This window comes from Lathyrus oleraceus, chromosome 4 (genome assembly GCF_024323335.1).
Source record: "Lathyrus oleraceus cultivar Zhongwan6 chromosome 4, CAAS_Psat_ZW6_1.0, whole genome shotgun sequence".
In the NCBI taxonomy this organism is placed as follows: Eukaryota; Viridiplantae; Streptophyta; class Magnoliopsida; order Fabales; family Fabaceae; genus Lathyrus; species Lathyrus oleraceus.
Genome location: NC_066582.1, coordinates 500,919,565 through 500,991,653, shown reverse-complemented (window position 1 = coordinate 500,991,653; position 72,089 = coordinate 500,919,565). Strand labels below are relative to the sequence as shown.

The following is a 72,089-nucleotide window of genomic DNA, read 5'->3' as shown; positions in this document are numbered from 1 at the left end:
TATGAACTAGAACTTTTTAATAGAGGGGACAATTTATATAAATATTTTTTTTTATTTAATTTTGAATATTACATTTACGTTTTATGTAACTTTTTATAAAATAATTATATTTAATGATAAAATTAATATTATTTATTAAAATATATTTTTTAATTATAATTAATATATGTAAATTAAAACTTAATAAATAAAAATATAATAATGAATATATATTATATAAATACTCAAAAGTTATAATTATTTTGAGATTAAAAAAAAGTAAAAATATAATATTTTGAAACAAAATTTCACATTAAATTTTGAAGATATTTTTATTCGTAAAAATTATCAACAATTAAAATTTTAGTAATTTTAAATATAACTCTCATGACAATACGCAAATTTTAAACTCTAAATAAAAACAATTGATACTGCTATAACTTTAAACTTTTAAATTTTAATATAATATAATATATTATTATATAATTAAAGAGAACTACAAAAACAATATTAAAGAGATGTTAAAATTTGTGTCATTTTTACTGAATGGATCATGTAATAGTATTTATTTTAGATTAATTAAACATTTAATATAAAATATATTTTAATTAAAATATATGTATTAATGTAAAAAATAATAATAATCATAAATAAGTATTAAAAGATAGTGGGGGCACTAACTCCCATATTTGTTTTTTAAAATAACCAATTTTTTCAAAAGAAATTCGAAAATAACCAATAATTCAAAAAAAATACCAAAATAACCAGTTTTATAAGAGGATGCACCAGATGAATTGACGCACCCCCTAAGTATGAAGAGGAGGCGCCAATAGCATTGGCGCATGCATTGGGCTCCTCATGAGGAGGCGCCAATGCTATTGGCGCATGCATTGACCCTCATGAGGATGCGCCAATGCTCCTAGCGCCTTAGTGCAATTTGTAGTGTGGAGCATCACATGCAAGCGCCATAGGGATTGGCGCCCACACTACAAATTACACTAAGGCGATAGGAGCATGAATGCCTCCTCATGAGGGTCAATGCATGCGCCAATAGTATTGGCGCCCCCTCTTCATGGTTATGGGATGCGTCAATTCATCTGACGTATCCTCTTGTAAAACTAGTTATTTTGATATTTTTTTTGAATTATTGGTTATTTTTGATTTTTTTTTTAAAAAACTGATTATTTAAAAAAAAATTCCTAACTCCCACTTCCTTGTACATGGCTCTCTCTCTCTCTTTCTCTCTCTCTCTTTTGCTGAAAAGAGTATCATGGTTGTTTGAATTTGGTATAACTATGAAAATAAAACACCATTATATTTTCACAAAATTGAGTTTCGTATAAGTATCATGGTTGTTTGAATTTGGTATAAGTAAGAACATAATGCCATTTATCTTAACAAAATTGAGTTTACTTGGTGACAAGTGATCATCTATGTCATATATCACACAAATCGAATTGACCATACATGCTTTGTGAACTAATATTCTTCTTGAAGTTGTCGATATTGTTGTCTACCAGCTTCAGAAGCACTTTGTCTCTTTTGAATTCAATTTTGAACTTCCTAACATTTTAGAACTAGACAATCCTAAAAACTACATTCTTCTTTCCAATATTTATGCTTCAAAGGATATGTGATTAATAACCTAAGAATTTGTGATGACTATCATGATGTTATCAAAGTTATAAGCAGATTGGAAGACATGAATTTTTGTAAGAGACACAAATTGTTTTCACCATTTCAACAACATGCATCTTCATGGCTCTTACTAGAGTGGATCAGACAACAAATTGATTAATCAAGAATGTTTGTGTTAATGCTCTGATTAATGTTTTGAGTTAATCACTTTGACAACAAAGATGTGTGTTATCATATTTTCATGACTAGCAACGAAACACTCTCCTCTTTATTTGAATCAACATGATTCTTGATGAAGATGGTTTATGTGTGATGAAGATGGTAAGCATGTGCTGCATTAAAATCATTGGTTATAAACTTCCTAACATAGTTATGAAGCCATGACAAAGATAGAGTTTCTGACGCTGACTCGGGTTTCAATTCAAATGTTATTTGGACAATGAGTTTGGAAACATGAGAATGAATCAATGATGTTGACTTGTATGTTAGTGATGTATGAATGCATGTTGAATTGTAGAGTCCCACATCTTTTTTTCCTATTATATAATATAAGAATTTATAAAGCTTGAACATGTAAATGATAATGCATAACTGAGTTGAGATGAAAGTGGGCTTTTGAGAACTGAACATATGACCCAATGGAATAGACTTTAGGTCCCGAATATTTTTCTAAAATTTTAATTAATTAATTAATTAGATAAAAATTTAAATTATTAATTATGTAAAAAAATATTAAAAAATAAATTATCCTATTCAATCATTACACGTAATTAAAAATAATTTTTAAATTCTAATCATTACTGCCGTATATTCAAAATTTGAAGGGGGCAACAAAATCCCAAATAAAATAAAGTTCAACAACTAAAAATCTGGATTTTAAAATAGGGATACTAAAAGTCTAAAAACACCTAAATAGGAGGATCTAAAATGCATCTATCCATTTTCTATATACAAATTTTAAGTTTAATTGATTCCAAATTATTCGAACAGACTCATTTAAATCGTCATCCAACATAATTGAAAACACAATTAAACGAAAATGTATTGTTTTTTTCCAATCATAGTTTCCTTCAAATTGAACAATGTAATTTTTTCAACAATATCACAAACAAGTATTACACAAAAAAGAGTATTACACATTCACTCTGATAATAAAACTATTCATAAAATAAAAAATACAAAACTAGTAAATTAAATTAGTATTCTTTCTTGTGGATAATACTTCTATTTACATAACATAAAATTTGTTTTAATAATTTATTCAAAACATGCAATCTAACTTTTTAACTAATATGAAAATAAGGGTAACGAATATTATTATGCATCAATGATTTATGGTTTGGCAAAATTAAATAAAATGTCAGTATTTTTTTATTTGAAAGAAGAGTTGATATATAATATCTTTATTCTCTTTCATAAGCAAATTTTAACTTTTAAATTCATTGAATAATTGATGTATTTGATCTATATATAGTTCAAATACATTATTTATTTAATAAATCTAAAAGTCAAAATTTACTTATAAGAAAAATGGAGGCAATAGCTTCTTTATGGCTCATTAAGTATTTGTAGTGTTTTTTGATATAACAACATTTAAGTGTGTAAATAATCTATACTCCTTATTTATTTTTTGATTAGTTAAATATTAAGATTATCTTATGATTGAGCACTCATTCATCTTATAATTTTAAATCTTATGTGTAAGCATTTAACTTAATGTGTCCATTAACATTCATTTATTAAATGTAAATTTTAAATGCAAAGAGTGGATGGATTAGATTTAAGGATTTTTTTTCTTCATTTTTGAATCAAGTTTCTTAACTTATTAAAATGTCAGAAGCATTAATGATTTATGTTAAAGTATTAAAAAAGTAAAATATAGAATTTAAAATGCAGAAAATAAATAACACATAAGAATTTATACTAGTTCCCTTTACCAACTTATAGGTACATCTCCCTCTACACCTTATAGGATTTTTCAATATAATCAAATGCTCTTTAAAAGTCTCACATTAAGCACTCTAAAGAACATCTTTCTCACAATCAAGAAAGCACACCACTTTCTTTTTACAATAAACACCAAACACTATGATGAACTTTGAATCACCCCGACTCAAAAAACTTTTTCCACAATCACCAAACACTATGATAATCTTCACAAAATATTATGATGAGAAATGAAGAACTTGTGTAGGATATACAATAATCAAATTCAAACTAGATTGTTGATCCTTATCAATAGCACCTTTCAAAAGAATATTACTTAAATCAATTTAAAAGAGTATCACACATAAAAGGTTCATACAAAGTCAAATCAACATAAAATTCAACAATATTGAAATAGGTTCATCATAACACAACCTAACCTAGAGGTACTTAGCTACTCATAATTCAGATAAAAATACCATAATTAATAGATGAAAATAACATAAGAATTTCCTTGAAGTGATGGCCTTTCAATGACTTCAAATGCACTAAAAATCATGCTCTCAAAATCGTGCTTTGATCTCCAATTTTTTTAATCCTTATCAAAATGAAAAAATTACCCTTAAAAGAGCTTAGAATGGATCAGACGCGTCAGAAAAATCCCAGAAAAAGGGACCATCGCGTGCGTGATGACATGCATTATGCGCGATATAACTTTTATGGCCCTATTGTACGCACGATGCTGCACGACGGTGCATGTGATTATTTCTGAAGCTGCACTCTTTTTTGCTCATTTTTCACTCAAATTTTTACTAAGTCCACAATCTTCACATTTAGCTATTTTTCATCATTTTTTGGTCTTTCTTCTTCATTTTGGCTCATCTTTCACTTGTTTTGATCCGATTCTTTGACTAAATTCATGCAATGACGAACTATCATCATAATCCCAAATTTGAATTGTTGCTTATCCTCAAGTAACTCACCCGCAAATACACATTTCAACAAAAAACAAGTCGCACAATAACAATCAAACATCACCAAATTAAATATTTCTTTTACCTGACCATTATTCTAGCTTCCAACTTTATCCTGCAAATTCGAAAAACATTCTCAAGATTGACGGGTACTTAACTTGTCTCTTAGCTCACTTTGACTCACTCAATGGATTGAGTTATCTCTCAATCATCACTCAAAATCAATTATGCTTAGCTTGATCATTTTCTAATATAGTTCATCACATAAATCACAACACACACATTAGAGGTCTTTTCAGGTTGTAACTTGTCTTATGTTTCAGTAGGATATTTTTAGAAAAATAGGTTTAAACCTTTGGAGTTAGGTGCATAGTTCTCCTTATATCATCATACCTCTTTGTTCCTTTTTGATGCTACTAGAGATTTTTGGTCCTTCTTATACTTTCATTCTTTTTCTTTTCTCTTTTTTTTAAGAGTCTTTTTCCACTTCTTTTTTTCTCAAAAATTTGAAAATTTGGGCCAATATACTCTAGTACCCCAACCTCAAACTTAAAACTTTGCTCACTTCCAAGAGTCAACTCAAACTTAATATTTTTCATACACTTAAGGAACTATACTTGTATCTAACTCCAAAGAGATGGTGGAAAGAAAAGATCTTTCAAGTCATATGGCTAAGAATTTTAGGTTGCGTCACCGAAAGAAAGGCTAAAGCTCAAAGTGGTTAGAAATTGATATACCTATTACTACATGGTGGTTTTAAAAGGCTCAAAGTTACAAAAAAAAACTGCCTCAGTGTATGTCGGTCAAACTAGATGAACTTAATCGGAAATAGATCAAACCAGATAATATAATAATGCATGGATACACTCATAAAGAAAGAAAAGTGAACAATGGAATTTATTTGGATCAAACCTTACGGTAAGAACAAGATTTTGTGTCTACAATTCATCTCTAAGGTTTTGATGATAATAAAGGATGAAACAAATTGGTACCCTAACAGATTTATCTAAGTGTTCAGGACTCTAACCGAAAAAGGATCAGATAGACAAACATCTGACAATAACGCACGTCCAGAATAACAACTTAGAATATATTAAAGTAGAGGTTCTGACTCTGAAGAAAAGAAATCACACAGAGTCTGATGGAGAGAAGACTCAGACACTATGAATCTGAACAATTCCACTCAACGAATCTGATGATTTACACTCTGAAGAAGGCACTATCAGAAAGACATCAAGAACTTCTGAAGTAAATCTTCTCTCAGCAATTATCTGAAGATATACACGCGGAACAAGAACATTTGAACTCTGTGTGCTCTGATTCAAGGATAATCACAAAGACTTAGCTATGAAGTTTTCTACTTTTAGTATGAATCTATTTGTGGAAGATATTAAACGCGCTCCTAATTTGCTATGAAAAGGACAACAAGATTAATGACATTAAAAGTCCATCATTGCCAAGATATCCATGAATGCCTCAACTAACAGTGTCTTTATCAAATCTCTATATAAAGGCATGATTATCTTCTTACAAGACAACCAAGCATACACGAAAGAATACTGCAATCAAAATCCATAATCTCTTTTATTCTTGTTCAATTTGTTCACACAAGTTGTTGCTTTGAGTGTGAAATATTTCAGTTCTTATATTGTGTAACTACTGCTTACCTAGAAGCACTAAACACTTCATTGTATTTTCAAATCGTTGTTGAAAATTTTCTCAAGTGACTAGTGAAGTCTGTAAGCTTGAGAGGGCTAAGAGATATTTATTCTCTTAGACGAGTTTCTGTTGTAATCTTTCAAGAGTAGTGGACTAAGTCCTTGTTAAAGGCGAAATCACCTTGGTCGGGTGGACTGGAGTAACTTTGAGTTTCAAGCGAACCAGGATAAACTTCTGTGTTGATAGCCTTACTTTTCGTGTGTGTTTATTTGAAAAAGTTTTTATTATCAGTGAAAACAATTCAAATCTCTTGTTTTTTTTCTACCTTCACTTACTAGATGAGGTATTTGTAGGTTGAGTACAAGTCCGTTGATTCTTTTCTCATCCTTCACCTTTAAGTTGCTAGTTGTTATTGTGATGATCAAGTTTCTTTTGGATCATTTATTCAATGCTAAAGTACTAAACTTGCAAATTTGAAGAAAAAAACACAGCTACAAACTCGTTTATTAAAGAAAGCAAAGATCGTCATGTAAGGGTCATGCTTGAGTAGCTAATTCCTCTTTTAGACGGTCTTGAATAAAAATAAAGTAAATTTTGCAAAACAAAAACGTGTTATAATCGATGGGTTGCCTCCCATCCAACACTTCTTTACCGTCATTAGCTTGACGTCCAAAGCTTAAAACACGTCAGGCGCAAGGGATACCCTCATGCCGGTGAAAACTCCTGTTGTCATTCCTTTTTGAACTTTTCTATCTTTTTCTTCCAATTTGTAGCATGTCTCTATATCCTCCAAATATGGTGTGCATTCATATGCATTAAACACCACTTTTTCCTTGTTGAATTTCAAAACAAGATCACATGTCTTTACATCTACTTTTGCGCTAATTTTTTAATTTGTTAAAATGTTGGAAGCATTAATGGTTTATGTTAAATACGAAAAAGGTAAAATGCATGATTTAAAGTGCATAAAATACATAACACACAAGGATTTATATTAGTCCCCCTTACAAACTTAAGGGTACATCTAGCCCCGATACACCTTAGAGGATTTTTCAATATGATCAAATTTTCTTTACAAGTCTCATACCAAACACTCTAAAGAACTCCTATCTCTCAACCAAGAAAGCACACCACTTTCTTTTTACAATAAACACCAAACAATATGGTGGGATTTGAACCACCCTAACTCAAATAACTTTATCCATAATCACAAAACATAATGATAATCTTCACCGAACACTATGGTGAAACAAACAACACTCACTTTTGATGAGAAATAAAGAACTTGTGTAGGTTATACAATAATCAAATTCAAACTTGATTGTTTTTTTATTGAAGAAAACAAACTTTGATTACTCTAAAAATACTATCAATACAAGGCGATCGCTCGAATCCAACCCTTAAAACAACGACAAGTTACAAAAAAGAAATAGCTAAAATGCCATCAATCTAGCTATGTGTTTCCCAATTTCCCCATTATACCACCCTCTATATACAATTATATCAATAATTTTCTCCTCTATTTTGGTTTTCTCCATATTATGGCCAAAACTTTATCATTCCTATAGTTCCAAAATCCATATATAGTTTATGCAACCACAAGTTTGAGAATGGATGCCCTCCAACCTTTACCTTTACTATAGTTCACACGCCATTGCATTTCCTCATTCCAATCCTTGGGCACATGGGTGATTTGAATCCAATGAAAAATCCACCTCCATAACCCGTTCAACTCAGCACAATAATAAAAACAAATGGTTTATAGTTCCCATATTATCACAAAAGCAACATTTGGTGTTGTCCATCATGCCAAACTTATGAAATCTATCTTTGGTGGCTAATTTTCCATGACATGTCAGCCACATGGTCATAATTTCTCTAGGACGGACAACATTACCATACAATAGTTTTCTCCCAGCAACATCTTGTTCATCTTCTCTCAGCTTGTTATACATAACTTTCATTTGGAATTTGCTTTTGCCTAACATATGATCGTAAAGTTGCTGAACCTGCGGGGTATATTAACGATTTTTTTTAAAATTTTAATAACAATAATTATTAATAATAAAAACCAATTTTATTGTGGACCATAGCTTCTGGGATTTTGGTTATGAAAAGACTATGGTTTTTATGGTTTTAATGAAAATTAATATGACCATTTAAGTTGGGTGGTAATGGGTTTTAATGACTTTAAATTCTTGACGGTAGAATCAAGCCTATAAATAGTCTTTGGTCCCTAAAGCTTTCTCCAATCACTTTCAGAAATACACCATCCATATTAGTGAGTAAGAGCTTAGAAGAATCAAAGACAGATCATTCATATCACTGCAATAATGGCTGGAGGTAAATTTCAATTTCAATTTTCGCATGCAGTTTATTTTAATCTTGTTATTCTTTTGTTATTAGGAATAAATGATCGATATAAATTTGTTCTAAGATTTGATATCAGAGCTTCCGGTTGCCTCTGCCTTGTTTTATATTGGGTTTTTCCATATTTAGTATTTTTGTGATTTGTTGTGTTTGGAATTTTCACTATACCAGAGTTTTAAACCAGAACCTATTCTTTTTCTATGTATGGATGTTACCACTTGGCTGTTTGTTATTTTCGCATCTATCCTCGTTTTGTTCATATAAATATAATGTTATTTTACTCATTAATTGTGCCTTATTTATTCATTTAATTTTGAATTAAATTTTATGCATAAATTGAAATTGATTTATAATGTTATTATAATTATTTTGTTAAGCAATTGTATGTGAGATCTTGTTTGTTTATTTATTTAGTTTCGTTCTCTCATATGATTGGGTTGTTATGTCCACTTATGGTTATAATTTTGATTAGTTTGGATTAGCCACAATATCATTTAAATTAATTGAGATTATTTCTAAAGTTTTGATATCACATAAATGATTGGAGATGAAATTGTAATTAATTATATGTGGTATAATGGATTTTATCCTACATAAATTTTCATTATATTGTATGATTAATTAGGATAAAATGTCAAATTATTTTCATAACTTGCCCACATGAATTATGAATCGGTACATAATTTGATAGTTTTGTCATAAAGTATTAATTTTTTGGATAGAAAATCAAATTATTTCATGCACATAAAGTATGAGGTTGTGTATGTTGTTTGAAAAATCTATCGCAAAATTAAATAAATCTTATTATATTAAAATTTAGCCCACGGGTAATTTTATATTGCAGGATTTATTTTATGATATGTTTATATTGATAACACATACAATTTAGATAATATTTATGCCTCAAATTTTGAAATAAATTTTTTGTTTATTTTTAAATTCTCAACCTGCTAATTTTTCTGTTATCCAATGTGATATTCCCGAGCTCAGAGAAGATAACTATAAGGCATGGAAGGAAAGAATTCTCCTCCATCTAGAATGGATGGACATCGATTATGCTATTAGGAAAGACGAACCACCTGCAATTACAGATGAAAGTACTCCAACTGCAATCTCATTATATGAACGGTGGGAAAGATCCAACCGACTCAGTGTGACGTTCATTAAGACTAAGGTCACAGGTGGAATACGTGGTTCCGTCGATCAACATGAGAATGTCTGTGATTTGGTGAAAGCCATCGACGACCAGTTCGTCACTTCTGAAAAGTCTTTGACAATCACTTTAATTATGAAATTTTATTCCTACCGACTCATCAGTGTGAAAGGTGTGCATGAGCACATGATGAAAATGCGTGATATTTCAGCTCAACTTAAGAAACTTGAGGTTGATATGTGTGAGTCCTTCCTGGTGCACTACATTCTGAACTCTCTTCCGTCTGAGTATGGGCCTTTCAAGATTTCCTACAATACACATAAGGACAAATGGTTAATCGATGAGTTAATGACCATGTGTGTTCAGGAAGAAGAAAGGCTTGTAATGGAATAGAGTGAGAGTGCATTCTTGACAAGCACCCGCGGGAAGAACAAAGCTGTTGAGACTGACAAGTCTCAAGCCAAAGGGAAATTCAAAATACCACTGCAAGGTGATATCAAGAAAGAAACAAAGTGTTACTTCTGTAAAAAGGGAGGACACATGAAGAAGGAATGCCCTAGACAAAGAATGGCTTGAGAAGAAAGATAACTTATTCTCATTTGTTTGTTATGAATCCAATATGACTGATATTAATATTAACACCTGGTGGATTGATTCTGGATCAACAATCCATATAACAAATTCCTTACAGGGTATGCAAAACCTAAGGAAGCCAGTGGGAAGTCAGCAGATTATCCTATCAAGAAGCAGAATGGGCTTACATGTGGAAGCTATTGGAACTTGCAATTTAATTTTGAATAATGGTTTTGTTTTGAAATTAGAAATGACCTTTTATGTACCAAGTTTCTCACAAAATTTGATTTCAGTTTCTAGACTTTAACCTTTTGGATTCCTTTAATTTTAAAGACACCTTATTTGAATTATTTTATAATTCGAAATGTATTAGGAATGATATATTGTATGATGGTCTTTATCATATAAATTTACAAATTGAATCCATTTATAGTTCAATGCATGTTCAAACTTGCACTAAGGGGTGTAACATTAATGAGAATTCTTCTATGTTATGGAATCGGAGATAATGACATATCTCCATAGAGAGAATTAAAAGATTAGTAAAAGATGGGGTACTTAATACCCTAGATTTTGCTGAATTTGAAACTTGTGTTGACTGCATTAAGGGAAAGCAAACCAACACGTCTAAGAAAGGTGACAATAGGAGTTCAGGTATATTAGAAATAATTCATACAGATATATGTTGTCCAGATATGGATGCACGTGGTCAGAAATATTTCATCACTTTCATAGATGATTACTCATGATATATGAATATTTATTTGCTTAATAATAAATATGAAGCATTGAATGCCTTCAAAGTCGTTAAGGCTGAAGTTGAGAACCAGTGTGGAAAGCAAATAAAAATAGTGAGATCAGATCGGGGTGGTGAATACTATGGTAGATACACTGAGAATGGACAAGCACTGGTCTATTTTCTAAGTTTCTTCAATAACATGGGATTGTTGCCTAATACACTATGCCCGATTCTCCGAACCAAAATGGTGTTGCATACAGAAGAAATCGAACATTATTGGACATGGTGCGGAGCATGATTAGCAACTCTAATCTTCCTAAACCATTTTACAATGAATCACTAAAGACGACTGTGTATATTCTAAACAGGGTTCCATCCAAGGTTGTCCCAAAGATGCCATTCGAGTTATTTAAAGGATGGAAGTCGAGTTTACGACATATGCGCGTTTGGGGATGTCCGTCTGAGGTGAGGATTTATAACCCACAAGAAAAGAAACTAGATCTGAGGACCATTAATGGGAATTTCATTGGATATCTCAAAAGGTCTAAAGGTTATAGATTTTATTATCCATCTCACACAACTAGGATTGTGGAGTCAAGAAATGCAAAGTTTCTTGAAAATCATTTAATTAATGGGAGCGATCAAATCAAAGATTCAATTTTTGTGCATGATCATATAGAGCATGAACCTTCCACTTCAAGTGATATATTCGTTACTATTCACAATATCCCTCAAGTTCAAATGGATGTTTATTAACCAATCATTGAGACTCCACAAGCTGCTGATAATCTAGTAGATCAAGTTGGTCATCAAAATGATGAACACTTAGTTGAACAACAAGATCCACAAGAAAATGTTGATCAAACATTAAGGAGGTCTACCAGGACAAGAAAATCAATTATTTCTAATGATTAAATTGTGTATCTACAAGAATCTGACTATAACGTTGGAGCTGAGAATGATCCTGGGAGCTTTAGACAAGCCATGAGTTGCAAAAAGTCAAATTTGTGGTATGATGAATGATGAAATGAATTCCATGAAAAATAACGACGTATGGGATCTTGTAGAGTTACCTAATGGGGAAATGGCAATTGGTATCCATTATGTAACATTGAGAGATATAAGACCATACTCGTTGCTAAGGGATTTACTCAAAAGGAGGGAATTGATTACACTGATACTTTTTCTCCTGTATCTAAGAAAGATTCTCTTCGTGTCATCTTAGCATTAGTTGCACACTTTGACCCTGATTTGCATCAAATGGATGTGAAAACAACCTTTCTTAATGGTGATTTAGAGGAGAAGGTTTATGTGAAACAACCTGAAGGTTTCTCCTCTAATAATGATGAGCATTTGGTTTGCAAGCTTAAGAAATCCATATATGGTTTAAAACAGGCCTCTCGTCAATGGTATCTTAAATTCCATGAAACAATATCTTCATTTGGATTTGTTGAAAATCCCATGGATCAATGCATATACCAGAAGGTCATTGGAAGTAAAATTTGTTTCCTCATTTTATATGTGGATGATATACTACTTGCAACCAATAACACGAGTTTGCTACATGAGGTGAAACAATTCCTATCTAAAAACTTTGATATGAAGGATATGGGTGAGGCTTCATATGTAATTGGCATTAAGATCCATAGAGATAGACCTCGAGGAATTTTGGGCCTATCACAAGAAACCTACATCAACAAAGTTTTGGAGAGATTTCGAATGAAGGATTGCTTACCAAGTGTTTCCCCAACTATCAAGGGTGATAAATTTAATTTAAACCAATGCCCTAAGAATGATTTTGAGCGGGAATAAATCAAGAACGTTCCATATGCTTATGTTGTTGGAAGTCTTATGTATGTTTAAGTATGCATAAGGCCCGACATTGCATTTGCTGTAGGAATCTTGGGAAGATATCAGAGTAATCCAGGTATGGACCATTAGAAAGCTGCAAAGAAGGTGTTGAGACACCTTAAAGTAACAAAAGATTATATGCTTATGTATAGGAAGACGGACAATCTAGAAGTGATCGGCTATTCAGATTCTGACGTTGCAGGCTGTGTTGATTCTCGCAAATCAACATCAGGATACATTTTTATGATGGCCGATGGAGCTATTTCATGGAGAAATACTAAGTAAACTTTAGTTGCTACTTCTACTATGGAAGTCGAGTATGTATCCTTTTTTTAGGCTACTTCTCATGGTGTATGGCTTACGAGTTTTATTTCTGGACTTAGAATCACGGATTCTATCTCTAGACCTCTGAAGATTTTTTGCGATAATTCAACTGTTGTCTTTATGGCTAAGAACAATAAAAGTGGAATTCGAAGCAAACACATCGACATAAAATATTTAGCCAAAAAAGGAAGAGTTAAAAGATAAAACAGTAGTTATTAATCACATTAGTATTGATTTAATGATCGTTGATCCTTTGACTAAGGGCATGCCACCAATAAAATTCAAGGATAATGTAGAGAACATGGGACTTGGGTCCACCTTATGATTGTATACATATCGTTTATTAACAGAACTCTTATATTGTGATGTATACATATCAGTTTGAGAAAATATGTTACATCTGGACCAAGAGTAAACATTGGTTTATTTATCAAGTTTAGTTACCACATTACATATATATACTTGAAAAATAGACATGTTATAACACATAGATGATAATATTCGATTTAAGAGAAACTATCTCTATGATTCACGTATTTATTTTTTGAGGAAGTTTTTATAACTCATTTATGCCAATAATCAGTTATATGGACCAAGGGGAAGAATGTGACGTTATTTTATTTTATTTTAATAACAATAATTATTAATAATAAAAACCAATTTTATTGTGGTCCATATCTTGTGGGATTTTGGTTATGAAAAGAGTATGATTTTTATGGTTTGAATGAAAATTAATATGACCATTTAAATTGGGTGGTATGGCTTTTAATGACTTTAAATTCTTGATGGTAGAATCAAGTCTATCAATAGTCTTTGGTCCCCAAAGCTTTCTCTCATCGCTTTCAGAAATACACCATCCATATTGGTGAGTAAGAGCTTGGAATAATCGAAGACAACTCATTCATATCATTGCAATAATGACTGGAGGTTAATTTCAATTTCGATTTCCGCATATAGTTTATTGATCTTGTTATTCTTTTGTTATCAGGAATAAATGATCTTGATAAAATACACTATCGAATTTTTCAAAAAATTACGACTTTTTACTTAATTTTTCAAAATACCAGAAGGTCAAGGTCAGTGGAAGTAAAATTTGTTTCCTCATTTTATATGTGGATGATATACTACTTGCAACCAATAACACGTGTTTTCTACATGAGGTGAAATAATTCCTATCTAAAAACTTTGATATGGAGGATATGGGTGAGGCTTCTTATGTCATTGGCATTAAGATCCATAGAGATAGACCTCGAGGAATTTTGGGGCTATCACAAGAAACCTACATCAACAAAGTTTTGGAGAGATTTCGAATGAAGGATTGTTCACCAAGTGTTGCCCCATTATCAAGGGTGATAAATTTAATTTAAACCAATACCCTAAGAATGATTTTAAGCGGGAACAAATCAAGAACGTTCCATATGCTTCTGTTGTTGGAAGTCTTACGTATGCTCAAGTATGCAGAAGGCTCGACATTGCATTTGCTGTGGGAATCTTGGGAAGAATCAGAGTAATTCAGGTATGGACCACTGGAAAGCTGCAAAGAAGGTGTTGAGATACCTTAAAGGAACAAAAGATTATATGCTTATGTATAGGAAGACAAACAATCTAAAAGTGTCCGGCTATTCAGATTCTGACGTTGCAGGCTGTGTTGATTCTCGCAAATCAACATCATGATACATTTTTATGATGGCCGATAGAGTTATTTCATGGAGAAGTACTAAGAAAACTTTAGTTGCTACTTCTACTATGGAAGTCGAGTCTGTCTCCTTTTTGGAGGCTACTTCTCATGGTGTATGACTTAAGAGTTTTATTTTTGGACTTAGAATCATGGATTCTATCTCTAGACCTCTGAAGATTTTTTACGATGATTCAGTTGCTATCTTTATGGCTAAGAACAATAAAAGTGGAATTCGAAGCAAACACGTTGACATAAAGTATTTAGCCAAAAGAGAAAGAGTTAAAGATAAAATAGTAGTTATTAATCACATTAGTACTGATTTAATGATCGTTGATCCTTTGACTAATGGCATATCACCAATAAAATTCAAGGATCATGTAGAGAACATGGGACTTGGGTCCACCTTATGATTGGATACATATCGTTTATTAATAGAATTCTTATATTGTAATGTTTTCTCATTTTCATGCGCACATCAGTTTGAGAAAATATGTTACATCTGGACCAAGAGTAAACATTGGTTTATTTATCAATTTTAGTTACCACATTACATATATATACTTGAAAAATAGACATGTTATAACACATAGATGATAATATTCGATTTAAGAGGAACTATCTCTATGATTCACGTATTTATTTTTTGAGGAAGTTTTTATAACTCATTTATGCCAATAATCAGTTATATGGACCAAGGGGAAGAATGTAACATTTATTTATTTATTTTAATAACAATAATTATTAATAATAAAAACCAATTTTATTGTGGTCCATAGCTTGTGAGATTTTGGTTATGAAAAGAGTATGATTTTTCTGGTTTTAATGAAAATTAATATAACCATTGAAATTGGGTGGTATGGGTTTTAATGAATTTAAATTCTTGATGGTAGAATCAAGTCTATAAATAGTCTTTGGTCCTCAAAACTTTCTCTCATCGCTTTCAGAAATACACCATCCATATTGGTGAGTAAGAGCTTGGAATAATCAAAGACAATTCATTCATATCATTGCAATAATGACGGGAGGTTAATTTTAATTTCGATTTTCGCATATAGTTTATTAATCTTGTTATTCTTTTGTTATCAAGAATAAATGATCGATATAAATTTTGTTCTAGCAATATATTCTCGTTGTTGCATAACAGTCTTCATGATCCAAGTACTGTTAGGCTTTATCTTTACTTCCATCACATTTTTGTTTTTGAAATAATAGGAGAGCACCCATTTAACCCGTAGCTTGTTCGATTTTCCACTAAGATTCTAAAGGAGTTTCATCATGACAATTATGTTCTAAGTATCAAGGTCTATAATGTTAAGGTTACCTTGCCTTCTAGGTCTGCAAACTGTTTTCCATGCAATAGGGATTTTCATACTGATGTCAGTACCACCTGTCCACAAGAAGGATCTACAAATAACATCAATTTCTTTAGCATAAACTTTGGCAAAGGGAAACACTGTATCCAGTAATTTACAATGACAAAGGGAAGCACAAACTTGATTGTTGATCCTTATCAATATCAGCTTTCAAAAGAATATTACTTAAATGTTCAGAATCTATTTTGGTTTTAAACTTTTTTTCTGGTTATGAAAGTTTACAAAGTTTCAACCCATTTTGAAAAATGAAACACACTTAAAAAATGATATTTGAATTGTGTAAATTAGAATTTTAAAGTTGGTAATTTGCTTTATAATGTATATTTCTTTATATACGCCCCTAAAGACATCTATGAATGAATGCATAAGTTTGAAAAGGTTTAATGAAGCATTGTCATTCAAAACAATGATGTTGTTTGATAAAAAAAGTTGTATTTTTTTTCAAGTGTTAATTGATTACCATGGGGATGTAATTGATTACTGTTGCTCAACATTAAAAAATATTCAAAAGATTTAACCGGTAATTACCACAGCTATTTCTTTAAAAAAATATATAGTTTTTGCCAATTTTGTTTCAATAGTTTTTATGAATAATATTTAAGAACTTTTTAGATGAATTTTAAAAGATAATTTATAAGCTTTTAAGTAATACTACTCTTGTTCCTTTATACAACAAAAAATTTATTTTTTAGGTTCATTGAATAACCAATGTATTTAGTCGATTTATAGACAAGATACATTGAATATTCAATGAATCTAAAACGTGACTTGTCTCTTATAAAAATGAACGAAGGTAATATAAGATATGAATGGTTATTAATCAAAGAAAGATAGATTTAAACTTAAACTCTTTGCCATTGCTTTTGATTGCTCAATGTCTTCATCTTTTGTTTTCTTTGTTGTCATTGTTGCATTTATCTTTTTCTTCTTTTATTGATGTATTTGTTTTCATCAAAACCCTAGTTAAGGTCAAAGAAAAGTTCTTCTTCATATTAAACACACTTGAGCAGTAACAAATGTTAACATGTAAAGTCGATATCTTTGACCAAAGTTTCTCCGTAATTTGATATGCCTGACACCGACACAATACTAACACATGTGATTACGTTCAATTTATTAATTTTTTAAAAATTATTACAAATGTCGACAGGGTCATGTTTGATGTTTGTGTCAGTACTTTATAAAGTTACAACTAGAGTCAACTAATGTATGAGTAATGACGATCCAAACAAAGGAAGACTAACAAAGTGTAAGTTAAGTTCTCTAGTAAGTGACCTAGAATTCACAATGAATGGGAAACAAAGAATTTGTAACTGGCAGTTGTTAGCGTTTCAAAAACTTCTGATTAATGGATGCAAATGTGAGTAGTTAAGTTCTACATCGCCTACGACTAGGTGAAATGTTGGATTTATAAGAGAACCTATATATTTAATGTTTGAAAGTGATTTTAAGTTAAATGAATCAAGACTAGAATCGTGTATATGAACACTTTTTTAATAGTATTTCAAGTCGTCTATAAATTGTCTTAAATTTTCAATACGTTACTATCTTGTACTCACTTTTGCATAGTGTCATGTTATTATTGAAACATACCGATGATTATGCATTTAATTAATCTCTTCATTAATTACAATATCTAATGCATTAACGTTTTAGGTAGAGATATGTCGTTGGTTCTGGAACGTTAGACATCGTTGTTGCTCTCAACTCCTCCAAAATCCTTAGCACCGATACTATCTTATAAAAAATTATTTCTAATGTTTTTTTTTTAAGGATATGTGACAATATAATAGTTAATTTGTTTAAATAAAAGAAATTCTAATCTTTAGGAATTTGCTTAAGAACCACAAACTATAATACTATAAAATTAACTAATAATAGGAAGAAGAATCTGTTCTCAAATATAGTATGATACATCCATTCCTTCCACACGTACATGCGTAATACGTCACATATAGCATCGAAATCTAGAGTTGAAATTCAAAGCTGATATAGCTACCTACTAAGTTGAAGTTTAACAAGAGAATGTTAACAGCCCTAGGTGGACTAGAAGGGACAAAAATCCAGTTACAGATAGATATTGCTGTCTGTCTATTTCAATGACAGTTCAAGAATATTGAGACACACACAGACACCTCACCACGATCTCATTCCCTCCTACCTCGTTTTCAACTCATATACTTTCATAACCTCACGCGGTTCCAAATATACCTGTGTTGAGAGACTTTGTCAGATTCTAATTATTGCCAATCATGAGATCTTTTCCTATTTAAGAATGAACTCATTATTCCCTATTAATATATTAAACTACGTAAATATACATATTTTTTTCCTATATATTTGTCTAGTATAAATAGATGGAATAGTGATCAAACACTATACCAAGTGGAGAGTTTTTTCTACAAAAAATGGAACCTGCTGAGCTTATTTCTCAAGAATGGAGTTCTCTTAGTGGACTCTACACTGCTGAGGAATCTGACTTTATGAATCAGTTACTTGGTAACTGCTCAACCCCACAACACCTCTATCAGAACTCCAATTTAGGAACTGAATCTGCATTTTGGCCAACACATGATTCCACAATGGTTACTGTCACAAAAAATAACAACTATTCTAACTCAACTTCTGATGCTAGTTGCATCAACAATACAGTAACCAGCTTTGAGTATATTTCTATGGGACTTTCGGTAAATGGTTCCAAATTCAGTCCATATACAACACAAACTAATCAACAATTTCTAGCTAACAAGAATTTGCAGTCCCCAAAGGAACATGAAATACTAGTTTCTGAACCAGAAGAGAACACCGTAAGAAAAGAAAATTCACTGAAAAGATCTAGGAGCTCGAACGAGGTAGATAAACACGATGGAAGAATCTTCTAAATATTTCACTTACTACTATTTTTTTTCTCTACAAAATTATATGCATTTATTTCCTTTTCCTGCACATTTTATGATTTGTGTTTGATTTTCTGCTACTCTTCTTTTTATTTGATATAATAGGTCTCCAAGAACAAGAGGAATGCTAAGTGTAGGAAGAATATGAGATGTGGTTCTAGAAGCACCGACGATCTGACCTTAAGCAGTTGTTGTTCGGAGGATGATGAGTCCAATTCTTCTCATGAACTACATGGAGGGTCATGTTCAAGTTTCAGCCAGAATGATTCTACAGCTATCAAGTTAAGTGGTAAATCAAGATCTAGTCGAGGTCCCGCTACTGATCCACAAAGCCTATATGCAAGAGTAAGTCCTTTTTGGTTCTATATTCTGCTGTTGTATATGAAACACCAGTACTTCAGTTTGAAGACGTGTTTGGTGTCTGACACGTGTCAATGTCTGATCCTGACACATGTTGTTACATTCAATTATTATATTTTTTTAAAATTTTTACGAGTGTCATATTCAGTGTTTGCGAATCTGTATCAGTGTCCATGTAACGTGACGGATTACCTCATCTCTTACCATGATTTCATTTTTGCATTGTATAGAAAAGAAGAGAAAGAATAAATGAAAGGCTGAGAATCCTACAAAACCTTGTCCCCAATGGAACTAAGGTAGCTTTCTTTCTCAATGTTCATACTCTTGACAAACAACTAATTAACTACTATGTTGAGAATTTTAAACTCAATGTTCCTTGATTAACCCTGCAGGTGGATATTAGCACCATGCTTGAGGAAGCTGTCCAATATGTGAAGTTTTTACAGCTTCAAATTAAGGTAGCAACTCAAGAGGCATTAAATTTTCAGCTCAATGCAAAAAAAAAATCAATATTACACCTATGCAAAGACAATTACTGATAATTTTGTTCCATATATGAATTTAACAGCTTCTAAGCTCTGATGATTTGTGGATGTACTCTCCGATTGCTTACAATGGAATGAACATTGGACTGGAACTTGGTATTACCCCAGCAAAAGAAACAAAGGATATGCAATAGCAATAAAAGAGAATGCAATGCAGCAGATTAAGAGAGACTGATTTTATTTTGTGATTTTTTTTGCTGTTTTCTGTCTATTTGGCATTCAATCCTTTGTTTTTTTGGACAGAAAGTGACAGTTATTTCTTAGCAAATATGAAATTGATTACAAAGTGAATCTTTTGCTTCTGAATTATGAGATATCAATGTGAGTTGATTTCAAAACAACTCCATCTAATCTACTTTTGAAATTTAAAAAGTAATTATCCATAATCATGTTTAGATTCCTTTGATAGAGAAAAGTTTTATTCATTTATTGTCATTTGGATCTCTTTGTGATCCTTGTAACAACTTTTGTGTGTAACAGTTAGTTGTTTTTGGATACTTGAAAAAACATATGAAATAACAACAATTGTATCCTTAATTGCACATAGTCCCCAAAATATTGTAATAGTGTGATTTTTAATTTTACCCCTTACGTTAAAATTCCGTCCAAATTTACATCAATATGTGGAGGGAGCTTGGATGGAACATTTTCCAAATTCGTTATGTATTACTCCATTTTGTGATTCATCTTCAATCTCCGAGTCTTCCCACGACGACATTGTTATTGTGCTTCTCAAAACTGTGGAGAGAGGAACTGAAGAATCACAGCAGAAAGATGAGCATGATGAAGACAATCTTCCTGACACCCCAAATTTAAACCTCACATCCCCGATACCTTTACTATAATATTTTATGATTTTGTATTTGGTAGATTTTTGAAACTTTTTGAGTTTTTATTGAATTTTAAAAACAATTTACGAGTTTTTGAAGTATTTTTGAAAATATTTAAATTTTTATCAGATTTTTAAAATATGTATGGATTTTTACCAGATTTTTCAAAAAATCTATGAATTTTTACTGGATTTAAAAAATAATAATTTTTAGCGTATTTATCAAAAAATCAATGATTTTTTTACCGTATTTTTCAAAAACTCTGTATGTTTTTATCGGATATTTCAAAACATTTATGAGTTTTTATAGTATTTTTTAAATTAGACTATCGGATTTTTTAAAAGATGAGTTTTTTCCTAATTTTTTCAAACCTAATTTGTCTCTTTTTTTTTTACTCCTCTTGTCTTATTTGTAAGAAAAAAATTATTTTTTAAATTTATTGAATAACTGATGTATATATTAATTATTCAATATATTTAAAAAGTAATTTTGTTTTTTTATAGATAAGATCAGATGTAGTATTTATTAAGAAAACAAAAGTTTAATATGTATTTTGTCTCGTGATATATAGGCGATTTTTGATTTTCCCGTAAAAAAAATGTATATTGCAACTGTGTCATATGAAGATTCCCTTTATTTAGACCTTTAAGTGATATGAGCTCGTCTTTGTGCCTACCTGTCTTGTTAAATGACAACTTTATATGATTTTTCAATTTTTTGATTACACCTGAGACAACTAATGCCATGTCACAAGTTATTTTATTATTGAATCAAAATATAAACTCAAATTTCATTTTATGCCACACATCATCTTCTCTCTCTCGAAAAGATAGTGTTTCTCCTTCCTATATTTAAGCTTTTGTTCATTTTCATTTTTGTGCATTTTGTATCTCACCCAAGCCTCTTCTTCATTTTGTATTGTAATTGTTGTTCTTCCTAGCTTGTTAGGGTTTATAAATGGGAGGAAGTAGGAATTCTGTTGAATTGTAGTTCCTTGTGTCGAAGTAGGTTGTTCGACAGAGCAAGGAAGTGTCGAACCACCTAGTGTGTTGAGTTGTGTTAGTGTGTCGAAGTGTTGAAGCATGTTGCTTCACACATGATTTCGACTTATGCCTATTTTAGTAGTGTTAGCTATTTTGGCCTTTTATAGTTTTGAGCTTTGACTTGAGGTTCAAGTTAACCTAAATCTATAAATAGAGGAAGTAACCCTTATTTTTGTAATGAAGTGAATAGAGTATTCATAACATTGTATTCACAGTATTTTGCAGTTGCAAAGTGAATAAGAAGTTTTCCACAACTTGTGGACAGAGAGAAACTCTGCAGAATTTTATTACTCTTTTCCTTCATCGTTCTTTACACTATTTCTTTCTCCATTGTTCTTTTCTTTTATTGTCGTATGAGTGATAACAATCTTGTTCATCAAGATTGATTGAAATTCTCTATAGGTTTTAGGGAATTTCCAACATCTGATATCAGAGCTCCGGTTTAATCGATTCATGGGAAGAAAATCACAAGGGCAATGAATCATCCAAATAAGCATTTTCCAGCAAATCTTTTGATTCTCAAGAACAACAATTATGAGAATTGGTACAAACAGATAAAGGTTGTATTCTGCTATCAAGATCTTTGGGATCTTGTGAAGGAAGGAGTAACAACGCTTGCAGAAGCCACGACAGATCAAGAAAAGACTGCACATAAAGAATTGAAGAAGAAAGATTATAAAGCTCTCTTTATAATCCATCAATGTGTTGATGCAGAGTCAACGAAAGAAGCATGAGAAATTCTGGAGAAATCATTTGGAGGCGCGGAGAATGTAAAAGAGGTGAGGTTACAAACTCACAAAAGAACGTATGAATTGAAGGAGAATTGCGGTCCAAAACGCAGCGGAAATTAAAATTTCTCCTTTAGAGATCCTTACGAATGGTCATGATCAGTGATAGAATATTTACCTCTTGTGACGATTGAAACCTTTGGTGCAGATCTCTTGTAACGATCAAAACCCTTTGATGCAGATCCACGAAACGATCACGAACGTTGAACGATGACAACGTCTATACTCAGTCCACACGAACGGATTCCTTCAATCTCAGTGCTAGCTGGTATGAATGAAGGCTTTGAGTGAGAGAGAGAGAGAAAGTGAGAAAACGAAATAATGCAACCGCCAAAAAAATGCTTCTGCACAAGGGTTCTATTTATAGAACCACTTGTGTAGGCTTCAAGCTAAAAGGCCCACTTAAGTGTATTTTGACCCATATCTTATAATATGCCCAAAATCACTTAAGCCCATGGTACCTTACCATATTTCGTATTCTACTCAAGTACACCGTACCTTACGATGTTCTATAATTCACTTAAGGGCACCGTACCTTACGGTATTCCTTAGTTACTCTATCTCTCATCAATCCGTCCTTTGTGTGTGACCCTGTAGGTTTTCGTGACGTTGGCAATTATATTAAATCATGCATTTAACATAATAAACAGTGAGCGGTATCTAGCAACACATCACTGCTACCCAAGACACGAAAATGTCAAGTGATCTGACAATTTCTTCTGTGATAATACTTATGTGTATAATTATCCTTTTGCCCTTATGTCTATATTGAACACAAGGCATAGACTGTGTCATCCTTGTCCAGTTCAATATTGGGCCCATAGACATTTATCCTGTTATGCAGGATGGGCAAATTCCATCTAGGTCACTCATGTCCCTCAACATGCTTTGTGGAGTACCCATCAACTGTCTTTATGGTTATCCAGTTACGGACAACGTTGGATCAACAATAAAGCACTCGACTCTACATCTAGGATCCATAGTGGTTTCAGGTCGAAGAGTGGAATACACTAATATCACCATGAGAATAACTTATGACACCTTGCATAACTTTCTATATAGTATTCTCATAGCGGGTCAATCCGGTATAAATATTACTCATAATATTCATACCTATGTTTAAGACTTGATAACTCTTTATCCATGATCCATGAGATGTGATCATCAGTCTACAAACATAATAGTCTTAATGCTTTAATGTTATCCCACTTCACACTAAAGCTCGACTACGGATACTTTAGGAATAGTGTCCTTATGTTTAATGTGTTCTCATGATTAAGTCACACTTAATACATTAAACGGACTATCTATTCCAGGGACTTTATTAATCAACCATAATAAAGAGAATGCCTTTTATTATTCGATACAAGTACCAAAATGTATTGGCCTCTAGGGCTTACACCAACAATCTCCCACTAGCACTAGAGCCAATCAGGCATACCCCTTATGCCCATTGATCTAGTATGGCCATCATGCTTCTGCTGCGCAAGAGGCTTTGTCAGTGGGTCAGCTATATTGTCAAGCGTAGGTACTTTACATATTTTCACACAACGCCTAAGTATGTATTTGGATCGTTGGTGAGATCTAGGCTCCTTAGCTTGTGCGATAACACCATTGTTATCATAATAGAGACCAATGGGATCCAGAATGTTAGGGACTATGCCAAGTTTATTGATCCAAACAACTTCCTTTGCTGCACTTAAGGCAGCAATATACTCGTCCTCAGTAGTAGAATCAGCAACTGTATCTTGCTTTGAACTTTTCAAGCTCACAGCGCCACCATTTAAGCAAAACACATAACCATTGGAATCATTCATATTAAAGCGTCTCAGCACCTTGTCTATGTACTCTGACTCAGGCCAAGCATTTTATGATCTATCTCTATAGATTCTGATTCCTAATATATAGGTTGCTTCACCTAGGTCCTTCATAGAAAAGCATTTCCCCAACCAAGACTTTACTTGTTGCAGGGCAGGGATATCGTTTCCAATGAGTAATATGTCATCTACATATAATACCAGGAATACGATCATGCTCCCACTAACCTTCTTGTAGACACAAGGCTCATCTTCGTTCTTAACAAATCCATACAGTTTCACTATTTCATCAAAACGAAGATTCCATGAGTAGGTCACAGGCTCATCTTGATCCATGAGGAATACATCACCTAGTTCAGATATCCATATATCTTAGTCAGGTGACGTATCCTGCCTGACCTACGCTGGTCTTGTTCTACTTGAGCAGGTTGCTCTTACACAACCACTTGTGTTTTCTTCTCTAATTCCTCCATAGGTGTATCGATAATTTGTGATTCTTGAATTTCTTCAAGTTCTACTTTCCTCCCACTGATTCCTTTGGAAATAAAATCCCTCTCTAGGAAAACTCAGGTTCGAGCGACAAACATTTTGCCCTCAGAAGGATTGTAGAAATAATATCCTCTTGTTTCTTTAGGATACCCCACAAATAAGCATTTGTCAAATTTGGGATCAAGCTTAGTTGAAACTTGTCATTTCACATAAACCTCGCAACCCCAAATCTTTATGTAAGACATATGTGGTTTCTTACCACTCCATATCTCATATGGTGTCTTCTCAACCTTTTTGGATGGAACACGGTTAAGTGTGTAAGTTGCTGTCAATAGCGCATGTCCCCAAAAGGAGTTTGGAAGATCGGCGTGACTCATCATGGATCGGACCATGTCTAACAGGGTTCGATTTCTTCTCTCAGATACACCATTCCATTGGGGTGTTCCAGGAGGAGTAAGTTGGGATAGGATCCCACACTCTTTCAGATGGTCATCAAACTTTAGGCTTAAATACTCACCGCCTCGATCTGATCGAAGAGTTTTAATATTCTTACCTAGTTGGTTTTGTACTTCATTCTTGAATTCCTTGAACTTTTCAAAGGACTTTGATTTGTGTTTCATTAAATACATACAACCGTATCTACTGAAATCATCGATAAATGAAGTACTGAAAACCTCCTCTGGCTGGAATGTTCAGTGGTCCACATACATCAGTATGTATGAGGGCCAAAAGATCATTAGCTCTTTCACCTTTTCCTGTGAATGGAGATTTTGTCATCTTCCAAGTACTTTGGGCAGTTTCTCTTCCAGTGTCCGGTCTTACCGCAATGGAAGCAGGTGCCTGCCTTTGTTATGCCTCCACTAGGCCTCAAAACAGTAACAGTGGGTCTGGGTTTGGCAACTTCCTTGCCCTTCCCTTTATCACCCTGCCTGGTGGGCCTTTTGTTCTGTCTCTTTCCATTTCCGATCATCAGAATGGACTTCCCTTTTGTCTTCAGATTCTGCTCGGCAGTTCTTAACATGGCGAGCAGTTCAGGAAGAGATTTGTCCATATCAATCATATTGAAATTTAGGACAAATTGACTGAAACTATCTGGCAACGATTGCAAGACCAAATCAGTCGCAAGTTCCTTTCCGAGGGGATAACCCAACCTTTCAGGCTTTTCCATATACCCAATCATCTTGAGCACATGGGGACTTATAGGGGCTCCCTTAGCTAACTTGCCTTGAAAAAGGGTTTTTGAAACTTCAAACCTCTCATGCCTTGCTTGCTCTTGATAGAGCATCTTCATGTGTTCGATCATATCGAACGCTGTCATGTTCTCATGTTGCTTTTGCAACTCTGAGTTCATGACATCCAGCATGAGACAAGCAGTTTCATTGGCATCATCGACATGCTTCTTATAAGCATCTCTTTCTGCCTTAGGTGCAGAACTAAGAGGTTCCTCTTCAGGAACAGGTGTCTCCAAGACATACAGCTTTCTATTATGTTTGAGGACAATCCTCAGGTTTCGGTGTCAATCCAGAAAATTTGTCCCAGACAATTTTTCCTTATCAAGGATTGATCTCAAGATGTTGTTAGAGGTGTTTGCTGTCATGGTAATCTACATAAGGATTAATGAAAATATAAGTATCATTGACATATTTAATCAGGCCTTTAATTAAATATGCTCCCACTATTTTACTCAAAACAAATGACCCTCATCATTTGATTCGGAAAATCCCGTTGGAAGATTTTCTAGTGGGTCGAGATCCATATTTCACTTCGTTCTAAGTCCGCGTAGGCGGATTACACAAAACTAGGTTATTTAGGTAGGAACTCCTTCCAATTGTATCTCATACAACTCTCGAAAATTTCAATTGGGTGAATAACTCCTTATTCCAATCCATCATATGGATTATTCCCAACTCTTGCTTCTAAACATATATAAGAAAATTATAATCAAGTTTGACTCATCGTTTTAGCAGTTGGATATTACAATTATCCCATCGCACCTTAACTAATACAAAACATGCACCTCGCGTAGGCGAAACCTACATATCCGATACCAGTCTTGATGAGTGCTAAAACTTGGAAAGCAAACACATATAATATTATTATAATTTGTTTAGTTAAGTTTGACCCATTGTTTTAACAGTTGGATATTACAATTATCCCATCGCACCTTACTAATATATAGATCATGCACCTCGCGTAGGCGAAACCTACATTATCCATTACTAGTCTTGATGAATGTTAAAACTTGGAAAGCATAAACTTAATATTTAATTTTGAGGGAATTGCAATTATAATGATCTCACCGGCTTGTTTATCATATAAATCGTCTCTCACATGCATCAACATACATTCACATACATTCACATGCATCAACATACATACACAATGAAACAGTTATGGCCCCTAGCGCAATTGTTCTCCCAAGCCAATGAGAGAACCTAAGCTAACCTAATAACGATCTAAGCTTCTCCAAGCAAGATCTTCAAGGTTGTCCTCCTTTAGTATTGAATTCTTCTCTAAGGTTCTCCGAGCAAGATCTTCAAGATTGTCCTCCTTTGATCTTCAAGATTGTTCTCCTTTGATCTTCAAGGTTATCCTCCTTTGATATTGAAATCTTCTCTTTCTTCATAACATTACATTCCAGAAGAAACTCGTTTTACATACGAGGGTTTGAGATGAGAAAAGAAGTTACATTAAGAGATCAAAAGGAGAGGCACGACACGCAGGTCGTATTTAAAAACCCAAAACAAAATAAAGGAAGACTAAGGCCATAACTGATCACAACAAGGCAACAATAATAAAACATTATTATTATTATTATTAATCTTAATTCCTTTAATTAATTAAAACAAAATTAAATTTCAGCGACCGATCACACTACGCAGAGTTAGCCGGGGGACGAGCGTCACAGGACACGTTACGACCGTCACAGGTCAAAAACAAAAAACGCCTAGAATTTTGTGAGTGTGACGACCGTCACAAGGCATGTGACGACCGTCACGTCCTTGTTACGACCGTCATGGGCGTGTTACGACCGTCACACATCCAGTTTGTTACGCTTGTTACGCTCGTCACACGAGCTTCACGCGGCCAAAATAACAGACTTTGAAACAGTCAACACGCTCGTCACACGAGCTTCACGCAGCCAAAATAACAAACTTTGAAACAGTCAACAGACGTGTTCCAAAAGCCCTAAATTCACAACTCTTTGACGGCACAACTGTAACACCCTTCTAAAATATCCCAATTATTTAATTAAAATAATAAACATATATCAGAGTAATTATGCAGTTAAGGGTGTCACACAATCATCCACACCATGTTCCAAAATAACTGTCATGCTCTTTATTTAATCAATTAAGCATTTGCATAAATCGCAGCGGAAAAAAAAGTCAAATCAATCAAAACATGTAACATACTACATGTAAACTGGTTCAACAATCATTAAAAACATAATTAAAAGGTTCCCTCCCGATGTTACATCTATCAGAGCATGACCCACTAAGGAGATTACACTAGACTCCAAGCATTCGCTTCTACTCAACTCATTTCTCGTTACCTGAAAAATAGTTGTAAGGGTGAGTTCCTCAATCGATATAATAAGCATTATAAAATCTCATGTCATGTTAAGTAATTTGACACATTAATCACCCTAGTCACAACATACAATCAGTAACAGCACATCAGCTCAACATCATACTCAACACCAACATAAAACACAAGTATAATCTCAAATCATACTCCATGACAACACAAACACACGTATAATATTGGAATACATCCATTCATATTATACGCCATACATAATTTATGCAATGAGACTCCACACATGCGGTACCGACTATTCTCGAACATATAGTTCAAGCTCACCGATCAATCCAGATACGGCTACTAAGCTCACTAGTCCCACTCATTTGAGATCTAATGACTCACTCACTAATTCCTCACCATGGGAATTAGCTACAGCCCCGAAGGCTATGCTATGCACACTAATCATCTAGCATGCAGACATCAACAACAAATCCACAATGATTCACTCACTAATTCCTCACCATGGGAATTAGCTACAGCCCCACAGGCTATGCTATGCACGCTAATCATCTAGCAATGCAACATCAACAACAATCCACAATGGACACATGCTCACACTCTAAGCCATACAACAGTCCATTCACAAATACATGCATAATATATACATTCACAGCATTATGCATTTCATCACACATCATCAACACATGTATCAACATATCATATCATGTCAATTAATTAAACACAGTATTAGCACACTCTACTAATACCTATACTGCTCAAAACAACGGGAAATGATCCCTACTACGTCATGCATCAGCTAAGTTACATCACTCAGCCTAAACAACCAAAAACTGCACCACAACAGTTCCGGAAAACCACAAGTCTGCCCATACGCGTATTGCCTATGCCCATACGCGTATTGCCCATTCCTGACCAAGTCCATACGCATATTGCCTATGCCCATACGCGTATGGCGCGTTTCCTCGCCCAACCCATACGCGTATCATCAGTCTCATACGCGTATGCTACGCGTACCACTCTCCCATACGCGTACCAACAGAGGCAAATCTACGTTCAAAATATCATTTTCCTCACCCATACGCGTAAGGCCTTCTCCATACGCGTACCAGCCATATCATACGCGTATTGCCTAGTGCCGTACGCGTATGACCAGAAACCAGAATTTCCAGATCTGCAAATGGCTTTTCCTGCTACGAGATCTATCCAATTCAACCTTCCACAGTCCAAATTTTACACACAATTCATTCATCTCATCTAACACGAATCATACACTTTCGATTTCACAAATTGCTAACCTTTCTACCTCTAATTCCTACGAATTTCTTCAATTTTAATCCCAATTTCGTTCATCCCCAAAAGTTCACAAATTCATCATACATCATTCAATCAAAGGCAATTCAATGGTTTCTCACTACCCATCACATATTATCCCATAATACCCATTAATCGATGATAAACCCCCCTTACCTGAGTTAATCCGGCGAACCTTTGAGCTTCAAGCTTTTCCGTTCTCCAACCCTCGTTCTCTGGCTCCTTGCCCTTTTTTCCCTTTTCTGTCTCCTTTTTCCTTTTCACGTGAAAATAACCTTTTTACCAAAAATGGGATTTTTCTAAATTCCAACTTATATATTTTCCAATAATTATTATCCCAATAATAATAACAATAATTCAATAATTCCAAAATAATAATAATAATAATAATCCAATTATCTAATTAAATTAATAAATATATTATTAACTTAATTTAAATAATTATCATATTATTATCGGGGTGTTACAACTCTCCCCCACTAAAAGAGTTTTCGTCCTCGAAAACATACCTCAAGTGAACAACTCTGGGTAAGACTCCTTCATCTTACTCTCCAGTTCCCAAGTCACATTGCCACCTGCTGGTCCTCCCCAAGCTACCTTCACCAAGGCAATCTCTTTACCCCGCAACTGCTTCAACTCTCGATCCTCAATCCTCATAGGTGATGTTTCAACAGTCAGGTTATCTCTCACCTGTACATCATCTACTTGGACTACATGCGACGGATCATGAATATACCTCCTCAACTGAGACACATGAAAAACCTCATGCAAATTCGCAAGCGACGGCGGTAAAGCGATACGATAGGCTACCTCTCCTATCCTCTCCAAAATCTGATAAGGACCAATAAATCGAGGTGTCAACTTTCTTGACTTCAAAGCTCGACCAACGCCAGTTATTGGAGTAACACGAAGAAACACATGATCTCCCTCTTGGAACTCAAGTGACTTCCTCCTCTTATCATGATAACTCTTCTGACGACTCTGAGCAATTCTCATCTTCTCCTGAATCATCTTAATCTTTTCTGTAGTCTGTTGAACAATCTCCGGTCCAACCACAGCACTCTCACCGGACTCATACCAACATAACGGTGTCCGACATCTCCTACCATACCAAGCTTCAAACGGTGCCATACCAATGCTCGAATGAAAACTATTGTTGTAGGTAAACTCAATCAAAGATAAATAACTATCCCAAACACCTCCTTTTTCCAAAACACAAGCTCTCAAAAGATCCTCTAGCGACTGAATCGTCCTCTCAGTCTGACCATCAGTCTGCGGATGATATGCAGAACTCAATCTCAGCTTAGTTCCCAAAGCCTTCTGCAAACCTTCCCAAAACTTCGATGTAAATCTAGGATCTCTGTCCGAAACGATACTCGACGGAATACCATGCAAACTTACAATCTTCTCAATATACAACTCGGCTAATCTTTCTAACGGATAATCCATTCTGATCGGAATGAAATGAGCCGACTTCGTCAATCTATCAACAATCACCCAAATAGCTTCAAAATTCCTACTTGTCCTCGGTAAACCCGAAACAAAATCCATACTGATATTATCCCACTTCCACTCTGGAATAGCCAACGGTTGCATTAGCCCAGACGGCTTCTGATGCTCAATCTTCGACTTCTGACAAGTCAAACAGGAATAAACAAAACTCGCAATTTCTCTTTTCATTCCCGGCCACCAAAATAGCTTTTTCAAATCATGATACATCTTCGTAGCTCCAGGATGAATACTCAAGCCACTACGATGTCCCTCCTCCAGGATACTCTTCTTAAGTCCGGTAACATCCGGAATACACACCCGATTACCAAATTTCAAAACGCCATTCTCATCAACTCTGAATTCACCACCTTGACCTTGATTCACTAAAGTCAACTTATCAACCAAAAGCATATCGGATTTCTGACCCTCTCTAATCTCATCCAAAATATTACTCGTTAACTTCAACATTCCCAATTTAACACTATTGTGAGTACTCTCACACACCAAACTCAAATCTCTAAACTGCTCAATTAAATCCAATTCTTTAACCATTAACATAGACATATGCAATGATTTCCGACTCAATGCATCAGCCACTACGTTTGCTTTACCCGGATGGTAATTCAAACCAAAGTCATAATCCTTCAGAAATTCTAACCATCTCCTCTGTCTCATATTCAGCTCTTTCTGATCAAACAAATACTTCAAACTTTTATGGTCACTGAAAACTTCAAATCTTGACCCGTACAAATAGTGCCTCCATAACTTCAGAACAAATACCACGGCTGCCAACTCTAAATCGTGTGTCGGATAGTTCCTCTCATGAACTCTCAGTTGTCTCGAAGCATAAGCTATAACCTGCTTATTCTGCATCAACACACCACCCAAACCCAACAATGAAGCATCACAGTAAACTTCAAATGATTCCGACGGACTCGGTAATATCAGAATAGGAGCAGTAGTCAACCTTCTCTTTAACTCTTGGAAACCTTCTTCACATTTTGAATCCCAAACAAACGCTTGCCCCTTTCTAGTCAACATCGTCAACGGTAACGCCAACTTAGAAAATCCCTCAATGAACTTCCTATAATAACCAGCCAAACCAAGGAAACTTCGAATTTCAGCAACAGACTTCGGAGCTTCCCACTTAGATACCGCTTCTATCTTAGAAGGATCAACAGCAACGCCACCTCTTGAAATCACATGACCAAGAAAACTAACCTCTTCTAACCAAAATTCACATTTAGAGAGTTTAGCAAATAACTTCTTTTCTCGGAGAACTTCTAAAACCACTCTCAAATGCTCAGCATGTTCTTCTTCAGATTTCGAATACACCAAAATGTCATCAATAAACACCACAACAAACTTATCTAGGTACGGATGGAAAATCCTATTCATATACTCCATAAATACTCCAGGCGCATTAGTCACACCAAAAGGCATTACAGAATACTCATAATGTCCATACCTTGTTCTGAAAGCAGTCTTCTGAATATCCTCAGTTTTCACACGTATCTGATGATACCCAGATCTCAAATCTATCTTGCTGAACACACTCGCACCAACCAATTGATCCATCAAATCATCAATCCTCGGCAAAGGATACCGATTCTTGATCGTCACTTTATTCAGTTGCCTGTAGTCCACACACAACCTCATAGTACCTTATTTCTTCTTAACCAATAACACTGGTGCACCCCACGGTGACACACTCGGACGAATAAATTTCTTATCCAACAGATCTTCCAACTGACTCTTCAATTCAGCTAACTCAACAGCAGACATACGGTACGGAGCCATCGATATCGGTCTAGTACCAGGTACCAAATCAATCGAGAACTCAACTTCACGCTCTGGCGGCAATTCATTCACTTCTTCAGGAAACACATCAGGAAAATCACACACTACTGCTAGATCGCCAATCACTAGTTTATCTTTAGCCTCCAGAGTCGCTAACAGCATAAACAACTCCGCCCCATCTGCTACTTCCTCATTCACCTGCCTGGCTGATAGAAACAAACTCTTTCCTTCTTCAATCTCAGGAAATATCACAGTCTTATCAAAACAGTTAATAGAAACTCGGTTAAGCACCAACCAGTTCATTCCCAAGATAACATCAATCTGCACTAGTGGAAGACACACAAGGTCTATCCCAAAGTCTCTACCAAAAATACTCAAAGGACAATTCAAACAAACTGAAGTAGTAGTCACTGAACCCTTCGCAGGAGTATCAATCACCATACTTCCAAGCATCTCAGATATCTCTAACTTAAGTTTCACAGCACAATCCAAAGATATAAAGGAATGAGTAGCACCGGTGTCAATAATAGCTACAAGAGGAAAGCCATTAATATAACACGTACCTTGGATCAAACGATCATCTGCAGAAGTCTCAGAACCCAATAAAGCAAAGACCTTACCTCCCGACTGGTTCTCTCTCTTCGGCTTAGGACACTGTGGACTGATATGACCCAACTCTCCACAGTTGAAACAAGTTACAGTCTTCAACCGGCACTCTGCAGCCAAATGACCACCTTTGCCACACTTGAAACACTTCATCTCAGCACTGGTACACTCATGGACACGATGTCCAGCCCGACCACATCTATAACACTTAGCAGGGGCACTAGAGTCTCCCCCACTAGGCCTCTTCATCCCACTCTGCTTCTGGAAACCTTTGCCAGCTGCATACGGTTTTCCACGATCATTCTGATTCTTGCCTTCCCTATCAACTCTTTGCTGATAGCTCTCTGCTCTGGCTTTGGAATCCTGTTCAAAAATCCTGCAACAGTCAACCAAGTCAGAAAACACTCTGATCCGCTGATATCCAATAGCCTGTTTGATCTCGGGACGCAACCCGTTCTCAAACTTCACACATTTCGAAAATTCTCCAGCAGCCTCATTATAGGGAGTGTAATACTTTGACAACTCTGTGAACTTAGCAGCATACTCCGTAACAGACTTGTTACCCTGCTTTAATTCCAAGAACTCTATCTCTTTCTTTCCTCTGACATCTTCTGGAAAGTACTTCCTCAGGAATCTCTCTCTGAACACAGCCCAAGTGATCTCAGCATTTCCAGCAGATTCCAACTCAGTGCGGGTAGCAACCCACCAATCATCAGCTTCTTCTGATAGCATATGCGTACCGAACCTGACCTTCTGGTTATCGGCACACTCAGTTACTCGGAAGATTCTCTCTATCTCCTTCAACCACTTCTGAGCGCCATCTGGATCGTATGCTCCCTTGAACATTGGAGGATTATTCTTCTGGAACTCACTCAATTGACGAGCAGCTCCCATTCCCACAACATTTGGATTCCCTCCAAGTACTCCAGCTAGCATACCCAGAGCCTCAGCAATCGCAGCATCATCTCTACCTCTTCCAGCCATCTCTATTCTGAAAACCCAACAAGTTAAAACAATAAGTACTGATAGGGTTACACAACACCTATCCCGTACAGGGGAAACAGAATAATTACGACTCGACTCGACCGACTATGCTCTGATACCACTAATGTAACACCCTTCTAAAATATCCCAATTATTTAATTAAAATAATAAACATATATCAGAGTAATTATGCAGTTAAGGGTGTCACACAATCATCCACACCATGTTCCAAAATAACTGTCATGCTCTTTATTTAATCAATTAAGCATTTGCATAAATCGCAGCGGAAAAAAAAGTCAAATCAATCAAAACATGTAACATACTACATGTAAACTGGTTCAACAATCATTAAAAACATAATTAAAAGGTTCCCTCCCGATGTTACATCTATCAGAGCATGACCCACTAAGGAGATTACACTAGACTCCAAGCATTCGCTTCTACTCAACTCATTTCTCGTTACCTGAAAAATAGTTGTAAGGGTGAGTTCCTCAATCGATATAATAAGCATTATAAAATCTCATGTCATGTTAAGTAATTTGACACATTAATCACCCTAGTCACAACATACAATCAGTAACAGCACATCAGCTCAACATCATACTCAACACCAACATAAAACACAAGTATAATCTCAAATCATACTCCATGACAACACAAACACACGTATAATATTGGAATACATCCATTCATATTATACGCCATACATAATTTATGCAATGAGACTCCACACATGCGGTACCGACTATTCTCGAACATATAGTTCAAGCTCACCGATCAATCCAGATACGGCTACTAAGCTCACTAGTCCCACTCATTTGAGATCTAATGACTCACTCACTAATTCCTCACCATGGGAATTAGCTACAGCCCCGAAGGCTATGCTATGCACACTAATCATCTAGCATGCAGACATCAACAACAAATCCACAATGATTCACTCACTAATTCCTCACCATGGGAATTAGCTACAGCCCCACAGGCTATGCTATGCACGCTAATCATCTAGCAATGCAACATCAACAACAATCCACAATGGACACATGCTCACACTCTAAGCCATACAACAGTCCATTCACAAATACATGCATAATATATACATTCACAGCATTATGCATTTCATCACACATCATCAACACATGTATCAACATATCATATCATGTCAATTAATTAAACACAGTATTAGCACACTCTACTAATACCTATACTGCTCAAAACAACGGGAAATGATCCCTACTACGTCATGCATCAGCTAAGTTACATCACTCAGCCTAAACAACCAAAAACTGCACCACAACAGTTCCGGAAAACCACAAGTCTGCCCATACGCGTATTGCCCATTCCTGACCAAGTCCATACGCATATTGCCTATGCCCATACGCGTATGGCGCGTTTCCTCGCCCAACCCATACGCGTATCATCAGTCTCATACGCGTATGCTACGCGTACCACTCTCTCATACGCGTACCAACAGAGGCAAATCTACGTTCAAAATATCATTTTCCTCACCCATACGCGTAAGGCCTTCTCCATACGCGTACCAGCCATATCATACGCGTATTGCCTAGTGCCGTACGCGTATGACCAGAAACCAGAATTTCCAGATCTGCAAATGGCTTTTCCTGCTACGAGATCTATCCAATTCAACCTTCCACAGTCCAAATTTTACACACAATTCATTCATCTCATCTAACACGAATCATACACTTTCGATTTCACAAATTGCTAACCTTTCTACCTCTAATTCCTACGAATTTCTTCAATTTTAATCCCAATTTCGTTCATCCCCAAAAGTTCACAAATTCATCATACATCATTCAATCAAAGGCAATTCAATGGTTTCTCACTACCCATCACATATTATCCCATAATACCCATTAATCGATGATAAACCCCCCTTACCTGAGTTAATCCGGCGAACCTTTGAGCTTCAAGCTTTTCCGTTCTCCAACCCTCGTTCTCTGGCTCCTTGCCCTTTTTTCCCTTTTCTGTCTCCTTTTTCCTTTTCACGTGAAAATAACCTTTTTACCAAAAATGGGATTTTTCTAAATTCCAACTTATATATTTTCCAATAATTATTATCCCAATAATAATAACAATAATTCAATAATTCCAAAATAATAATAATAATAATCCAATTATCTAATTAAATTAATAAATATATTATTAACTTAATTTAAATAATTATCATATTATTATCGGGGTGTTACAACAACCCTTGCGCCGTCACCAACCCTAATGCGCCAATTTCAGACCGTCAAACACACCTCGATTATTGATTCAGTATGATTGATCAACAGGTCATTGCTTCACCATACTAATGTCGGATTCCGAAGCAAATGACCATTGATCGCTCAAAGGAAAACAACCACTTAGTGTTTGAATGAACGAAACATAAACAGTATATCACATATACCGTACTTTGCATTAGGATTACTTATATCATATATAAGCTGATCGGTCTCAATTGTGTAACCTATGGACGATCGATGTATCGCTGCTTCACCATACTAATGTCGGTACCGAAGCATAGTCAACATCAATCATCCAACTCGTACACTCATGATGCCAAATTTAATTACCCTTTTAATTAATCGATTCATTCTGTCTTTTAATCATATTAATACAGAAATTAAACAGCTATCCGATTCATGGTTTCGTAAGTGGCTCTGATACCACTGAAGGAGAATTGCGGTCCAAAACGCAACGGAAATTAAAATTTCTCCTTTAGAGATCCTTACGAATGGTCATGATCAGTGATAGAATATTTACCTCTTGTGACGATTGAAACCTTTGGTGCAGATCTCTTGTAACGATCAAAACCCTTTGATGCAGATCCACGAAACGATCACGAACGTTGAACGATGACAACGTCTCTACTCAGTCCACACGAACGGATTCCTTCAATCTCAGTGCTAGCTGGTATGAATGAAGGCTTTGAGTGAGAGAGAGAGAAAGTGAGAAAACGAAATAATGCAACCGCCAAAAAAATGCTTCTGCACAAGGGTTCTATTTATAGAACCACTTGTGTAGGCTTCAAGCTAAAAGGCCCACTTAAGTGTATTTTGGCCCATATCTTATAATATGCCCAAAATCACTTAAGCCCATGGTACCTTACCATATTTCGTATTCTACTCAAGTACACCGTACCTTACGATGTTCTATAATTCACTTAAGGGCACCGTACCTTACGGTATTCCTTAGTTACTCTATCTCTCATCAATCCGTCCTTTGTGTGTGACCCTGTAGGTTTTCGTGACGTTGGCAATTATATTAAATCATGCATTTAACATAATAAACAGTGAGCGGTATCTAGCAACACATCACTGCTACCCAAGACACGAAAATGTCAAGTGATCTGACAATTTCTTCTGTGATAATACTTATGTGTATAATTACCCTTTTGCCCTTATGTCTATATTGAACACAAGGCATAGACCGTGTCATCCTTGTCCAGTTCAATATTGGGCCCATAGACATTTATCCTGTTATGCAGGATGGGCAAATTCCATCTAGGTCACTCATGTCCCTCAGCATGCTTTGTGGAGTACCCATCAACTGTCTTTATGGTTATCCAGTTACGGACAACGTTGGATCAGCAATAAAGCACTCGACTCTACATCTAGGATCCATAGTGGTTTCAGGTCGAAGAGTGGAATACACTAATATCACCATGAGAATAACTTATGACACCTTGCATAACTTTCTATATAGTATTCTCATAGTGGGTCAATCCGGTATAAATATTACTCATAATATTCATACCTATGTTTAAGACTTGATAACTCTTTATCCATGATCCATGAGATGTGATCATCAGTCTACAAACATAATAGTCTTAATGCTTTAATGTTATCCCACTTCACACTAAAGCTCGACTACGGATACTTTAGGAATAGTGTCCTTATGTTTAATGTGTTCTCATGATTAAGTCACACTTAATACATTAAACGGACTATCTATTCCAGGGACTTTATTAATCAACCATAATAAAGAGAATGCCTTTTATTATTCGATACAAGTACCAAAATGTATTGGCCTCTAGGGCTTACACCAACATGAATTGCTTCAGATGGAAGACAGTGAAAACATAACTGATTTTTTCACCAAGGTTACAAAACTGGTGAATCAAATCAAGGCATGTGGAGAAGTGTTGACATTAAGATCTATTGTTGGAAAGATGTTGAGGTCGTTGGCTCCAAAGTTCGACCACGTGGTAGTAGCCATAGAAGAGTTGAAATATTTGTCAAAACTGACAAAGGAAGAGCTTCAATGGACGCTTGAATCTCATGAACAAAGAATGGTTGAAAGAGTTGCAGTAAAGTTGAAGAGTGATATGGCTTTGCAGGCTCAATTAGCAAAAGAAAGGAAAGGCAAAGGTAGTTGGAATGACAACAAAGGCAGAGGAGGTTACAACAATTCGACTGGTTGAAATCAGCAAGAAGGAAATTGGTCGAATCAGAGAAAACCCTAGAACCAAGGCAACCAATGAGGTGGTATTGCAGGTAGAGGAAGAGGTGGTGGTAAAAATCCAGACAAGAGTCACATTCAATGTTACAATTGTCAAAGGTATGGTCACTATTCTAGTGATTGTCTAGAAAAGCAAAAGAATCAAGAAACTTATGCAAATCTGGAGAAACATGAAGAAGAAGAGACGTTGTTGATGGTTACAACAAGAGAAGAAGAGAGATTCAAGGACCAGTGTTACTTGGACTCAGGATGAATGGATATGGCATTATAGACTTGGCCACCTCAAGTTTAAAGACATCAGATATTTGAAGAGAAAAAATATGGTTTCGGGATTACCAGAAATCGACACTCCAAACGAAGTGTATGAAGAATGTGTGCAGGCAAAGCCGCATCAGAACAACTTCAGTAAGGATGCAGGAAGCAGGTCGAAGGAAATTCTTGAAGTCATATACTCTGATGTATGTGGTCCTCTCTAGGTGGATTCGATTGGAGTTAACAAATAATTTGTTACATTGATAGATGATTTCAGTCGAAAACTGTGGTTTTACCTGATCCAGAAGAAAAGTGAAGTGATTGAGGTATTTGCCTAGTTTAAATCTATGGTCGAAAGACAAAGCAGTCGAAAGATCAAGATCTTGAGAACTAATAGTGGTGGAGAATATGTTTAGAAAGACTTCGATGCATTATGTATGAAAGAAGGGATTGTGCATGAGGTGGTGTCACCCTACACTCCATAGTATAATGGAGTCACAAAATGGAAGAAAGGAACCATTATGAATATGGTTAGAAGTATGTTGAAAGACAAGCATCTACCCAAAGAATTATGGGGAGAACCCGTGTCGACTGCGACATATGTCCTGAACAGATGTCCAACGAAGAAGCTAAAAGGAATCATGCCATAAGAATGTTGGTCTGGTGTCAAGCCTAGATTGAGTCATCTGAAGGTGTTTGGATCTATAGCACATAGACATGTGCCAGATCAGTTGAGAAGAAAACTTGATGACAAGTCGAATCAGATGATCCTGATAGGATATCATTCGACTGGAGGATACAAGTTGTTCGACCCAGTAAATAAGCAAGTGGTGATCAACAGGGACGTGATCATAGATGAGCTTAAGGAGTGGGATCGGACTGAGAATGTCAAGAAAGATTCAGTGAGAATCTTTAGTGATGAACCAACTAGTGAAGTCGAAAGAGAAGTTCGACATGAAGAAGTCAGAGGTGAAGCAGGCCCAAGCAGACCTCAAAGAACAAGACGTATGCCTGCAAGGTTGCAAGAATATGTGATTACATCAGATGATGTGGTCGATGAAGAAGGTGAGCTAGTACATTATGCTTTCTACACAGATGTCGAACCTGTCAATGCAGCTGAGGCATTTAAAGATTCGAAGTGGATGAAAGCAATGGACGAAGAATTGAAGTCAATCGAAGTCAACAACACTTGGTCACTTGTCGAATTTCCCCGAGACAAGAAGGAAATTGATGTGAAGTGGGTATACAAGGTGAAGTTGAATTCTAAAGGAGAAGTGACTCGACACAAGGCGAGACTTGTGGCGAAAGGATTTCTTCAGAAAGAAGGAATCGACTTTGATGAAGTTTTTACACCTGTTGCTAGGATCAAAACAATCAGGTTGGTTGTTGGTCTAGAAAACATGAACAGTTGGCATATGTGTCAGATGGACGTAAAATGTGCATTCCTTAATGTCCCCTTAGAAGAAGAAGTTTATGTTGCACAACCAGCTGAGTTTGTGAAACATGGCGAAGAAAGAAAAGTGTACAGGCTACATAAAGCCCTGTACGGACTTAAACAAGCTCCAAGAGCTTGTAAAAAGAAGATAGATGGTTTTCTAAGGGAGAAGGAACATGGAGTCTATGTAAGAAGAAGCAAGAATGAATTGCTTATACTATGCCTCTATGTCGATGACCTGTTGATAACAGGTAGTTGCAAGAAGGAGATTGAAGACTTCAAAGGTGATCTCAACAAGGAATTTGAAATGTCAGATCTGTGTGACATTTTATATTTCCTTGGCACCGAATTCTACAAGAGTGGTAGAGGTTTGATGATGCATCAAAGAAGGTATGCAGGCGAAATTCTCAAGAAATTTGAGATGTAAGATTGAAACCCAACTTCGACTTCAGCTGAGCCCAAATTACAATTGCCGAAAGATTCAGATGAAGATGATGTCGATCCAACCCAATATAGAAGACTTATTGGGTCACTTCGATATCTTTGTCACACAAGGCCTGACTTAGCATACAGTGTAGGTATAGTGAGTAGGTTCAAACAAAAGTCAAAGGTATCACATCTAGTAGCGGAGAAGAGGATATTGAGGTATCTGAAAGGAACTCTCGACTATGGCATTTTGTTTCCTGCAGTTGATGAAGGAAAATAATGAAAATTAGTAGGATACACCGACTCAAGTTGGTGTAGTGATGTTGAGGATCGAAAATCCACAGCTAACTATGTGTTTATGCTAGGTGGTGCACCAGTTTCTTGGAATTTGAGAAAGGAGCCAATAGTGGCATTATCGTCATGCGAAGCATAATATATATTTGCTTCTCTTTGTGCATGTCAAGCAACGTAGATGGTTAATCTGGTCGAAGAGATAACAGCAAATAATCATGGAGCAATTACCATGAAGATCGACAGCATGCCAGCTATCAATCTGACGAAGAATCCGATAGCACATGGTCGAAGCAAGCGCATCGAAATTAGGTTCCATTATCTTCGAGAGCAGGTAGCAGACGGGAAGATGAATGTGGAACACTGCAGAACTGAGAATCAGATTGTAGACATCATGACGAAGGGAGTGCAGGTCGAAGTGTTTAGAAGACTAAGAGTTATGATGAATATAGATAGCTTATACACAATGAATTAGGTGGTGTGTTGAATTGTAATTCCTTGTGTCGAAGCAAGTTGATCGACAGAGCAAGGAAGTGTTGAACCACCTAGTGTGTTGAGTTGTGTTAGTGTGCCGAAGTGTCGAAGCATGTTGTTTCACATAGGACTTCGACTTATGCCTATTTTAGTAGTGTTAACTATTTTGGGCTTTTATAGTTTTGGGTTTTGGCTTGAGGTCCAAATTAACCTAAATCTATAAATAGAGGGAGTAACCCCTATTTTTGTAATGAAATGAATAGAGTATTCATAACATTGTGTTCACAGTATTTTGCAGTTGCAAAGTGAATAAGAAGTTTTCCACAGTTTGTGGGCATAGAGAAACTCTGCAGAATTTTATTACTCTTCTCCTTCATCGTTCTTTACACTCTTTCTTTCTCCATTGTTCTTTTCTTTTATTATCATTGTGTGGGTGATAAAAATCTTCCTCATCAAGATTAATTGAAATTCTCCATAGGTTTTGGGGGATTTCCAACAAATTCGTCAATTGAGAATTCAATTGGAAGAGAATTATCCATATGTGGTTGTAACCTAGTCATGAAGATGTGGATTTCAAATATCCATGAAAACTTAAGGGTGTGTTTTGATTGATGAAAAGAGATGGAATGAAATGGAATGGTGTCTTGTTCCATTGTTTGGTTTTACAAAAAAAATGAATGGAATGGAATGTGATGTGATTGAATCCATTATATTCAATACCATTATTTAAATTCATTTTTCATTCCACCCAAATTAGAGTGTATATGATGGAATGGAATAAACTAATAACACAATTACTTTTATCCTCCAAACCCAAAGTTTCACTTTCATTAACCAAGTTAATGTTTCTAAAATAAAGGGTAAAAAAGGAATAAAAGCATTATAATGATTTTTGCTCCTTCTGATTTCCAAACAGTGGAATGTGATATTAGTTTCACTCCGTAGTAAAATATCCAAACAATTGAATGAATTTATGTCTCATTCCGCTCCATTTTATTTTGTTCCGCTCCGTTAGCTTTAAATTATCCAAACAGACCCTAAGAGAAAGTTATGGAGATGCAGAAATTTTGGAAAGGTACTTATAAAATTGCTACGATGTATTATTAATCTCATTCTTTCCCAAACTCTTGATGCATAATTTATTGTTAATTGTAGTCAGATATAAATTGTGAGTTACTTATCTAGAATGATGAACTAAATGAAATGACATGGAAATCTCGAAATCATGAACTTTCCAAAAGTCTGGATATGGAGTTTGGCAAAGACTTTGGGAAGAAGCTTGACCTTGTTGATGAAATTGTTATTTCTCTTAATAATAGAATTGAGCAATACCAGGGGTAAGATGAAAGTATTTTTGTTATAGTAACTTTGAATGGGTATTAAAACATTATGAGCAATTTGATATTGATGGGAATGAATATTTTGCGGAGTTAAAGTTATTAAGAAAAAATAATTCTGAAGAAATCATAAGACCGATAGATATATTATTATTTTCGAAAGACTTGAATTGTTTTCCTAATGTAATTATTGCATATAGAATTTTATTGACTATTCATATTACAGTTACTTTTGTAGAATATTTAAAAAAAATTGAAGTGGTTAAAGACTTACTTGTGGTCTACTATGTCACAAAAAAGGCTTAATGGATTGACGTTGATAGCAGTTGAAAATATATTTTAGAGATAGTAAAATATGAAGACTTAGTTGATGAATTTGCTTCAAAAAATATTTAGAGGAAAACTCTTTTTAAGTAGTTAGAAATTTTAAGTTGTATGAGATGATATTTATAATTTAAATAATATATAATTGTATTTTTTGGTGTGTCATTTTTAATTATTGAAATGTATTTTTTTTTAATTTGAACTCATTTTTTAAATCAGAACAGGGTCTGGATTGAATAGGTCGGTTCTGCAAGTAACAACTTTTGTGTGTAACGATTAGTTATTTTTGGATACTTGAAAAGCATATGAAATAGGGAATTGTTTATCTCATTATAAGTGATGGAAAAGCAAGCTAATGAATTCCAAAAAATTTCCCTTTAAAATCAGGAAGTGCATTTTCAGACGTACCATTTTCACACAAAAACATGTCATAAGTCAGACTAATAGAATATCTTCATATTGGTGTAGATGATTTGTTACTATTTTTATATGATTTTTTAATTATTCCATATGTAATTATATTCATGAGACATCAATTCCTTCCCAAATCAGAATTTGGTAACAAATGTATATATTGAGAAATCACATCAATGAAAATCAGGGAACGATATTTATTTATGATATCAGATTTCTCGATCAAAATATATTCCTCCTAGCCACTGCACATCTTCTATACCACCATAACTAACAACTCTTCTTCCCCATCAAGCAATGACGACACTTCGTCAAAAACGACCCAATCCCCTCCGGTGGTGAATACCAAATTCCATTCCACTTTCACCATTACCAATGTCAAAAACATTATACCATTGATGTTGGATAATGACTCTGATCTATATCTCTCTTGGTATATTCTACCAATGATATCGACCTTTGGAATCATCTAGATGTTGGGGTATGCAACTGTCACACAAGATATACCTCATTATGTTCTTGTGATTAATAACACCGCCGAATCATGTTGGAATCGTATTATCTCTATGTTCAATGATAACAAACACTCATCTCCAGTCAACTTGCAAACATCGATTCTCTAGTCACAAATACTCGTTTGGTATTAAAAATAATTTTCGGTCTCACTAAGGCCTATGTCCGGTTCGTAACATACATCCAACAACACGACCCTCTTCCGATCTTTGCAACCGCAAATTCAAGACTTGAACTCGAAGAATCTATAATGTTAGCCGTTTGTGACTTCGACTCTTCCTCCACTCCAGTGACACTCATGGCCAAAACTACATCGTCCAATGATGATAATCCACGACATTCCTCTCCCAGTTACACATATCAAAAAACTACAACCCACCATCCAACACTTCTCGTGATAACCTAGGCAAGAAAAATAATCGTAACACCGACGACCGAAACTACGGGAGGGGCCTTCAGACCTTCCCAATCGTTTCAGCGGCACAGGTCATGGCCATGAACAACAACAGTGGAAACAATGGATGCCATGGCAACAATGGGCTCCATGGGATATCCCACCTTGTCTTTACGGAAATTTTACTTCATACCCCTACATTTGGACTCATACCCCAACAATTTTTTAAAAATACCAATTTTACCCTTAACTTGTTTTAACCAATTTACCATTTCATTTTTACCATTCAGTTGATACTTCTGAAAATTACACATTGCACCCTCGTACCGGAACTCCTGGAAAAAGACTTCCGGTATGTATTTTTTTCAAACCGGGAGACTTTGAAAAAGACATCTGGAACACTGCAGACAGTAAACTGGAAGACTTGTTGAAAGAGTTCCGGTTCTTTTTTTAAAAAAACGTTCCGGAACACTTATTGAAAGAGTTCCGATTAGCAACGAGACACATACCAGAACTCTTTGTTGAAGTCTTCCGGTATTATTTTTGTGTATTCCGGAACTCTTCTTTGAAGGCTTCCGCTTTGCTTTTTTTTTAAACTTTTTTTTATTGTGCAGGAATGGAAAATTTTCCCCAAATATGTGTAGATACTTCTGATGCATTTTTAACGACTGAAATATTTGGTTGTTCAATAGTTCGTAGAGACTTGGGGTTGGAAATAATAGACAAGGATATGTCAACTTTGTATGACAAGTTATTTTGTAATCGGTTGTCAGAAGTGAGAGAATCTTTGATGATAAAATCCTTTGGTTCACAGCCACCAGAAAAATGGTTGACTCTACCAAATATGGGTTACTTGATAGTGAATCGTTATAATGTTGTACTTGTCTGTTTAGGAAATTCGTGCATGACTTTCTTTCATATGACAAGTTCACATTCACCAAATGTCTCCATTTATTGCATTGATTTTGTTAACCAAAATCATTGGGTTCAAGTACGTATTTAATTTTATATGACTTAATGTTTTAATTATTTCACTTTATTAAATATATGTTTTAATTATTGTCATCAGGTTAACATGAAAGAGGGGTTTCTGTTGCCACCGGTCACATTAGATTGGAAGAAGTTTCGTTGTCAAGCAGCAACGTCTTGGGTGTTAGGATCTGCAGGACGTCTACAACATTGGCAATTACTTATGCCTATATTAGCATGAATATGTAATCAAAACATGAATATGTAATCAAAACATGAATATTATATTATGTCTATTATATCCAGTTCTAAAACTTAATACATAAATCAATGTGAACGAGAAATATGCAAAGCTTCAAATAAATCAGCAAACTGTGGATCTTCCTCTTCGACATTAACCTGTCTCAGATAACGATGAATCAATGTAGATAAACAAGCTCAATTAAGATCAGATGGTCCTGCGTCATAAACAAGAACTGGTACCTCTCTTGGTTCGTCACGATGGGGAGGGGCCAAACGTGGATCGAAATACAATAATACCGCTCCAGATAACCATCTTCTATATCCGGTGGAGTGGTGACCAGGGTAGTTGGACAGGTCACAGCAATAACGCTCTGATGGTAACCAATCCAATCAACATCAATATCAGTAGCCATCATACAATCAAGAGGTGAGGATGGAACATATTGCTTGTACCCGAACTGACGTAAACATTTGTCAGGCAAGTATGGAACAACTGTGTCACCCCACTTCAAACATCCCATGTACAGACATAACTCATCAAACTGACGCCATCCTCTATGATCCTCAAATGGACTCCATATCACGTCAACATGTGTCAGCTCATCCAAAATAGGTCGTAAATCATCCACCTTTAGGACTCCTTGCCTATAGGATCATCTCATCGCTCGAGGAATACCATAATTATCAGCTAATTTCCAATTGTCTCCTCTTTTTCAAACAGTTGGAAAGTACTCGTGAATCCAGCACTGTTACAAAATAAAAACATAATAAACAAAATAAATTAAGTTAACATACTTTATAAATGAATCCAACACTTAATAAACAAAATTTAACTATATACCTGTAGGAGAGTAGGATATCCACCGAGCTGCTTACAACTGAACATGGACGCATCTCAAAGGTATCTGTATAGGGTAACCAATGCAGCTGCTCCCCAACTATATCTTGAACATCTATCTAAGTCCATAAACAGTATGAGATATCGTGTCTCGACAAGTGTAAAGGTCTTGTTGGCAAAAATTATGGAACCCACCAACATCAACAAATATGCTCTAGTCGCATATGCCCAGCTAGAAGCAGCTCTATGTTGTACGAATAAATCGTATAACCACTCCAATTTATAATAAGAATCCTCGCAGCTACGAACATGTGATTGTGCCTCACCATGTAACACTCCTAAGTAGTCAACAACAAGTTCAATAATCACCTCTTCAGTGACATCCTGAGGACTCTAGAAGACACCCCTGATGGGCAAGTGAAGCAGACATGAGACGTCACCCAAAGTAATGGTCATTTCACCAAACGGCATGTGAAATGAAGATGTCTTTAGATGCCATCTTTCCACAAATGCAGATACCTGATTTGTGTCTATCTTGTTCAAACTAGTTCTCTGAAGTGAAGATAACTCATACCTAGATACCCAACTCTCCACCTGTTGTGGAAGAGCTAGTGGAACCCTCGATGTCAGTTTTAGTCCGTGTCCAACAACCTTTAACTCTTTCTTCAGACCTCTTTCCTAAAAACAATTAAAACACATATTATAAAACACAATATAAAATATTCAAATATTATTCAATTTCAAATATATCTCATTTATTTACCTCACCAAACCATAAATGGCGAGCAACATGATACTCGTACTTTACCAAAAGAGACGTATTGTACGACCCTCATGGATATCCAGTCGGCTCTGCTGCAAATGAAGATGCACTCCAACCTAAACTGCGGTCTGGAATCCTACCATCTGCACCTCATTTTCGAACCACTATAAAAAAATATTATAACAAAATAATTTTAAAAAATTATTATAAAAAATAAAATAAAATAAAATAAAAAACGCACCGAAGCACTTTGTTAAAAGAGTTCCAGTGTGAAAAAAAATTAGGTTGACTACCGGAACACTTCTTAAAAGAGTTTTGGTTTAGTTCATGCAAACCGGAAGTCTTTAAGAAAGAGTTCTGGTATATACTTTTCCAAATCGGAAGACTTTCTTAAAGAGTATCGGTTCAATGCCCCAAAACTGCAGCGAACTGGAAGTCTTTTAAGAAGTGTTCAGGTATATGTCTTGTGAACCAGAAGACTTACTCTTAGTGTTCCAGTTTACAAGGCCAAAAATGATCTTCCGGAAGTCTTCAGGCGCAAATGAAAAAAAATCCATTTTTGAAAAATATACACTATTTATATGAGGGTATTTTGGTCCAAAATATTTAATTGTAGGGGTATGGGTACAATTGTAGGGGTACGAGGTGCAACTTTCTGTCTTTACCCATCTTATAATTAAAGTAGGCCCAAAAATGTTGCACAACCTCAACAAGGAGGATGGGCCAAGATCATAACATGTTGCTTAGAATGTCAATGCATCTAGCCCAATTGACATTGAAACTGCTTTACACACACCCAATCTTGCTTAGCCCGATCAATCTTGGTATATGGGCATTGGGGTTACTTCTCATATGACATCTTCGCAAGGTAATCTTTCATCTTATTTTAATTTGAGCAAAAATAATAATATAATTGTCATAAGTGGTCACTTTATTCCTATTTATGGTCTTGGTAGTGCACACATAACCCCCACCCCGCCCAAACCACCACCATCACCACCATCACCCTCATTTTGTCATAAGCAATGTACTACATACTCCAAAATTAATTAAAAACTTAATGTATATTCATAAATTTACTACTGATAATAAGGTTTTAATTGAATTTGACCCATTTTGACTTTTCTGTAAAGGATTTTCAGACGTGGATGAATCTAATGAGATGTGAGAGTCAAGGTGATTTATACCGTATCACAACCAACACCAACTCAAAAAATAAAGCCAAGCCCATTTTTTTCCCTTGCAGCTCTGTCGTCCTCTATGTGGCATGATCATTTGGGTCCTCCAGGAGAACATATTTTAAATTCTCTTAGACAAAATAAATTTATTGAATGTAATAAATCTAACCAAATACATTCTCATTTATGTCATTATTGTTCTCTTGAAATATCAAATTGCCTTTCATGAATTCAAATAATACTATTCTTTGTCGTTTGATATTTTACATAGCGATGTATGGACGTCTCTTGTTGTAAGCTCTTTAGGTCACAAATATTATGTTGTTTTCTTGGATAATTACTCAATTTTTGTGTGAACTTTTCCAATTTCAAATAAATCTCAAGTATATTCTAATTTTCAAAAACTAAAGGCCTACATCAACACACAATTTCAACGAGAAACTAAAATAATTCAATGTGACAATGGTAATGAATACGTCAATAATAATTTTTGAAACATATGTGATATTAACGGAATGTCATTTAGTTTGTCTTGCCCTTATACATCATCTTAAAATGGCAAATCCTAACGAAAAATACGCTCCATTAATAATATTATTCGAACTTTATTAATTCAGGCATCTTTAACACCTACTTTTTGGCATCATGCTCTTGAAATAACAACATATATCTTAAACATTTTTTCAAATAAAACCATAAATTTTGAGTCACCACTTAAAATGTTATATCACAAAGAACCTTCTTACTCACATTTACGGGTGTTTGGTTGTTTATGGTATCCCATTTTTCCTTCCACTATGATACATAAGCTCCAACATCGATCCACTCTGTGTGTCTTTCTTGGGTATCTGAAAAATCATCGAGGATATAAATATCTAGATTTAACCTCCAATAAAACTAGTATTTATCGCCATGTCTTATTTGATGAAACTCATTTTCCATATGCAAAGATGCACACACCCCGACCTACTACGTATAACTTCCACGAAAAATGAATTGTACCCCTATTACATAAACGGCATACTTACCCAAGCACAGAGTTACCCACACAACAACCCACTGGTTCATCCCTCAAACCGGTCCACCACACCCTATATGGACCCACCCACAACCCAAATCTCACCCATTCGGTCCCACGTCCCTCTTCCTCCTCCACAACAGCCCAACCATTACCAAATAGCAATTCCCACCCCCCACAAACACACATACGGAATCCACAAGTCAAAATCCCTTTCCTCCAATTTTCCAACCCACCTTACGAATAAACACCAAATGTGTCACTAGGAGTCAAGATGAAATCTTTAAACCAAATCAAAAATATTATGGTCTCCACACACATGTTACCAAATCTCCTATACATAAAAGCCTTGTGTATGCACTTAAAGACTTAAATTGGAAAATGGCCATGGATGGTGAATATAACACTCTAATTAAAAATAAGACGTGGGATTTAGTGTCACGGCACACTGTTGTTAATGTTATTCAATATATGTGGATTTTAGACATAAAGAAAACTATGAAGGTTCTTTTGAGAGGCATAAAGCCTGACTTGTAGGTGATGGTGCAAGTCAACAGGTCGGTATCGATTGTGGAGAAATTTTTAGTCAAGTGGTCAAACTAGACACTATCTGTATTGTCCTTAGTATTGTTATTTCAAAATCTTGGAAAATTCATCAGTTGGATGTCAAGAATATGTTTCTCCATGGAGAACTAAAATAAATTGTTAACATGCATCAACCATTGGGATTTAAGGACCCAGCGAATCCTCATCGTGTTTGTCTTCTACATAGATCATTATATGGGCTTAAACAAGCTCCTCGAGCTTGGTATAAGCGATTAGCAGATTATGCTTTTTCTATTGACTTCTTTCAAAGCAAGTGTGATCACTCTTTTTTCATCTACAAGAAAGACACACATATGACTTACATCTTACTATTTGTTGATGATATTATTCTTACTATTTCTTCTGATGCACTGCAAAAATCTATCATTTCCCTTCTTAGTTTAGAGATTGCTATGAAAGATTTGGGACCCTTGAGCTATTTTTTGGGGTATTGTGGTCACTCGCCATCAAAGAGGTCTTTTCCTCGCCCAAAAAAAGTATGTCAAAGACATCCTAGTACGCGCCACAATGTCAACTTGCAAGTCCAATCCAACCCCCAGTTGACACAAAATTAAAGATGAGCGTCACACATAGCACTCCATATGAGAATCCATCACTTTATCTCCGCCTTACAGGTGCTCCTCAGTATGTCACTTTCACTCGCCTCGATATCTCCTATGCAGTTCAACAAATATGTCTTTTTATGCACAACCCGATTGATGCTTACATGCATGCCCTACGACATATCTTACGCTACATTAAGGGCACATTGAGTTATGGTTTCAATCTTTATCTTTCATCTACTGCCTCTTTAATATCTTATACATATGCTGATTAGGGAGGGTGTCCTAATATCAGACGCTCTACTTTTGATTATTGTGTGTTTCTAGGTGATAATTTGCTCCCTTGATCCTCAAAACGTCAACCCACTTTATCCCAATCAAGTGCTGAAGTCAAATATTGCGGTGTTGCTAACGTGGTATCTGATTCTTGTTGGATGTGGAATCTCCTTCTTAAGTTAAATTGTCTTATTCACAAGGTCACATTAGTTTGCTGTAACAACATAAGTACAATATATATCTCTGGTAACCCAATTCAACATCGAAGAACAAAACAAGTAGAAATTGATATTCATTTCGTTCACAAAAAGGTAGCTCGAGGCCATATTCAAGTTCTCCACTCCCCTCACGGTATGAAATTGCCAAAGATCTTCCATTAATACTCTTTTAGGACTTCAGGAATAGTCTCAACATCGGTCATCCATTAATACTCTTTTAGGACTTCAGGAATAATCTCAACATGAGTCAACCTTCTGTTTCGACTGCGAAGAGTAATAGAATATCTCCATATTGATATAGATGGTTTGTTAATATTTGTATATGATTGTTATTATTCCATATTAATTATATTCACGAGACATCAATACCTTCACAAATCAGAATTTGGTAACAATTGTATATATTGAAAAATCACATCATAGAAAATCAGGGAATGATATTTCTTTATTTATATATTGATTTTCTTTCTGTCACCATTATAATATAAGCCATGTTTATGAATTGTTCGGCTATTTATAAGATAAGCAGGTATACTATTCTCAAGCTTGAAATTCAAAACTTTTTAAAAACACTCGAAAAAAAATCCTCCATTTTAGAATCAGAACCTTGAATTTCAAAGCTGGGATTAATCGGCATCCCATCCCATAAGAACCCTTTTTTTCATCAGATGAACTAGGTTAAGCTAATTTTCAAATAAGCTAAAAAATCAAAAACAGTGCCTAACCGATAAAAAGCATTTATTCAATTTGATGACAAAACAATTTCAACTTTCAACTACTAAATTCATAATAATCTCAAAGAATAAAACTCATCCCAGTAATCCAATTCAGAAACCAATTACCCTGAATACCCTGAATAGATAGAGTTGCAGCAACAATTGAGTTTTATTATAATGTACACTTCACTCATTTCCAATCAAGGCATTGAAAAAATAAGATGGATGGCCTTAAATGTTCCCGAGAGTATTCTTTCGAATTTAATATATTTTCAAACAATTCCCGAGTTTTCATTAGGATGTGAAAAAACAATTCCCATGAATTAACGATGTTTGATAATTGTACCCTTAATTAGACGAAGTTCTCAAAATATTGTAAATGTGCTATTTTTAATTTTACCCCTTATGTTTTCTCCCTCATATGTTAATCCCCTTTCAAACTCCCTCCAATAAATATAAATTTCATTCCCTCGCATATTTGAGTTGACGGGGTCAAAATCGTACAATCGCCCTCTGCAGTTAAGCCTAATTCTTAGAGTACAAAGTCTTTCATAAACAAGAAGACAACTAATTGAGTTATGAATTCTGATGCACTTAAAGAATAGGGATCCATTCCCCTAATGCAGAAACTTTTACCGTTTCTCCCTTATTTTGCATAGTGGGAGATTCCACATTACTGTCATGTGTAAATCACACATGAGAGGATCCCATCTACATTACACATTTGTGCAACCTCCAATAATAAAGTGAAGAAAATAAAGCAGGAACACCCGGAAGAGCAATGGAATAGTATCAAGATGTTATCTGAACTACAGCACCATAAGTTACAACATTGTGCGTGGAAGATTACATCTGGTAAACAGAAATCCAGGATCTAGTGAAATACCTCTCCCACCTTCCAAGTATACAAAATGCTAGATTCCCAACCAAAAGAGAACAAATAAAACACTCAAGAGCATTCTAAATTTCTAACTGTAGATATTTTATTGTCCATATGATAAAGTACCAAATTAAAGGCTCAGAATGGTAGACAGCTCAAAGAGGGCACATGAGAAGCCACATCCATATGCTGCACGCCATGAGATCCCAAGAGACTGACCTGTTTTTTCTTTCAACCTCTTTGATGATTGACGTGATTTGGACCTTCTTCTTGGCTGTCCAAGGGCATATATTGTGCCATGATTGCTCTGATTTCAGAATCCATGTATTGCTGCAAAACCACCAACAAAACACCATTAACTTTGACATTAACTATATGCTAATAAAATACGACAAAGTAAACATGTTTTGGGAAACTCGATACGCTGTGATGCTATAGAAATTTATCACTTTGCACAAAATAACACCACAGAAATGAGAGAATGCAGCAAAGCTTACCCTAATTCTATATTTATACACAAGGAATCCCCCTCCAGCAATCATAGCTAAGGCAATCAAAACGACCCAAAAAGCAGCCCAAGTGGATTTTGCCTGACTGGCAGTTTTACCTGTAGATTACCCAGTAGAGTATTACAACAAAAACATGTAAATGTGGAGTAAAAAAAGGATAATTGTATACAACTCACTGATGCATGTATCCTGGTCTTTGATATACAGAAGATCTCCACTACAACTGCAGTTATAGCTGCCCCAAGTATTCTTGCAGCTACATTCAGGGCACTGACAAGCTTTCTTATCTTTGCATTCATCAATGTCTGTCAAGACAAAATAGATAAAGTTCAACTTATGAATTCTGATTTTTTTTTACTGAAAACATATACTAGGTATCATCAAGTTCACAATACTTTTTCAAACCCATTAACTAAGAGAAGACTGCAACTACTTGACTGGTGATAGTAAGTTCAATTGCAGTTTATCCAAGTATAGAAGCCAATGTTAAACTTACTGAGATTTCAGCAACTCTACAGTGAAACAGAGAGGACAATACATATTTGGATAAAAGAGGGAAGGAGACAACTTTGACCCAGTTTCAAGCATGAAGTACTAATTAATAATAGTATCATGGACTCCATTAATATTTCAGACATATTTAGAGAAAGACAATAAGACATTCAAGAATGACCATGTTCAGTTACAATTGATAAAAGTATTCAACATGGAATCAAGGGCTCTATTCATGGTATACATAGTATTTATTTACTAGGGTGATCTGTTACATCTGCACAGTCAGAAAACTAGCATAGGGGATATAATAACAGCGAAAACAACATAAGCATCCCTCACCTTCACAATTTTTTACACCATCACCTTTAAACCCGGCAGGACACTGGCATTTAACTCCTCCATCATCCTGTTTTCACAACAATTTGGGAAGTAATTCAGTTTCAAATTTGGGATTTATAAGCCAATAGAACTTTAACTATTTAAACAAAAACATCATTGGAGATAAATAAGTTGAATGTAGTTTGGTCAAGAAACTTAATAGTTACTAACCAAACAAGCAGAAAATGCATGTCCATTCCGGGCATCATGCCAACAGCCTCCATTGTTAATCTTGCAACGCCCATGTCCACTAACTGCAAACACAAAAGAAGCTAGTTACGCACAACTACGACTGCACAACGGGAAAAAAATCACAGATGTCTCACAGCTAAAGGATCATCATCATTACACCCTGCTATGCACAGCATGTAAGTGAAGGCAATAAACATTATGCAGCAATAGTGAGCCCTCTTAGAAATCAATTTTGCATGCATAAAGGTAAAGATTAAAGCCATTTCACCTTCACAAGTTGTATAACCATCTCCTTTGAATTGCACCCCATCAACCAAGGGGCATTCACATACTCGTCCACGGAATGTATCCTGAGAAGATACTTAACATTGTCAGATCAGAACATAGGAAATTAAAAATCTGCAGTACCCTGTTATTAGATAGTTTGTTTAATGAGGACAAAAATACCTTGCATGCAGTGATATTAGCCGTTTTATCCTGCCAACAACCACCGTTGTTTGTCAAACACTCATTTGTTTCCACATCTGCCCAAAAAAACATCAGTATGAGGTCTAAAAACTAGTCTACTCTACATAGCACATGTCCCTTGTAACAAAGGCAAGTAAACAATTACCATTGCTCAAACAAACAGCTGGGTCAGTGGTTTCCTCAAACCCAGAACAAATAGCCTTTAGAACGGCCCCTTTCTCCAATTTACCTGGAAAGGTTCTTTTTAGAACTGGATAACCGATTACTAATACAATCTATCACATGAGCGTGTAGGACAAACCTCGATATTGTCTGTTATTGACAACAAGAGTAGGCAATATGGTAACATCACCACGTGTTCCCTTCCCAATCTACAAAACCAGTTTCATTAAACATCAACAAGTAAATATAATGTTACAACCAATTAAAAGGTAACATAAACTAAAATCAACTATAAAGGACAATACTTGGGCATCTTGCTCTTCTTTTAAAATGGAATTTTCAGTATCAGCATTCGGATCTCCCATGCACTTGTCAATCTTTTCAACGTCAAGACCTGCAGATATTTAACGAGCATATTACAAAGTCATTATCAAACAACCGCTCCAAGAAAACATAATAAGCATGACGATTCACTCACCCAGAGATTTAATGACGGAATTTGCACATTCCTTATTGTACTTTTTCTCCTTCATCGGGCATCTAATTTGAAAATCAGTAACATAGTCCCACCACACCCAAGACTTTTCTGTTTCTTTTGCCACCTTGAAAACACATAGCTGCCTTAAATTTTCAACAACCACATCTTTTCCATCATAACCTGTGTTGAAGTCCTGCTCAGGATCCGGAGCGCAATATCTTCCATGGTTTATACATTGAGACTTACACTGCTTACTCAACGTAAATGCATGAGGACAATACCAAGTTATATAATGAGGTGTAAACTGAGTATAACCTCCTTTCTCTAAAATCTGCGCCGCACCCTTAAAATCCTTCAAAAACTCAATCAACATATCACATTTAACACCACACTCATCATTACTATTTGTCCACAACTCATACTCAACACGATCATCAGGGTGAGGAACAGCCTCTCTCCAGTCAAGATTAACATTAACCATATCCCCACCACTGATAGCATCCTTCAACTTCTCACCAAAACTCTTTCCAATAAGAGCAGAAGGTATCGTAATATTCTCAATGTACTTAGCAGAAGATACATCCTCTTCCGGCGTATCCATAGTAATCAACGGTTCCTCTATATCATCCGCAACAAGAACCGCCGAAGCTCCAGCCTTCTGAGCATTCCAAACCTTCAAAGCAAAGAAGCAACCTGCAGTAATGCATGCGTAAATTGCGATCAAAATTAAAATCTCAAGGTATTCATTCAAGCACTCAACGATTATAAAACATGCAAATGAAACAAATCAAAGATAGCACTTAAGTGAATAATCCAAATTAGTAAAATTCTTAAAAAAGAAAAAACATGAATAAAGTGAAGTAAAGTAAAGCAAAGTTGTTAGTTCTTACTTCCACGATCGAGCAAAAGGATAGTGGGAAGAGCACCAGGACGTGATTTGAAGGATGAATCGAAGTCTTTACAACCCTTACTATTATCTTTAGGGTAAACAACGTTTCCGGCCATGCTACCACCGTATTGAGGTATTCCGAAGTTACCGATGGCACTGTCGTGCTTGCCTTTGATTTTCTCCGGCGAAGTGACCGACAAACTGTTCTTCTCCACCACGAATCTCGCCGTTGACAAGCTAGTCAACATAAACCCTAGAAACAGAATCGCCGACAATCTCCAACACTTCATTTTTGTTTCTTCTTTTTTTCAACAGAACAAATTTGAGATCAGAGAAATGAGTCTCGTCTGAAACATGTGGTAGTGTTATCTGTTGAAGTTGCTGCACGCTAAACTCGTGATTAACTCACTTCATTACTATTTTAAATTCTGCTTTCTAGAATAATTAATTCTTAAACCCACTTTTTTTAATAGTACAATTAATTCTTAAACCACTGTTTTCTTAATAGTACAATTAATACTTAAACCCACTTTTTTGTTTTTAAAGGGTGAATAAAGTTGCATGTCGCATAACTGTCTTAATAGGAATTTATATAAAATTAAGATGATAATATCTTGGCCTCATTTATAGATTAAAAAAAAAGACAATTTTCATATAATAAGAAATTAATTGAAATATATTGTCAGTGTAAAAGGGTTTTGCACCATCACTTAATTATAGACGTTGGATATTAGAAGAAGTTTGACTTTTATTTTAAAAATCTATAAAGTAATACAAACGGGTGATGGTGATGAACCGACGGCGTAAAACTTTTTACACTGATAATGTATAGTAATTAATCTCTAAAATAATATTTAAGTGCATTAATTTTTATGAATTTATGGAAAAATAATAATACAATTAATAATTTATCTTTAATTAAATTGTTATTCATTAACAATATTAAATAATTAATGTGTTGATAATCTTAAAATAAAAATATTAAATATATTAGAATAGTTATATTTATCTATAAATTTATAAATAAGGTTGCAGGGTATCATATAAAAAATTAAGGGTCTTTATGGATGCGGATTGATCCACAAATCCGTTAATCTAAATCAAATCAGCTCATTAATTACTCAAACATATTTATTTACGGATATTTTCAACCCAACTCATAATCATACGTATAATTTTGATTAGTGTTTCGGTTTAAGTTTAGTAATTGACATTAGTAAAATTTTCAATCTATTTAAAATTTTCTTATTATTTTAAATAAAAATATAAAATTAATATCTCATTAATATTCATAATTTTTCTTTAAAAAAATTATTTTTCCACAAACATTATTATTAGATCAATCCGTTTACATAATTATAAAATTAAATATTGTTTCTTTATTTTATTTTGTATTATTTTCAACTTATATATTTTATAAAAATAATGCGTCTTATTAAATTTTATATTATTATTATTATTAAGTATTATGTCATGTTAATAAATTTTATTAGATATTATCTAATGTGATTCACCAAATTCGAATATTATAAATGAATATGATTATATTGAATTATGTTATTTTTTTTTAAATTATAAATAATATTATAAAAAAATTAATTCAGATCAATTTTGATAATAAAATTATTGATTGAACAAAAAAAATCTAATCTATTAAAATTTAAACAGGTTGAATAACATGATAGATATAAAAGTTATAGGAGTTTTATTTTTAAAAATTAAAACTTAGTCACTTGAATAGTTAAAGAATAACTCAAGAAAATATCAATTTTCACAAATTAGTAAAGTCATTATTTACAAAATAAGGGATGGCTGATTAAAGAATAGATATTCTTTTGCTTTAGAATTTAAGGAAAACAGAGTAATAGGACCCATAATAATGTATTTAAGGTTTTAGTAATAATAAAGATTCATTCATTCTTTGATTGGAGATTAAATTAACCACTGTCTACATAATAAAGTGATTCCTAAAGTAGGGACCAAGTATGGAAGATTAATATCAATGATAGATACAGAAGACATTTATTTATGTACGCATTGTTGATTGATTGATTCCATTTTGGAGATGGCATGATTGATTTTAAATATATGTGATTCATTTTCATACGTTTCAATGTGATTAACTAAAATTGATTTTGTCTTTAAAAATCATTTTCTTAAATGATTTTTATAAAATAATAAAAGTTATTTTTAACTAAACTTTTACAAATTAAAAGATAAAATTTAAAAATATATAGTTTATATTATTGAAAAATAAATTATAGTCAAAATCACATAAAACTATATTTTAAAAATAATTTATTATAGAAATTTATTCAAAATAATTTTAAATTTAAGTATTTTCAAAATTTTAATATTTAAAAGTTATAATAAAAATATAAAATATTAAAATAATATTTTATAAAAATATTATGTAAATCAATTTTTAGTTGAAAACTAAAAAATGGTAATTTTCTTTTAAAATATGTAATACTATAAAAATAATTTTCAAAATCATGTTTGATGTAAAGCTTTTAGTCAAAATGTTTTAAAATATCTCTAATTAATTTTGACTAATTACTCCTAAGTATAATTTATCTTATCTCTAAAAATGATTTTATTTTGAAGTTAAAATTTTGAACTTTTGATTTTAAGAATTCCTTTTTATACAATGTTCAAACTGTTTTTATATTTATTAATTTAAATTTAAATAATTTTATTTTTAACTATAATCAATTCACTCAAAACTATTTTTTGCTACCTTATATTTGGTTTCACGTTAGGAATTCTAAAATTGATTATAGATGTGTAAAATTGATTATGTGTGTTGGTTTCACTTTTGGAAAAGTGAAAAGTTGATTTTAATGCTATAGAATCAATAGAAATGATGGTTTTCGTGCTATTGGAGATTTCTTAGATATGATGAAGATTCGTGGTCATTGGTTCGGATGCAATTAGATGGCAAAGGTTTTTAATACAATGATTTGTATTTCAATTTGTTCTATGACACAGTCTCAGAAGTTAGGAGAATCTCTAATTTAGGTGTTCAAGATCGTGAAAAATGGATGATCATTTCTGACATGGATTATTTTATTGCTTAATAATGGTCTCATTGTCCAGTAACCTTGACGTCACATTCTTCTCACTTGTGTTGTCTCCATCTATGACATTTAATAGACATAAAATTATTGTAATTCGTTTTGTCAACAGCAGCCTTTGGGTTCATGTGAAGTTAAAACTTGATTGTCCATTGCATCTTGTTGCTGACCACTAGAAAGAGAACTGTAGTGAAGGTGCAAGAGTATGGGAACCATCATATGCAGGATGTATTAGGCATTGGGAATAAGAAGTCAGTAAGTCAACATGATTCGGATTATATTGATATTGTTATATTGTTAGAATTGTATTGATATTTTGTATATAATTTTGTATAGTTGTGGTTGCACTGACACTTTTGTATGGTTGAGATTGTATCGACATTTTTGTAAGGTCCATAATGATTTAAAACTTGTATAAGTATGTCTCATATGTTGCTAATAAAAACACATCCCAATGTCTCAATTTTGCCATGTCGGGATTGTTTACTTCAACGACGTGAGTCCTCCTTTTGAATTTAGGTCCACAGTAAATGGGTAAGTCCAGTGCAAGTTATACCTATGAAATCTGGACTCAAAGTGGTCAAAATGAAGAAAAAAAATGAACTTGTTCCCACTAGAGTTCAAAATAACTGTAGAGTTTGTATTGATTACAGGAGGTTGAATCAGGTTACTTGAAAGGATCACTTCCCTTTGTCGTTCATTGATCAAATGCTTGAACGGCTACCTGGTAAATCACACTATTGTTTTCTTGATGGTTTTTCAGGTTACTTTCAGATTCATATTGCACCATAAGATCAAGAAAATACCATTTTTACGTGCCCATTCGGTACATTTGCTTACAGGAGGATGCTTTTTGGTCTTTGCAATGCTCCTGGCACATTTCAGAGATGCATGATTACCATTTTTGCTGATTTTATTGAAAATTGTATGGAAGTGTTTATGGATGATTTTACTGTTTATGGTTCTTCATTTGATGCATGTTTGAACAGTTTAAATTTGGTTTTACAGAGATGCATCGAAACTGACCTTGTTTTAAATTATGAAAAATGTCATTTTATGGAATTGTCTTAGGTCACATAATTTCTGAAAAAGGAATTTCAGTAGACCCTACTAAGGTTAATGTTATTTCTACGCTGCCTTACTCATCTTGCATTTGTGAGATTCTTTCTTTTCTTGGTCATGCAGATTTTTACAGCCGCTTCATAAAGGATTTCAGCAAGATAGCTCTTCCGTTGTCAAACTTGTTGAAGAATGACGTCACCTTCAACTTCGATGACAATTGCAAAAAAATATTTGACTTCTTGAAGAAAGCATTGACCTCTGCTCCCATCATCCAGCCCCCTGATTGGACGCTCCATTTCGAGATTATGTGTGATGCTTCTAACTACGTTGTTGGGGCGGTCCTTGTACAAAGAGTTGACAAGGTTGTCCATGTTATTTATTATGCTTCTAGGACTTTAGATTATGCACAATCTAATTACACCACCATTAAAAAGGGACTTCTAGCTATTGTTTTTGCTCTTGATAAATTTAGATCATATTTGCTAAGTTCCAAGGTTGTTGTTTTTACTGACCATGCATCTTTAAAATACCTATTGAAGAAGCCATAAGAAAAACCGAGATTGATTCAGTGGATGTTGTTGCTCCAAGAGTTTGATGTGGAAATTAAAGATAAACGTGGAGCTGAGAACTTGGTGGCTGATCATTTGAGTAGGATAGAGAGGGATGGATATCCTTTTCCCATTCAGGATGACTTTCCTGATGAGCAGCTTTTACTTTTTCATGGGGTTACTCCTAAGTTTGCTGATATTGTTAATTATCTTGTTACTGGTGTTTTTCCTACAGGTGCATCCAGGACACAAATTCACAAACTCAAGAGTGATGCCAAATAGTATGTTTGGGATGATCCATATCTTTGGAAGTTTGGTAGTGATCAGGTAATTAAGAGATGTATCCCCGACTATGAGATTCAATCTATTTTGCATCTTTCTCATGCTTCTCAAGTAGGAGGGCACTTTGGTCCTTAAAGGACTGCAAGAAAAGTCTTAGACTCAGGTTTCTATTGGCCTGTTATTTTTAAAGATTCCTATGAGACCTATCAAACTTGTAAAAAGTGCCAAATAGAAGGTACAACCTATGCTTTTTTGTGAGGTATTTGATGTATGGGGAATCTGTTGGTGTAAGCCCTACAGGCCAATACTTTTGGTACTTGTATCGAATTATTTATTAATAATAAAAGGTTTTTTCTTTATTATATTTGTTTAATAAAGTTCCTAGAGTAGATAGTCCGTTTAATGTATCAAGTGTGACTTAATCATGAGATTTCATTAAACATAAGGACATTATTCTTAAAGTATTCATAATCGAGCTTTGTTGTGAAGTGGGATAACATTAAAGAATTAAGACTATTATGTATATAGATTGATGATCACATCTCATGGATCATGGATAAGGAGTCATCAAGTCTTAAACATAGTATGAATATTAGGAGTAATATTTATACTAGATTGACCCGTTATGAGAATACCATATAGAATGTTATGCAAAGTGTCATAAGTTATTCTCATGGTGATAGTGGTGTGTACCACCCTTCGCCCTGAAACCACTATGGACCCTAAATGTAGAGGCGAGTGCTTTATTGCTGACCAAATATTGTTTGTAACTGGATGACCATTAAGACAGTTGATGGGTACTCTACGAAGCATGTTGAGGGACATGAGTGACCTAGATGGACTTTGGCCATCCTGCGTAACATGATAAATGTCTATGGACCCAATGTTAAACTGGACAAGGATGACACGGTCTATGCCTTGTGTTCAATATAGACATAGGGGCAAAAGGGTAATTGTACACATAATTATTATCACAAAAGGATTTGTCATATCATATGACATTTTCATGTCTTAGGTAGCAGTGATGTGTTGCTAGATACCGTTCACTGTTTATTATGTTAAATACGTGATTTAATATAATTTCTAATGTCACGAAAACCTACAGGGTCACACACAAAAGGACGGATTGATGAGAGATATAGTAAATAAGGAACACCGTAAGGTACGGTGCACTTAAGTGAATTGTAGAACATCGTAAGGTACGGTGTACTTAAGTAGAATACGAAATATGGTAAGGTACCACACGCTTAAGTGATTTTGGCATATCATAAGATATTGGCCACATACACTTAAGTGGGTTTTTTAGCTTACAGCTAACACAAGTGGTTATATAAATAGAACCTTTGTGTAGAAGCATTTGTTCAGTTGAAATTTGTGTTTCTCTCTCTCTCTCTCTCTCTCTCTCTCTCTCTCACACACACACACACACACACATACATACTCTCTCTCTCTCTCTCTCTCTCTCTCTCTCACTCACTCAAAGCCTTCATTCGTAGCAACTAGCACTGAGATTGAAGGAATTCGTTCGTGTGGACTGAGTAGAGGCGTTGTCACCATTCAACGTTCATGAGCACTCCTTAGGTCTGCATCAAAGGTTTCAATCGTCACAAGAGGTAACGATTCTATCACTAATCATGCACATTCGTAAGAATCACTAAAGGATAAATTTTTAATTTTTGTTGCATTATAGATCGCTATTCTCCTTCAAAATCAACTTCATGGGTCCCTTTCCTTTATCATTTGGTTTTCTCTATATTTTGCTTGTTGTTGATTTTGTTTCAAAATGAGTGGAAGTTATCCCCACGAGGACTAGTAATTCTAGAGTTGTTGTAGATTTTGCCAGGTCCAATATTTTTTGCAAGTTTGGAATTCCCTGAGCTATCATAAGTGACCAAGGCACTCATTTATGTAACCGCACAATGGAAGTTTTGCTCCGTAAGTATGGAGTTGTGCACATAGTCTCTATCGCATATCACCCACAAACTAATGGGCAAGCTTAGATCTCAAACAGGGAGATCAAACAGATTTTAGAGAAAATGGTGCAACCAAATAGGAAGGACTGGAGTCGTCGTCTAGAAGACGCACTTTGGGCTCAAAGAACAGCTTTTAAGACACCAATAGGGATGTCTCCCTATCGACTTGTTTTTGGTAAGGCATGTCACCTTCCTATAGAGATAGAACTATAAGAACAAGATTTTGTGTCTACAATTCATTTTTAAGGTTTTGATGATAACAAAGGATGAAACAAATTGGTACCCTAACAAATTTATCTAAGTGTGCAGGACTCTGACAGAAAAAGGACCAGATAGCAAACATCTGACAATCACGCAAGTCGCGAATAACAACTTAGAATAAATAAAGCAGAGGTTCTAACTCTAAAGAAAAGAAAGCTCACAGAGTCTGACAAAAGAAGACTCAGTCACTCTGTATCTAAACAGTTCCACGCAACGGATCTGATGAATTATACTCTGAAGAAGGCACTATCAGAAAGACACACCAATAACGTTTGAAGTATATCTGCTCTCAGCAACTATCTGAAGATATACACGCTGAACAAGAACATCTGAACTCCATGTACTCTAATTCAAGAACAACCATAAAGACTTAACTACGAAGTTTTCTACTTTTGGTATGAATCTATTCTTGGAAGAGATTAAACGTTCTCCAAAATTGCTATGGAAAGGACAACGATATTAATGACATTAAAAGTCCATCATTGCCAAGATATTCATGAATGCTTCAGCTAACGGTCTCTTGATCAAATCACTATATAAAGTCAGGATCATCTTCTTACAAAATACGAAAGATACACACAAGAATACTGCAAACATAATCCATAATCTCTTTTATTCTTGTTTAATTTTGTTCACACGAGTTGTTGCTCTAAGTCTGAAACATTTCAATTCTTATTTTGTGTAGCTACTGCTTACCTAGAAGCACTAAACACTTCATTGTATTTTCTAATAGTTGTTGGATATTTCCTCAAGTGACTTGTGAAGTCTGTAAACTTGAGAGGGCTAAGAGATCTTTATCTTCTTAGACACCTTTTTGTTGTAATCTTTCAAAATTAGTGGATTAAGTCCTTGTTGAAGGCGAAATCATCTTGACAGGATGGACTGAAGTAGCTTTGAATTTCAAGCGAACCAGGATAAACTTCTGTGTTGATAACCTTACTTTTCGTGTGTGTTTTATTTGCAAAAGTTTTTATTATCTGGGAAAACAATTCACCCCCCCCCCCTTTCTTGTTTTCTCTACCTTCAATTGGTATCAGAGCTTCAGCTTTGTTATTAATTTTCTAATCAAACACTTAATAGTATAGAGAGATCCAGCATGAGAAAAACACTATAGCCAACACTAATAAAAGAGACAATTACAATGCTAAACCTCCAGTATTTGATGGAGAAAAGTTTGATTATTGGAAATATAGAATCGAAAGTTTCTTTCTGGGGTATGATGTTGACCTATGGGACATAGTTACAATTGGCTATGTACCACCTGTATTTGATGCTGGTATTTCTATTTCCAGAAATAAAATGACTGATGATCAGAAGCGTGATTTCAAAAATCACCACAAAACAAGAACAATATTGTTGAAAGCCATATCCTACAATGAATATGAAAAGATCACCAACAGGAAAATTGCTAAAGAAATACTTGACTCCCTAAAAATGACCCACAAAGGCAACTCTCAAGTCAAAAAGACAAAGACTCTGACTCTAATTCAAAAATATGAAGTCTTCAAGATAGAGGACGATGAAGCTATAGAGGTAATGTTTTCTAGATTTCAAACTTTAATTGCATGACTCAAGGTTCTGGACAAGGGCTACATAACTGCAGATCATGTCAAAAAGATTTACCAAAGAAATGGAGACTTATGGTTACTGCATTAAAACTATCAAAAGATCTGAACAACATAAGCTTGGAAGAACTCGTCAGCTCCCTCAGGAGTCATGAGATAGAACTTGAGGAAGATGAGCCCCAAAAGAAAAGCAAATTTGTAGTTATGAAGTCTAGATTTGAGAGACGCAAACCAGAAAGGAACAAATCTCTCTAAGCTAAAGAAGAAGAAAATGATGATTCTGAAAAGGATGATTCTGATGATGAAGAAGAGTTATCCCTTTTAACCAGAAGAGTCAAACAACTCTGCAGAAAAAAGAATAACAACTTCAGAAGACCAAGACACAAGGGAGATCACTTAGAATCAACTTCCAGATGCAAACCAAACAAAGAGGCAACATGCTATGAATGTAAAGAACTAGGTCACTATAGAAATGAATGCCCAAAGCTCAAGAAAGACAGCTCAAGAAAAGAAGAATTCAAGAAAAGTTCCTTTAAAACTAAGAAGGGACTCATGGCCACCTGGGATGAATCTAAATCTGATGCCTCAGAATCATACTCTAAAGAAGAACATGAAAATGTGGCATTCATGGCTACCACACCTGGAAGCTCATTAGAAAGATAATTTGTTCTTGAAGAGGTATTTTCTGATATTTCTCGCTCAGACCTTGAACCTTGTTCATCTGAATCTCTAAGCTCATATCAGAAACTTCGACAAAATATCAAGGCTTTGAAAAAGGTCCTTGAAAGAACCATTGAAGAATGTGATAAGCTCGAGATGAAAGTTTCTGAATTAAAAGATGACATTCTGATTTTGGAAAGAGAAGAAGAATCTTCAAATAAACAATATTTAAAACTTGAAGAAGATTTATCTCAATCCACACAAACTTCTAACACAATCATATATAAATATGAAAAAGCATTTCAAAAGTTTCTGAAAAATGGGCTAGAAAGAAGCAGAATGGCTTCTATAATCTATGAAGTTAGTCAGAATAAGAAAAGAGGAATAGGATATGACTCTGATGAAGACGAGAAAATACCTTATGCAAATGATAAACCTAAATCCCCTTTTTCTTATCACTACACACATGCACAAACACAAAATTTTACTAATGCCAGAAAAACCAAAGTTTCAAGACACTCTGGGAGAACTAATCACAAAGGACCCAAAAGATTATGGGTACCAAAGGACAAAATAGTTTATGTTGCAGATATCCTATGCAGCAGAGTTAAGACACCAATCATGGTACCTAGACTCTGGATGCTTGCGATACATGACAGGAAGAAAACATATGTTCCAAAGCCTGGAACTTAAAGATGTTGGCTTCGTAGGCTTCAAAGGAAATCAGAAAGGAAAAATCAGAGGCTCCAGAGAAATTGGTAATGGATCTCTTCCCTTTATCTCTGATATTCTTTACGTAGAAGGATTAATGCATAACCTGTTATCCATAAGTCAATTAAGTGATAACGGTTATGATATAATCTTCAATAAAAAAACATGCAAATCAATTAATCAGAATAATGGAATAGTTCTTTTCACTGGCAAGAGGAAAAACAACATTTACAAAATTAATCTTTCAGATCTAAAAGATCAAAATGTAAAATGTTTAATGTATGTAAATGAAGAGCAATGGGTGTGGCATAGACGCTTGGGTCACATTAGTATGAGAATGATTTCTCAGCTAAATAAACTTGAGTTAGTCAGAGGTCTACCTAAACTAAAGTTCTCTTCAGATGCTCTTTGTGAGGCATGCTAGAAAGGAAAATTTTCAAAAACTTCTTTTAAAGAGAAAAATGTTGTTTCTACCTCTAAGCCTCTGGAACTCCTTCACATTGACTTATTTGGACCTGTTAAGATAACTTCAGTCAATAGAAAGAAGTATGGATTGATCATTGTTGATGATTATAGTCGCTGGACATGGGTAAAATTTCTAAAGCACAAGAATGAGTCACACTCTGTATTCACTACCTTCTGTTCAAAAGTGAAAAACAAATTTGACTCTAAAATCACCAGAGTCAGAAAGTGATCATGGTGGCGAATTCGAAAATAAGTTTTTTTAGGAACTTTTTAATTCAAATAGAATATCCCACGATTTCTCCTGTCCTAGAACTCACAACAAAATGGGGTTGTAGAAAGGAATAATAGGACTCTCCAAGAAATGGCCAGAACCATGATTAACGAAACAAATGTGGCTAAGCACTTTTGGGCTATAGCAGTAAACACAACATGCTATATTCAGAAGAGAATCTCTGTCATACCTATTATGAAGAAGACTCCTTATAAATTGTGTAAGGGAAGAAAACCTAACATTTCTTACTTTCATCCATTTGGATGCTCCTGCTTTATTCTTAATACTAAAGAACATTTGAACAAGTTTGATTCAAAAGCACAAAAAGGTATTATGTTAGGATACTTAAAGCGCTCTAAGGGTTACAAAGTATAAAATACAAAAACTAAAATTGTGGAAGAATCAATACATGTCAGATTTGATGATAAGCTTGACTCTGAAAAGTCAAAGCTAGTTGAAAAACCTACAGATATGAAGATAACTCTTGCAGGTTCTGATGAAAAGACTAAAGAATCTGAGGAAGCTGAAAAGTAAAACCCAGAAACAACTGAAATCCCAATTGTATAGAAAAGATCAAGAAATCATCCAACCGTCTCTGAAGAATTGATTCTGGGAAACAAGGATGAACTTGTCGGAACAAGGTCTACATTCAAAGTATCCAAGGAAACCCCTTTGGGATTAATGTATCTGATAGAGCCTACATCATGGAATGAGGCACCTCAAGACAATGACTGGGTTCTTGCAATGGAAGAAGAACTTGATCAATTTGCAAAGAACGACGTCTGGGATTTGGTATCGAGGACAAAAGGAACCCACATTATTGGAACTAAATGGGTGTTCAGAAACAGACTAAATGAAAGAGGAGAAGTGGTCAGAAACAAAGCACGACTAGTAACATAAGGTTATAGTCAACAAGAAGGCATTGACTACAACGAAACCTTTGCTCCAGCTGCCAGGTTAGAATCTATTCGCTTACTTGTATCATTCATTGTAAATCATTCATGAACTTCTCAACAAAATGGCATTAGCATGGACTTTAGGGTTAGGCTGAGTTTGTCTTGGGAATAATCTTCCTGGTGTAGCCTGAGAAGCTTGTTATTGTGCTACTTAAGAGATTTAGGTTTCCAGCATCTTGTTGTGGGTTACCATAAAATCAATCTTGTTTCCTAATTGTGAAATCAGTTCATTAATATGGAAGTCTTGGTTCATGAGTTCTTTATTTTGTCGAGTTTGAGTCGTGAAAAAATCTTTCATGATCTTCTCAAGGTTTGACTTCTCAGGTGTAGTTTGTATCGGTTGTGAGGGTCTTTGGGCTTGGAAACCTGCTAGTCTTTGAGGAGTAGAGTTTTGGGAAAAAGTAGAGTTATTGTTCTTGTAAGAGAAGTTTGGGTGATTCGTCCATCCAGGGTTATAAGTGTTCGAATAGGGGTTTCCTTGGGCATAGTGACCTAGTCTGTGTTTGTTTCATCTAGTAAACCGCACTCTTCAGTCACACGTCCTGGTGTTCCACAGATTTTGCATATGTGTTACATTGCAGCTATAGTACCTATAGGGTTTATTACAAAGCTTTTGACTTTCTGGGTTAGGGCATCCATTTTGGCGTTCATATGGTCAAGGCTGATAACCTCGTATATACCTCTTTTAGTTTCTTTCTTCTCTAGTTGCGCACGCCTCATTGGTAATGGTTTTGAGCTATGTCCTCAATGAGTGTGCATGCCTCAGGGTATGGTTTGTTCATTAGCACACCACCGACGACAACGTCGGTAGTCATCTTAGTGTTGTAGAGAAGTCCATTGTAGAAGGTGTGAATGATTAGCCATTGTTCTAATCCATGATGTGGACAAGCTCTTAGTAGCTCCTTGTACCTTTCCTAGGCGACAAAGAGGAACTCACTATCCTGTTGAGTAAATCTAGTAATTTGGTTACGTAGGACGACGACCTTACTAGGTGGAAAGTATCTAGCAAGAAATACTTTCTTCAGGTTATTCCAAGTAGTGATGTAATTCGCTGGAAGGGAATCTAGTTGTGATCGCGCTCTGTCTCTGAGGGAGAAAGGTAATAAACGTATATGTATCGCCTCAGGAGCAACGTTATTGCATTTTAGTGTGTCTGTTAGTTGAATGAAGACTTTTAGGTGCTGGTTTGGATTCTTTGTTGGGAGACCAGCAAACTGGTTATGTTGCATGATTTGCAACAAAGCAGGCTTTAATTCAAAGTTGTTAGCTATAATAGTTGGGTTGACAATACTTGAATGAGTCCATTCGTTAGAGAGTATGGAAAAATCTTTCAGTGGCCTACGATTTTGGTATTCTGCCATTGCTCTTTTGATTCGTTGGAACAAAAGTTGAGCTCTTACGTACTTTTATGGTTCAACTATTGGATCTTCTAAAGTTTCGGTATTGCGAGTTCTTTACATTGACTGACGAGGGTTGCCTTAATCTAGACGGTGTAACAACATGTTACAAAATTTGACGATTTTGGTCCCTGGCAACGGCGCTAAAAACTTGTTCGTGAGATTATGAATCTATCAAATTAACTAACTGCAAGTGTATAGTCTACCACGTAGTTTTAAAAGATATTGATCCCACAAATACCTAACTGTTAATCTATCATTTCTAGTTGCTACAGTGTTTATCTAAGGCGAATGAATTAAACAAATGAGAGATGAAATAAATAACTTTAATAAATTCAGACAAATAATATCGGGATGCGACTCTCATCAAACAATAGTACTCTAGATTGCTTCTAAATAGGATCGATGTACGGGGCAATCTTTTCTACTTTGAAAAGAATATAATTGAACAGGAACTATCGCTTTCGCATATTCAGAACTAGATTTGACTCTCTAATTTATACTGTCCACTGTAACAGGTGACCGACGTTTTTTACGTTAAAGTAGTAAATCCTATTTTAAAAAATCAAACTCTTTACTCAATTGAAAAATAATTTTGATTGGAAAATTTAACTTAAAAGGGTTCAAAGCTTTCGTTCTGGTAACCAGATCCTAAACCTATAAACGCGTCCGCAAATAGTTTTAAAACCTCCTTCTAGAAATATTAGACTTTCCTAGTTAATTAACAAAGTGCTTTCGCGATATTCATTAATTAAAAACAAATCAATCACATTCTTTTATGCCAGACGACTTTTGATCTTACCCGACGTTTTCACGGCTCTACTTTCGTAGTGACCGATTAAATTGAGTTCAAAAAAATTATATTAAAACCAAAATAGCCCACAATTGAAATCCTAAAGAAACAACAGTTAGATTATCGTCAAGTGACGCTCCTCACATCCCAACATCAATAAATTAGCTGGACATGCTTATGACAAACATGAAAACATAAGTTTGAAACTTAGAAGTAGGCATTGCGGAAAGGTAATTTAAAATAATACGGTGTGATAAATAAGACTTGGAAATAAAAAAGTAGGAAAATAAAGTGCGAGTAAATAAATGAAACAGTAATAAAATACGAAATATAATAAAAATCTGCTCCAAACGGAGGCTTGAATCTGGTGCAGAATAAATTGCTGAAGACTTGTAAAGAAATATAAATGGTGGTAAGATTAAAATGTGGGAAATAAAGTGCTCCAAACTTCGTACAAACTCAATGCTCTTTGGTGTTATAACCCCCTCGATGTGACGAGTTATAACTTTAATCGATAATTCTAGTGCTTAAAATTGTGCTAAGCTCGGATGTCGCGAAAAATGAAGCTTATCGCATATTTATAATGTTCCAAAGTCCAAAATATCAAGTGGGAAAATTCTTCATTCATGGGAGAAAATGTAGGAGTGTTTGGGGTGAGTGGGAGACCAAGTAAGTGTATTTTCTAACCTCTCGGCCTTCACAAAGGAAGGCGAACACCATGTCAAGATGATGAATGTCACCTTCTCAACGTGTGGAAGAGTGGGTCAATCCGCTCGTTGGTGAGTGGGACACGTCATTTCTCATATGGCATTCTCCATGGCGAACGTCATGTAGGTCGCATTGTGTGTAATTTCCCATTTTTTCTTCGTTTTGCATCTGAATTGCTTCGTTTCTTAGCACATGGCTCCTATATGGTCAAATACTTGAAATAAAGACAAAATACTCACGTAACACTGAAAATGGAGATAAAACGATAATAAAACAAGTACGAAACGAGTCAAAATAATAGTGTAATTTGGTGTTATCAATATTTTGTAAAATGCATTAGAATTGTGAAATTTGCCTTTAACGCGTCAAGCTTGCTCAGATAAGCTTGCATATCCATATTCTCCAATTTCAAAGAGTTGAGTTTGGTGATGACACTATAAAGATTATGGACATCATTAGAGAAGA

At 34.8% G+C, this 72,089-nt stretch overlaps 2 protein-coding genes and 1 non-coding gene across 3 annotated transcripts; 2 read left to right on the top strand and 1 right to left on the bottom strand.

Annotated features, from left to right (window-relative positions):
- Window positions 1-18,645: 18,645 nt before the first annotated feature.
- On the top strand, window positions 18,646-20,368 carry LOC127076860 (transcription factor bHLH84). Its single transcript, XM_051018652.1, has 5 exons — window positions 18,646-19,089; window positions 19,240-19,479; window positions 19,725-19,790; window positions 19,887-19,952; window positions 20,063-20,368. The coding sequence occupies exons 1-5, from the start codon at window positions 18,646-18,648 to the stop codon at window positions 20,171-20,173; spliced, it is 927 nt and encodes a 308-aa protein (XP_050874609.1). The 3' UTR covers window positions 20,174-20,368.
- A 32,581-nt stretch (window positions 20,369-52,949) lies between these two features.
- LOC127076858 (vacuolar-sorting receptor 1) lies at window positions 52,950-57,318 on the bottom strand. The gene is made up of 12 exons (NM_001426853.1): window positions 56,897-57,318; window positions 56,007-56,699; window positions 55,834-55,922; window positions 55,668-55,737; window positions 55,512-55,595; window positions 55,346-55,422; window positions 55,167-55,248; window positions 54,878-54,960; window positions 54,668-54,734; window positions 54,010-54,138; window positions 53,822-53,931; window positions 52,950-53,654 (listed from the first exon to the last, which is right to left on the bottom strand). Exons 1-12 carry the CDS (start codon window positions 57,183-57,185, stop codon window positions 53,556-53,558), a joined length of 1,872 nt encoding a protein of 623 aa, NP_001413782.1. The 5' UTR covers window positions 57,186-57,318; the 3' UTR covers window positions 52,950-53,555.
- A 12,278-nt stretch (window positions 57,319-69,596) lies between these two features.
- LOC127077452 (small nucleolar RNA R71) lies at window positions 69,597-69,703 on the top strand. Its single transcript, XR_007787263.1, has one exon. It is a non-coding gene; the product is annotated as a small nucleolar RNA R71 (small nucleolar RNA).
- Window positions 69,704-72,089: the final 2,386 nt, after the last annotated feature.

What these genes read in the sequence shown, in the direction of transcription:
- LOC127076860 (XM_051018652.1), top strand. Translation starts at nt 18,646, where the DNA reads ATGGAACCTGCTGAGCTTATTTCTCAAGAATGGAGTTCTCTTAGTGGA. An exon ending in CACAAAGCCTATATGCAAGA is followed by an intron (nt 19,480 to 19,724) that starts GTAAGTCCTTTT and finishes TGCATTGTATAG; the next exon opens with AAAAGAAGAGAAAGAATAAA. An exon ending in TTGTCCCCAATGGAACTAAG is followed by an intron (nt 19,791 to 19,886) that starts GTAGCTTTCTTT and finishes TTAACCCTGCAG; the next exon opens with GTGGATATTAGCACCATGCT.
- LOC127076858 (NM_001426853.1), bottom strand. Translation starts at nt 57,185, where the DNA reads ATGAAGTGTTGGAGATTGTCGGCGATTCTGTTTCTAGGGTTTATGTTG. An exon ending in CCTTTTGCTCGATCGTGGAA is followed by an intron (nt 56,700 to 56,896) that starts GTAAGAACTAAC and finishes GCATTACTGCAG; the next exon opens with GTTGCTTCTTTGCTTTGAAG. An exon ending in TTCCGTCATTAAATCTCTGG is followed by an intron (nt 55,923 to 56,006) that starts GTGAGTGAATCG and finishes AAATATCTGCAG; the next exon opens with GTCTTGACGTTGAAAAGATT.